Below are 72,089 nucleotides of genomic sequence, written 5' to 3' on the forward strand. Positions count from 1 at the left end.
CTCCGTTCCTCTAATCTAAAGGGGTGGCCTCTGGTGCGTTGATTGTTTTAATGGGAGAAAAGAACACCCCTTGTCTGCCTATAATCCCTTCTAATGTACTTGTACAGAGTAATCATGTCTTCTCACAAGCGCCTCTTTTCCAGATAAGACAACCCCAACCATGACCGTTATACCTCATAGCTTAAATCTTCCATCCTCTTTAGTTGCACGTCTCTGCACTCTCTCCAGCTCATTAATATCCTTCTTAAGGACTGGAGCCCAAAACTGCACTGCATACTCAAGGTGAGGCCTTACCAGGGACCTATAAAGGGGCAAAATTATGTTTTCATCCCTTGAGTCAATGGCCTTTTTTACACAAGACAGCACTTTATTTGCTTAAGTAGCCACCAAATGACATTGCCAGGAATTAGACAACTTATTATCTACAAAAAAACCCAGATCCTTCTCCAGTAAGCTGTACCATAAAGAGCTGTGGTTGCCTTGAGGTAGTACAAAGCCCAAAAATGCAATGTGCAAGTTTTTACTCTACTTGTTTATTAAGATTATGTTCTCCTTTAAGGGTATAAAAAAAATTGTGGGGAAGTAAGATGCTGAAACGCAGTGATTCCAGAACAAAATGGACTTTTTAAGAGACAGTGGAAGCCATTGGCTTCACCCCTCAACCCAGCTGGGACATGCATAATGCAATATATGTGGGTATCCGGTGGCAGGCTAGGGGCTTGATAAAAGACACACTGCCCACTTAAAGGCACTGCCTGTAGATGCTTATATGAAAAATACAGCCCTGATAGCATTCAGCTAATAAAGGACCGAATTATTATGAGACTTAACTAGGCCAGTTTGTTTTCTCCCTTGTGTTTAAGTGACAGTGTGTGGAAATGGGCTGGAAAATTTGGTAAAAACAAAACTACTTGCATAGAAAATGAAATAAAAAAAATGGTAAAATACTGGTTTCTCATTCTGGGGCCCTGTATTGCTTGAGGTTCTGCACCATAAGAATGCCACCATCCAGACTGGTGGCTAACCCAACCTTACATTTTCCTGTTTAGATTTTCATCTCAGGCCCTGCCATATCTTTCTCTGACACTACTACCTACCATTCTCACACTGACTCCAGCCACTCTTACCTACCACCTGCATTCGTGCCACACCTACCTACCACTGACACTCACTCCAGCCACTCCTTCCTACCACTGACACTTACTCCAGACACTCCTACCTACCACCTGCATTCCTGCCACACCTACCTACCACTGACACTCACTCCAGACACTCCTTCCTACCACTGACACTCCAGCCACTCCTACCTACCACTGACATTTACTCCAGACACTCCTACCTACTACTGACACTTACTTCAGCCACTCTATCTACCACAACTATCTACCACTCGCAACCTTACCACTCCTACCTAGCACTGACACTCCAGCCACTCCTACCTACCACATGCACCCCTGCCACTCCTACCTACCACTGACACTCCAGCCACTCCTACCTACCACTGACACTCCAGCCACTCCTACCTGCCACACTTCATCCATTCCTACCTACCTAACACTCAGTCCAGTCACTCCTACCACACTTAGACTCACTCCAGCTGCTCCAACCTACCTCCCACTCACAGCCATGCCACTTCTACCTATCATTTACACTGACCCCTGCTGCACGTACTCTCACACTCTCTACCAATCTCACAGATACTATTACCTAACACTCTTATCCCAGCCACTTTTACCTCACTCCAGCCACTCCAGTCTAGGCTCTCAGACTTATGCATGTCACTCCTACCTACCACTCCCACTCCTACTTCCCACTCCTACCTGTCATTCCTACCTCATCATTATCACACTAACCCCAGCAATTCCTCCCTACAACTCACACCCCTGCAACTCCTACTTATAACTCTTACACTCACCCCATGCCACTCCTACCATCCCTATTCACACCACTCCATCCACTCACATCTACTGCTCTCACACTCGTTCCATCCTTTCCTAACTACCTCTCTAAGACTCACTCCATCCACTGCTCTCTACCACTCACACACATTCCAGACACTCCTACCTGCCACTCTCTTACTCACTAAAGCCACTCCTACCTAACGCTCTCACACTCACTCCAGCCACTCCTACCTACCAGTCTCACACAGACTCAAGCCACTCCTACCTACCATTATCAGATTCACCCCTGCAACTCCTAATCAAAACTCTGACTCACCCCAGTCACTCCTATCTACCTCTACTAACCCTCTACTCAGCCCCTTTTGCACTCTTCTCAGCCACTCTTACCTACTACTTTCACACTAACTCCAGCCACTCCAACCTACCAGTCTCACACTCACTCCAGCCACTCCTACCGACCATTATTACATTCACCCCTGCAACTCCTAATTACCACTCTCAGTCTCACCCTATCCACTTTTACCAACCACTCGCACCCATGCCACTCCTACTATCCCTATTCACACCACTCCATCCACTCATATCTACCTTTCTAAGACTCAAGCCATTTCTCTTTACTACTCATACTCGTTCCAGACACTCCTACCTACCACTCTCACACTCGCTCCAACCACTCCTACCTACCATCATTACACTCACCCCTGCAATTCCTAATTACCACTCTTAGTCTCACCCCAGCCACTTTAACCTACCACTCGCACCCATGTCACTCCTACCATCCTCATTCACACTCACTCCAGCCCCTGCTACCTACTACTATTACATTCACCTGAGGCAGGCTTACTTACTACTCTCACACTCACTCCTGCCAATCCTACCTACCATTTTCACATTCACCCCAGCCATATCTCCATGCCACTGCCACCCCTGCCACTCCTACTTACTGCTCTCACACTCGCCTCAGCCACTACAGCCTAGACTATCACACAACCCTGCAACTCCTACCTACCAGTCTCTCCCAATCCACTCCTACCTACCACTCTCACACTCACCCAAGCCACTCCTACATAGAATTTTTACATCTACCCTAGCCATACCTCCATACCACTTTTACCCCAACTACTCCTACCTACCACTTTTATCCCATGCACTTTTACCTAACACTCTTACACTTACCACAGTCACTCCTACCTACCACTTTCACTCTCACTCCAGTAACTCCATCCTACAACTCTCATACTCATCTCAGTCATTCCTACCTACCCTGGTCAAACTCCCCTTGCCCCTCCTTCATACCCTCTTCACACTTTTACTCTCCCATGGCTTATATACCTATACCATCATACTCCAACTTCCATACCTGTGTCATTTTTACTCCTGCCCCTCTTTTACCCAAATCTGCCTCTTGCCCACCCCCTTTTTTACCCACCCTCCTACCTGCCAGATGTTCTTTTCTACCTGAGGAAATTGGTCTCCCCTAAATTCCCCAATAAATGTCTATTTATCTCTATTTTATTTAAGAAAGAATTGGCATCTCTGAGCAATGTAACGGCAAGTGCTGGGTGTCTGGGTATATGGACCATATGGCAGCTCTGTGTGCAGGTGTACCCTTCCCTTATAATGTTTACCCCCACTCTTCAAATACTTCTGTATAGCCCTTGTATATGTGAATGAGTTTTACAGTTAAAGACCCATATCTTTTAGAGGTGTGTGTGTTCTTAAGGTTCTGCTTAGAATAAATTAAGAAAAAAAAAGTTAAAGGTGAAGTTAACTTTTTTTATTGTGTATAATAGAACTCATAATTCACAATGTCAAATTAATTAAAGATTTTTGTATCTTTACCTGCAAGTCCATAGGCCAATATAGTTAATCTTTCTTCGCCTTTCAAGGCAGAATCCAGCGCGCTGCAATCTCTATGCAAGACTGGCGTGTCAGACACAGAGATTTGCAGTGCACCGGGCAGCTATCTTCCCAAACTCCTGCTTAGAATAAATTAAGAAAAAGAAGTTAAAGGGAAAGTTAACCTTTGTTTTAGTGTATAATAGAACCAATAGTTCACAAAGTCAAATTCATTAAAGATTTTTGTATCTTTACCTGCAAGTCCATAGGCTGATATAGTTATTCTTTCTTCGCCTTTCAAGGCAGGACCCGGTGCACTGCAATCTCTATGCAAGACTGGAGTGTCAGATACAGAGATTTGCAGTGCACCGGGCTGATTTCTTCCCAAACTCCTGCTTAGAATAAATTAAGAAAAAGAAGTTAAAGGGGAAGTTAACCTTTGTTTTAGTGTATAATAGAACTAATGATTCACGATGTCAAATTAAAGATATTTGTATCTTTACCTGCAAGTCCATAGGCCGATATAGTTATTCTTCTTCACCTTTCAAGGCAGGACCTGGCACACTGCAATCTCTATGCAAGACTGGAGTGTCAGACACAGAGATTTGCAGTGCACCAAGCAGCTATCTTCCCAAGCTCCTGCTTAGAATAAATTAAGAAAAAAAGTTGAAGGGGAAGTTAACTTTTTTATTGTGTAATATAAATATGAATCCATAATGATAATTTAATTAAAGATTTTTGTATCTTTACCTGCAAGTCCATAGGCTGATATAGTTATTCTTTCTTCACCTTTCAAGGCAGGACCCGGCGCACTGCAATCTCTATGCAAGACTGGAGTGTCAGACACAGAGATTTGCAGTGCACCGGGCTGCTTTCTTCCCAAACTCCTGCTTGAAATAAAAAAGAACAAGAAGTTAAAGTGGGATGTTAACTTTTTTTAGTGCGTAATAAGGAAAATACAATGACAATGTATTGTACAGTATATAAAATGTATCTCCATAGCACGAGTGCAAGTTTAAATTACAAAATAAACAAAAGAACCAGCTAACACAAAAGGGTGAAGGCACACAGAGCTACTAGTAGCAGCTACTTGTAGTTGCTACTAAAAAAGACACTGCTGATCATTTACTGATAACTGTCTCTACATGTGTTTTAGCAAAGGCAATTCTCAGTACTGTCTATGGCAGAGTATTTTCTGGACTTTAGTAGCTGTGACAATTAGCTGCTAACTAGTAGTTCAGTGTGTCTTCACCCTAAGAAAGCTTGCTTGTGTACTGTGTTGTAACAGAAGAGAAATCAATATTTAAGTTGTTTTTCTCACCTGTCAGTGTAGGCAGCTTCTGCTGAAACTAAAATCTTATCGGTCTTAAATGCCTGGATGATGCTGCAGAGTTCAGCGAGTTCAGAGATCAGCTCTCTGTTTCATAAGCATCTACAGACACCACAAGAGTTTAAACAATCAGCAGGTTGTCATTTACAAATGACACATGTACATGCAGGCACAAGGTCTTTTCTAAAAGGAATATTGCTATATTAGAAGGATCTAGAAATACTGTGATTCCCTTCTTTTGATTTCATACTATATACCTCTTTATGACTGTCACTAAAAGGGGTACAATCATTCCGTTGTCAAAAATGTATCTTCTAGCTGAATAACTCTGGGGCTCTGTCATTTCTGTTACTCCATTTTTAACAAGTTTTTTTCCAGTAACCTAAATCATAGCCAGCCATGCTGCATGAGCGCAGTCTAAGGGAGGGATCTGCTGGGTGCTGCAAATGGCACTTCTTTATTATAGTGATTTTTCAGCTTCACTAGCTATTTACTCAATGCAGAGCATCTATTTTAATCAGCTAATTTGATACTGATAACTGGTACTGCTATACCCACTACACAGCTGGAGTATACATTCCTGGGGGAAGAAAGGGGTGGGCTGTTAAATGGCTACAGATTTGTCACTCTGGATTCAGTATCCTACAAATATTAATGCCATTGTATGAATTGTTCATTATTTTCCCTCATCTACCAGTGAAGGGAGAAGCTTCTGCTGTTTTTCTATGAGCAACAAAACTTCCACCTGCCACAGAGTCTCTAACCTATAGAAAGATCTGGCTGAAGACAAGTTCAGCCATACGGCTGGCAGGTCTTGCAGATACCGCCAATCAGCTTCAGTGTGTTATACCTGCAGGTCCTGGGACAATGTTTAGCCAATCAGCAGTAGGTTAGTGATGTCTGAGCTGTCTGCAGGAACTAAGGATGTTGTGTTGTTTCCATAGAGCAGGGGTTTCCAACCTTTTATATCTATGAGACACAGTCAAATGGCTATTTAGTAGCCCCTATATGGACTGGCAGCCTATAGAGGGCTCTGTTTGGCTTTACACAGGGTTTTATGCAATCAAAACTTGCCTCCAAGACAGAAATTTAAAAATGAGCACCTACTTTGAGGCCACTAGGGGCAACAACCAAGAGGTTGGGGATCACTGCCATAGAGGATACCTATTAGTGCAATTCACAAAAAGCAGAGTTCATTTCATTACAGTGTAAACTGCAAAGCTAAAGGTTACCCAAAGCAGTGTAGCACTCTTAATGTTTTGTACCTGTAAGGCTGATGGGTAATGTAGTGATCTTTGCCATCCACTACAGTACAAAGGAACTAATGTTTCATTCAGCAGGAAGGAAGAGATTTCCCAGGCAATCATGAGGAGCACAGTCTTAGTCCTGACCACAGATTCCATTAGAACTATCTTCCAACATCACATGGGTTCAAGCTACTGTCCTTGTTTTCTAAACTGACCTACTACACAGAAATATTTGTGATTTTATGGTCAGAATTCAGTTTGTTGTGTCTGTTTTTTATTCTGTAAGATAGAGTTAATAAAAAAGGTTTATAACAATTGCAAGATCCAAAACTATAAAAAGGATATCTATCATCCCTATATTATTTCCCTTATATAATAGCCCCCATTGAGGTTGCCATCAGGCTTCTGAACTGCTGACATTCTGCACACACCAACACACACTCCCCATAACTACTGAACTCTTCGCAGTGTCACTTTAAGCAAAGCCACTTTAAATACTCACTGTACAATTTCAAATATTTCATTGCATTTTTTTATTGTAAATACGTGTACCTTTATTGCACACTTTTATTATATTTAATATTTGTATTCTTTTGTTTTGTTTTTTGTCTATGTAAAGTTGGGAGAAACACGGGTCAAAAAATTTCATTACGGTAATGGGGCTCAGACTTATTAAAAGGAAGGGCCTTGACTGGGTGAGGAAAGTCAGGCACGTGCAAGGGATAGAGATGGGGGAAGGGCAGTATAGGGTTAACTGCTGGATGGCCAGAATAGGAAGTTAACAGGCAGAAGGAGGAGACAATGGGGTATAGGAAACGCAGGAAAAGGAAGTTCCTACCTTTTCCAGTTGGAGCAGAGGACAAGTAACATCCCATCCTCCCGCCCCCGGTTTTGTGGTAAGTTTACAGGTGGGGGCATTGTAATTGGATACGTATGCCTTATTGTCACAGCTGGAGAGGAATGCTTGCCAGGGGTGGGGGCTTATGCCCCAGTTTAAGGCACAAGTGTGCCAAGGTGGATATGGTTTCCTCGGACAAGGATGGTTTTATGGTTACCTGCTCCCACTTTGCCCACCTGTGGCTGCTGTGACAGGCGGCCGGCATGGCAGGTAGCGCAGTTGGTGGTGGTCTTCCGGTGGGCAAGCATTCCGGGTGGGGATATAATGTTAATATAATGTTGATATAATGTTGATTCTTATTGTAAAATCTTAACAGTAATTTTTTAATAAAGCTGTGGCATGTTTTTATCCCAACCTGGTTGTTCTTATTGCCTCCTGGGGTGGGGGTTGGCAAAGGTAGTTTGGGAACCCTTTCAGGTTAAAAGAAAAAGCCGACACAATTGATGATGCACAGTCATGATGCTTCATTGTTATTTGTATATGACAATAAAACTTGAAAAATAGTAGTTTTCGTTGTAAAACAATTTCTACACCAGCGCTGGGCTACCCTCACTGGGATGAAGCCCCCGGTGTGGGTGGCCATGTTTATGGGCGTGCATGGGTATAATAAGCTATCTTCCCGCTCACTTACAATGTGTATGTGCCTGACGTAGGAGCAGTGAATGTAATTCACACTTCTACGTCACACACATGTGCATAATGAGCAAGTTGCGGCACTCGCACATGCGTGTTCCCCTCACAGTGCTGGTCGGGCAGCACTGGCAGGGGCATTTTTTTTGTTATATTAAAAAAACTATGCTTTTCCCTATCTGGAGTGTATCCCCTATCTGGGCTGTATCAGCCTGCACTTCTGGTGGGGTAAACAATATAGGGGTGATAGGTGCCCTTTAAGTAGGTCATATATAGCACATTACACCTTTTCATGCATTACTTATATGGCACATAGGTCCAATACCAGTGTCTGCCTGTTAATTAATTGGCAGGTCTGTGAAGGAATTGTGATACCGGAAGGTCCGATAAAGGTACTGATTTTTCAGAATTGTTGTGAAACAATAATAGCAGGGCTGCAAAGCAATTGGATCTGCTGGTTCAATGATTAACTTGGGTTTTTAAAGGAAATTTGATTTAATGAAGTATTTAACAGCAAGACTTCTATGTCAAGTAGAATATTTCACTCTCATCAAAACACTTATATATTTATGGGATTCTTTATCCAGAAACCCATTACCCAGAAAGCTCCAACTACTGGAAGGCCATCTCCCATAAACTTCACTTTAATTAATTCACATTTTTAAAAATGATTTCCTTTTTCTATGTTATAATTAAACACCAAATTGAGATCCCTGTTAAGATATAATTAATTTATTGAAGGTAAAATATATTGGGTTTATTTAATGTTTAAATGATTTTAGTAGACTTTAGGTATGGTGACGCAAATTACAGAAAGATATAAGCCTATAGCCTATGACCCTGTAAAGCATGGCTGCAGGAATTAGGACTGAGTTGTATTGCATAAGAATAATAGCTCGCCAAGAGTTTGCTCAGTTTTAACTGGTGGGGAAATGCCTGTGACTGCTTGAGATTAGATTGTGGCCTCTGAAAACATCTTTTTTTTGTTCAGCATGTTATTTCACTGTTAGGAGTTATGTAATCTATTGAGCTGATATTGCCGGAGGTAAATGTAAACAAATAATTTTTCCTAGGATCCTAAAATTAACTATATTCTCTTCAAGCAACTCTCTATGTAAGGATTTATTGTGAGTTGCTCGCAGATTGATACCCAGAAGAGACAACCTGTATCCTAATCCAGTACAACCCATTTGAACACATATTCCTATGCATATAACAGACCTTTTGTATGTATTTCTTTTCATTTGGTCAATGTATGTGCATCTCTTGTGAGCTTTATGAAAACATGAGTTAATGTATTTTCATTTCTTGTTCCTTACAGGAAAAGCTGAAGTACCATGAGCACATCACAAATGGCTTTGAGAACATGCCAGCAACCTGAAGAATAAAAGGTTCCTTTTCTAAATGTTGTCCTGTTACTTTTAAACAGCCTTATTACTGTACAGTCACAAAATACTAGACTAGAGTGTTATGATGCCTTTTAGTAAAATGACTTGTTAGAAGGAAAATGAGCCTTGTTTTTTGATTTTTGTTATGCATACTTAACTAAACATTCACATTTTAAAAGCGAAAAAAGGGCAGAGAAAGAAAGTTGTGAGAATCAATTCTTTTGCAAATAGTAAAGGTTACATACACAAAATTCTCAGGGCAGCCTCTTGCCAAGTACATACAACTTCTGACTAATAGCGTTATTGACAGTTATCTTTCCTGAATTGTAAGGGGAAGGCTCTAAGGATTTCCAGTATTTCAATATTCCCTTTTCCCCATACATTTGCAAATAACATTTTCATACCAGATGAAAATGAGTCTGAGAATATTAGAAACAGAGGGCTGGCTAGCACTGAACTAAGCTCAATTAGTTAAGTTTGATTAGCACAGATAGCGTGTTTCATTGAGATGATAGCAAAACAGGAATAAACAACCAGTTTCAAAGAATACATTAAAGGTGGCCACACGCGTGGCGATTTTAGATCTTTCGTGCGACCATCGGTCGCACGAAAGATCGTACAACCCGCCACTAACCGTTCAGAGCTGAAACGGCAAATATGGAGGCAGAAACAATAGGATTTCTACCTCCTTCTGCCGATTCAGCCCTGAAGACAGATTTTGCTCAGGCGCCTTCTATGGCGCCCGATTAAAATCTTTAAACCGGACCGATGGGCGAGTCGACCGATATCGGTCGACTCACCGACTTGCCATACACGCACCGAAACAGGGTTTTGTACGATATTATCGGTGCATGTATGGCCAGCTTAACAGGATAGTGGGAAAAACACAATGAAGTTACATTCAAGACTGAGTGACAAATGTAACAAGACACAGAAGGATGGTGGTCACTGTTAAGATTACATCAGCAATAAAAAAAATCATTATATATAGCATAAACAGTACATATGTAAGAATTCATCTTCAAGTTTTCTACAGCTATTCTTCTGTCTGTTCCCATGTCCCAACCCCATACTTTTTGTTACAAAACACATCTGTAGTGGTTGAATCTTCAAAATTTGCAGCTTTTTTGGCACCCCCACCACACACATGCAGCCCCCCCTTGTACTACCTGAAAAAGATATAGAGGGCCATGGGAGGCCAGAATAGGGATCAAGGGCCTAGATGGGCAGGGGTTACAAGTCCAGGCCCCTTCTGGCTGTGGACCTGGCAAGGGCTCCCCACTAGTTAAGCACTGCTCTTAATTATACAAACATAATACAAAGATGATGCCATAGAAAGTATTCAGTAGGACTCTTGGCCAAGTTGGGGGCCATAAAAATCTTTTGCAGGACTTCAGTTTGCTAATGGGTCTCTAATTGGACAGGTCTGATCTAATTTAGAATGATAATGTATTATTGCAAAAAATTTGCTGTCACCACAGACTCAATGGAGTTCATTGCCTTACTTTATTGTTCCCCAGGGACCAGCAATAAGTGGACCTTCATCAGCATAAGTCAGCAGCAGGCTATTACAGTTTAGGAGGTTCCACAAAGAAAAAAAATATCAAATGAGTTACATAATCAATAATTAAAGGAGAACTATATTATGATTTATTTAGATGAAGTAAGGTTTTACATATGACTTGTTTTATGCAATATATTTTTATTGAAACCTACATTGTTCATTTAACCAAAAATTATAACTTACCTCAGTTTTTTTTAATTATTTACTTTTTATTGTAACTTAGTTGCATTAAATCCAGAGTACCTCTGCTCCACTCCACCTGACACTGATGTGGGGCTAGGTTTAATAAAAAGCATGGTAATGTTGCTGTATGGTGTTCGCACAGAGCCCCTTGCATCTAACTTCTGCCCCATTTAAAGGTCCTTTGTGTTGGCAGCAAAGACCTTGACTTGCCCCTTAGGGTGAAGACACACTGGGCTACTAGTAGCAGCTAATTTTTCAAGACTACTGAACTCCAGAACTTAGAAATAAAGCACAGTCCTGATACCACCCACAGAGAAACGTCACACCTGGCATAGCCCTTCGTTAATAACAGCCATTATTTTTATCTTATCTATGTTCTTAAATCTTACACAGACACATGAACTCTTAATTTGGGGTACAACAGAACTGGAGACTGGCAAAAATCAAGCAGCTGGCTAGTTTAAACACTGCTGTTGTACCTATTTATTTTTTGGGATGAATAACTTCCAATCAGGGAATAACTATTACTTTCCCACTGGTGTATTATAATGCATTTAAAGGGGACATATACCATAATTTTTCAGAGTGCATTAATAGATGTAAAATAGAAGGAATTTGTTTTTTTTAGAACCTTTCAGGTCAAATTTTCAGAAAACTAGCCAAAAACTACTTTTCTTATGCCCCCTACCCTGGAGTTCCGGTCTAAGTCTGTACAGTTCAGATTCATTAGTTACAGCGAGCCCAGTTACTGAGGACTTGGGCTGAGGGGACTGAGGTGCTTCCAGTGATGTCAGTTTGCCAGTCTGCTTAGTTGTTTACTGCAGTCCGTATTTGTTCGTACACAGATCCGCACCCGCCTGTCAGCCAGCCCTGATCACCTCTACCTACCCTGCTTCCAATGCAAGAGCCGTTCTGTCCTATTTCCCCACTAGAGTCTGGGGGAAGCAGGACAGAATGGCTCTCTGGCGGAAGAGGCATGGAACCGCTATTGGGGGAAGGGGGACATGATCAGCTGTGAGTGGGTACTGGGGGGAAAGAGGGGGAAGAAAGACAAACAACATGTTACTACTTTCAATTATCTACAAATTGATGGACTGCCATCCAAAAGCTATAGTGTAATAGTTTGCAGAGAGTTTTATATCACAGCTGGTGGCACTGAAATGTGCATTTGTCATTAGGGGGCCCTCCAGCAGGCATATGAATAAACCAAAATAGCGAAACTAACACTGGGTCAGTAAAGCAAAACTAATACTGGGGTGGGACTTTGGCTGCTTCTGCTGAGTTCTGACTGTCACTCAGAGTTATGATCACTTCTGAGGCAGAATGAGAGGACACGCCCAGGCCTCATTTCAGCTTAGACACAGAGAAAGGATCTCTATGCAGCTTTAGTAAAATTACATTTTTAGTGGGTAAAACAATTTTAAACCATTTTTTTATAGAAGCACTATACATTTTAAAGAAAGGGGATATATTACCACAAAATGAATATGATGCGATATGTCTCCTTTAACAGTTAACAAATCACAGCTCTCAAAATCAGCCAGGCTTTGTGATTTGTAGTTCAGCTAAATAACTTAAATCCCTTCATAAAATCCCTAGGTAGCCATGATAGAGTACAACGCAGGCAGTGAGGGGAGAGCAGACAGTTTCTGCTTCCATGAAATGATTGCTGAAAGGAGATGAGAGGGCATAGAGAACAATGCAGGCAGTGAGGGGAGAGCAGACAGTTTTTGCTTCCATGCAGTGATTGCTGAAAGGAGTTGAGAGGGAGTGGACATTAGAGAGATGGGAGGGGGGCAGATTGTGTAGCTGTATAAAGGTCCCTGCATTTTAAAAGCAGAAGACAGAGGCCATGCTGGGGAAACAGCTTTCCTTTTACTACAGATCAGGCCCAGAAACAGAGGAATAATATCCCTTTATCAGGTAAAGCAAGGCTGGAGGTATCTAAATGGTAGAAATATAAGGTGGAAAATCACATGTGGTGCTAAGAAAACTAATACCAAATTTCTACTTAATACTTGATCTCCTTATCCCTCACCTGCTGCATGTGATTTATTGCCCCTATAGTAAATGCGCCTTTTTAGTTGACGCATACGTATAAAATCCTGCCCTTGTTGGGCCAGGTATGGGATCTGTTATCCGGAAACCCGATATCCAGAAAGCTCTGAATTACTAAAAGCCTGTCTCCTATAGACTCCTTTTAAATCAAATCAGATTTTTAAAATTGATTTCCTTTTTCTCTGTAAAAATAAAACAGTGCTTTGATCCCAACTAGGATATAATTAATCCTTACTGGAGGCAAAATAATCCTATTGGGTTTAATTAATGTTTTATTGATTTTTTAGTAGACTTATGGTATGAAGATCCAAATTAATCAAAGACCCTTCCGGAATTCTGAATGCCCTTGGTCCCAAGCATTCTGAATATCCCTTTCATACAGACGAATGGAAATCTAAGCACTTAAATAAACCAGGTGCATGTAAAGTACTTTTTATAAATTGCATTTATAAAAGCCATTTTCCTGCATGTCTATGAAGATTTTCATTCATCCAGGTCATGGTATATCTAGTATAAATAAATCTAAAGCAACTGGACTTGTTAAGAAATCATTGAAGACGTTTCACTACTCATCCGAGCAGCTTCTTCAGTTCAACTGAAGAAGCTGCTCGGATGAGTAGTGAAACGTCTTCAATGATTTCTTAACAAGTCCAGTTGCTTTAGATTTATTTATACAGGTATCGGACCCCTTATCCGGAAACCCGTTATCCAGAAAGCTCCGAATTACGGAATGCCCGTCTCCCATAGACTCCATTTTAATCAAATAATTCAGAATTTTAAAACTGATTTCCTTTTTCTATGTAGAAATAAAACAGAACCTTGTAATTGATTCCAACTAAGATATAATTAATCCTTATTGGATGCAAAACAATCCTATTGGGTTTAATTAATGTTTTATTGATTTTTTAGTAGACTTTAGGTATTGAGATCCAAATTACGGAAAGACCCCTTATCCGGAATACCCTTGGTCCCGAGCATTCTGGATAATGGGTCCTATACCTGTACTAGATACATTTTCCTGCAGTTTAGCAGGATCAACTCATGTTAAGTGTTGATAAACTGTGGGACAATGACAGGGACAGGTAGGTGTGAAGGGGTTAAACTTAGGGCAAACTCCACTGACCCCCAATAAACTGAATGATTTATTAGCACATTAATCAGTGGAACTCTTTATATGAACTGCTAAATATAGAGTAACATCAGTTACGCAAGGAATGTGGCCAAAATTTTGGTACTGCATGCTTGTGTTCATGGGGGGGGGGGGGGGCCCATATAAATAACTTGTATGGGGCCCCAAATTTTCTGATGGTGACCCTGTAAATATGTATGAACCCACTCCTATCCTGGTGTCTAGGACTCTTACACATGGGTGATTTCTTTACGTGACCCAATGTGGCGTCTTTTTTACGCTGGATTGACAAACCCCATTCTATCCTTTAGTGACTACCAACTGCATCACATTTAACCACTGAATGCAGTTTTAGTCAATAAGCAGTTTTTAGCGCCCAGGTCAGAGTGCACCAGCAAGCCTGTTCTTTTATAATATAAATTTGCGATGTGCTAAAAGTTGCTGTAAGCAGGAAAATCCTAGAAAATGTATTAGTGTGCCAAGACCTCACTAAGATCTGTGAAAAATATCACAGCTACTACGGTAAAATGTATTACTTAAATAACATACATGGATACAACATAATAATATGTGTGTCATTCTTCTCTGATGTTTTTGCAGGTAATAAAGATGGTGGTAGCTAAGTCATGGACCATGGTGAGGCACTTTGATGGTGCACCACAACCTGAAGATTTTTTGTTGATAGAGAAAGAGCTGCCACCCCTAAAAGAAGGAGGTAGGGCCTGGCTATTCATTGTTTTTGATAATAGGTTTGTTTATAACCCAGGCACTTACAAAGATTGTGATTGTGTTATTGGCTTTGAAAGAAGGGCCTAGTAATACAAGACACTTACAATGGGTAAATATAGTACTATCAGGAGCAGAGTGGAATGAAACCCATCTCAAGAGTCATAAAGAATTTTATGTCTTGGTGATGGCTTAGCCTTGTTTTTTGTTGTGATGCATTCATTATAGGAGAAGTAAAACCCCCAGACAAAATCCCCCATCCACTGCCATCTAATGAGACCCCTTCCTGCTTCCTCCCCACAAAGTCAACAGTGAACAGTGTATGACTCTAACTTTCACCCATTAATAAATATACTTCGGAAAATCCAATAGGAATGAATACAACATGGGTGAGTTTTTATGTATTAAGCTATAAACTCATATTTTGATAAAGCTGCCCCTAAGTAATAAGTGATATTGACACCACTAAGGGCAAGGTCACACAGGACAAAATTGTCAGCCTGCTGATGAGCTGATATCTGCCAACTCTTGCGTTAGTGTACGTATATCCGCTGCATGTGCCTGCACCCAGGCACATTTAGTGCTTCTGGGTGCAGGCACAATGAGAAGAATTTTTAAGCATACAGGCCCAGTGTGACCTTGACCTAAACTAATAGCAGGATTGGCATTCTAACTTTGATCTGGCAACAATGAGATGAGAATTGCCCACATGCAGTATATAAAGTTATACACTTACACCTTGCTGTTAGATGTGTGAAATAAGCTTGTTTTTAATTAAGCAAAATATAATGGCACAAACATAGGATACTATTATGCTGGGCCAGTTTCCCTAATGCTGCAAATACACTGTAACTGCATTCAGTGCTATGGAGGTTATGGATGTAATAAAAGGCACTAAGTTTGCCCAGGAGCAAGTAACCCATAGCAACCAATCAGCAGGAAGATTTTATTGATCACTTGTTTAAAGTAAACAGCTTATTGGTTGTTTTGGGTTTCTGCTACTGGGCAAACTTAGTGCCTTTTATTATAAATGAAGGTAAAAGCCCAAACAGTCTTATCATTAATCCAGGTGGCCCCTTAACAAGTGATTTTGACAGACAGCGCCAAGCTTTAATTGATTAACATAGAATTGTGTCTAAATGATGCCCCCCCCCCTCTCCCATTGGTACCTGTATGTATATTGGATCACTCATGGCATAGTTGAATTGCACTAATCCTATTTGCTTTCCTACATACAATACTCTTGAAAAACTGTTAGAGAAATATTTGGTATAAACATTTTCTTGATTCCCTAGATAGCCTGGTAACTATGAAATATATTAATGGATGCAGCAGTGTTTTTCATAAGTTTGCAACTTTATTAGCTTTATTGGCCAATTGTTGGTTCTTTGATGGAGGCTTAAAAGAGAAGGAAAGGTAAAAACTAAGTAAGCTTTATCAGAAAGGTCTATGTAAATACAGCCATAAGCACTCACACTCATAGAGAGTCCTCTATCAAAAGAAACATAGGATTTCTTGTCTCCTTTTTTGTAAACATGTTCTTAGGGTATCTGACTTCCTTGCTCAGAAAAATCCTCAATTCCCTGGGCGAAAGTCTGCCCAGTCCTCTCCCCTCTCCTGCTTCCTCCTCCCACAAGAATGCTAAGAACTCCCTCCCCCCCCTTAGGAATGTGTGACATGAGCTATATGGGCTAGACTGCAAACAGGAAGCTACTTAAAATGGCAGCTGCTGTCTTAGGCAAATGGAGAAAGCTTCTAGAGCTGTTTACTCGGACTCAAAGTATGACTACCAGTTAATCTCAGGTTTCTAAATGGATCTGTACTCATAAGAATGGAGATCAGCGTTCAGTGCATAAAAGAGAGAGTGAGACTATTGTGATGTCCCACATGGCAACATGAGATTATTTTACATGTGTGGTGAAGATGCAGAACTATACTGCATGGCAATATGTCATGTAATGCATTAATACACTAGCATCCAAGCATAATATTTAAATAAATATATAAAAATGGTTTTGTTTGTGAAGCAGAGATTTAATTGCTTTCCTTACATATTTTTTTTTGCCTTTAGAGGTACTACTGGAATCTGAGTTTTTGAGCGTCGACCCATACATGAGGTAATTTGAATCCGTACATAGATATGGTGTGTATACCTTACAGGGATGCTGGGAGTTGTAGCTCTGCAGATTTCACACACCAGCTGCTGCTGGCTCTGTCATCACTTTTTCTTTGATTCAGAGGTAGGACAAATCATAGAGTCTCCATTGAGGCATAATAATTTTACTGGTGTGCAAGGAAAACACAGCTTTCACCCCCTAAATGTACAGTCTCTTTTATGTTAAACTTAAACGGACAAGGAAAGGTAGTGTCACTGGGGGGGGGGGGTGGCAATTTATTTTGACACCCTGCAGGAACTTCTTAGCCCATGATGGCACCTGGCACCCCAGTGACTCTACTTTCTTTGTTATTTAATAGCACCACAGCTATTATGTTAAAAGATAAATTTACAACCCACGTTGAGGAAAATTCTCATAATGTTGGTTTATTTTAAAAATCCAAAAAGTTTGAAAGAAAAAGAAACTTTATATGCTAGGGTGCTTAATTTTATTTTGTGCCAAAAAAGTTGCAGAAAAAAAATGCTGCAAAGGTGAGGTTTTTTAATCGCTTTTCTCACAGCGACTTTTCCATTCAACTTTTTTTTAGTAAATATTAGACATTCGGGCAAAAAATTCTCTCTCTCCCTTCTACACACCTTTTAATAATAGGTGACTTAAATGCTATTCTAGATGCAGAACTGGATAAACTTTGCGCCCTAAAAGTACTACCTTCAAACCTATAAAAGATGGGTTACAGAGTATAACCTACGAGAATTCTGGAGGATTCGTATCCCACAAAGAAAACAATATACCTGTTACTCAGCCAGACATAACAGCCTCTCTAGATTAGAGTTGGCACTGGCTAACAAAGAGCTTAACAAAATTATACAAAATGTCAAAATACTTACTAGAGGCATCTCAGACCACTCCCCCTAACGATGACACTGCAGAGAGGCTTTTGGGGTTAAGCTCATACTGGGCTAACCAGCATCATCCAAATTAATATTGATATGTTCCTGGAAACTAATCTGGGTGAGACCCCCCGTGAATATTACTTAGGATGCACTAAAGCTTTAACAACTAGTTTCACAACTGAAATTTCACAAGGCGCAACGGGTAGAGAAAGCTGAGGCCAGTTATATCTCTCAGCCTATGGAGTAGACACAAAGAGAATGGCAACAATGTCAGCTTTTGAGGAAGTGGCATGGGTCACGAAACGCGTCAAGCGAGCTACATTGAATTGTGATGATTTTAACTTTGCTAATAAAATAGAAATTTTAAATTAAGAAACGGTCCCGGTGCTCCGTCTGGATATACTTACTTTTTGCTATGGTGGCTGGAACACGCCTGGATCGGGGGCGCGACAGACGTTGTAGCACGAGTACCGTTTACAGCTGGAAACTCCGGTGAGTGCTCCCCTAACTATTTTTCAACAATGCCAGGGAGCCCTGGACTGTGGAGACTTATTCCCTCCCCACCAAAATTGACCCCTTTTGCCTGCAATGCCTAACCAAGAAAAACACAATGACACCAGGGCTTTTTTGTGGGTGGAGTTCGGCCACAGCTTTATTTCAGAAAATAGAAAAACAGTCCTTGCTATGTAATACGAACTTTACCAAACATCGCAACAACATTTTTTTTATAACTGTTTATAACGAATGCCGGCCACTGCAAAGCAGTGGGCATGTGAAAACCATCAAACACCACCAGAAATTAAATGGCCAAGGACTGTCCCCGCCATTTGCTGTGACAAACCGAAATGTAAATTATACAAAATACATTTTTATTTTTGAAAAACTTTTTTTTTTTTTTTTTAAGGAGAGCCTGCAAATAAAAATATTTAAAACATTCAATTGACAAATTTTACCGACCAATGGGTGTAGCTATTTGCTCTTAAACAGGGAGGGGGGGAGGGAGATGCAGCTCCGTGCCTGCTGTGTGACCCCTGCAGAGAAAAGCTGGCAAGCAGAAGGGGAGGGGGTGAGTACAAGCTGCTTTCTTTCCCGCCCAGTAGGCTGACCTCATTAACTCCTTGTTAGCTGGAGGGAATCCTATATAGCTCGGCTCCCCAGTCCCTCAGCGCTTTCGTTAGGCATTTCAGCGCTTTCCAGATGTAGCACAGTTGGAGCTCACCAAAAAACACATCTTATACCAAAAAGCAAATATTTTCAAGTTTGGCAATAAGAATGGGAAGCTATTGGCAATATTGTCTAGAGATGATACAGCGTTCATTTCTATACCAGCTGTATATTTCCTTTCCAGGGATACTACCTCTAACCCAGATGAAATAAATCAAGCATTTATATGTTTTTACTCAGATCTTTATAATACTAAACTGAATGTACCCCCAACTGATATACATGCGTATCTCGAAGATACCCAACTTACCACAGTCTCAGAACAGACAACCCAATGTTTAGCCCAAAAGATTACAGTATCTGAGCAGGGGCGGGCCGAGCCGACCAGGCGCCCTAGGGCTAGATGGTTTGTCTATGTGGTATAAACAACATGCTAAAAAGGTATTAGCGACTAGATTGGCGGAGCACTTGAAAGACATAATTTCCCCTGATCAGATGGGCTTCATGCCTGGAAGATCAACAGATACAAACCTAAGAAGACTCTTTACTAATATATCTATTATGCATGATTATCCAGGGACAAGAATAGTGGCCTCACTTGACAATGAAAAAGCATTTGACTCGGTAGAGTGGAAATATTAATGGATCACCATGGTACGAATGGACATCCCCCCCCACATTAAATGGGTCAAGGCACTTTACACCCCCCCCCCGGTGGCCAAAGTCAGAACCAACTCCAAACTGTCTCCAGCTTTTCCAATTAGCAGGGGCAGGCAGGGGTGCCCCCATTTCCAATTTTATTTGCAATCACAATGGAACCCCTGTTGAGTAGCATTAAACTGGGTAATATGACAGAATTAATTTCTATGTATGCAGAAATAAAATTGTGGTATACCCAAATTAACATATGTATTCAGACAAACTCTGATTATGATCCCCAAACAAATCTTTAGTAAACTCAAAAGCCTTGTGATAACATTTTTTTGGAATGGTGAACACCCAAGAATCTCTCTCCAAACCTTACAGTTTTCAGTTAAAGGGGGAGGCTTAGCAGCACCAATCCCCTACTTATACTATTTAGCTACACAGCTCACAGTGGTGTGGAGGTCATCACCATCCCTGACCAACGCATTTGGAAGCTCAGGTACTGGGGTCTCTAGAAGAACTAAAAAATATGCTATATAGAAGTACAGCACAAACTAAGAAAGCCACACCATTGATGAGGACTACAACTGCTATACAGTTATCCCAAATTACAGTATCACTGTTCTGGCTATACCCCCATATGGGCCAATTCCAGTTTACACACTTAGCTAAAATTCCACACATGTGTGGGCAAAACATGGAATAACCTATATCTCAGATGTAATAATGGAGGGTAAACTGGTACTCTTTCCAGACTTAAAACAAATGTTTTCAGGTACCTCTAGTTAAGAAATGCAATAGCAGCTCAGTTTTCCAAACAACCAATAAACAGAGTCTAGAGAACATGACACACATTGAGGAGCTCAAAAAAACTCTTTCCCAATTTTATGCCAGTCTCATAAGGGCGACAGGCACCCCTCTGAATAAACTATATAATAAATAGCAGCAAGACCTCCCGCCAACTGTCACCAGATCTGTGGGAGGATATACTGGAATCTACCAAGAGGGGATCATAAGCATTAGGGACAGATTTATGCAATTAAAATACCTCCACCTATCATATCTCACTCCCCAAAGATTAAACAAGATTAATCCAGGTATAAGTCAAGAATGTCCCAAATGTTAACACACACCTGCTGACTTTCTTCATGTGGTGTGGACATGCCAAAAGGTGCAACGGTTCTGGGGGAAGGTGGCTAAGAACATACAAGATAAGACAGATATAATCGTTCCATTAGATCCCCTAGTTATACTACTCAAACAGAAAGAACTGTCTCTTAATAGAGCACACCAAACTCTAATTCTCATCTTATCTATGTATACTAAAAAAAACAATAGCACTAAACTGGAAAGCGACCAGGGGACCACACTTAGTAACATAAGAAGAGATGGTTAACAAAGCCGTACACCTTTTATAAACTCATGTATATGAGGAGGGCTGCCCCAAAAAATTCAAAAAGGTCTGGGATGTGTGGACCTTCTAGCTATATATCACTGAATGCCCTCCCCTCTCAAACTGCATGTGCATATATTTAGCCTAACTGAAATAATCATAACTAATAAACCATATTGTTTAAACTTTGATTGGGAACAGGTAGTGACACCCTAAAAAACAAGAATATGAGGACAAGACACCATGTTAAGTTGGTTAATGTTTTGTTTTACTGTAAAAATATAAGCATTTTGTATAATGAAACTTACACTGCTGATATGTGTACAACTGATTATGCTTAATAAAAAAAAAAAATATTAGACATTCGGGAAAACGAGTTTAATCGAATTTGAATATACAAAAAATAAATTATGGAGTTTTAGTAACTCTGCCCCAGGTTTCCATTTTAGAAACAAATTCTCCTTCATCCTAAACATTGTTACACAACTAGGGACAGATAGGAGCAGATCAGGGTTTCTTCTCTGGTGTAGATGCACAATATATGGCACTAAGTATTTTCCTTCCCCCCTTCATATTCTCCAAAGAGATAATTGCAAAAAATGTTATATTTTCCCCCCTGTAACTTTTGTATTCAAGTTCTCTGAAAAGCACCATCCAGCTTCAATAACTTAGTTGAACATTTTTATGTCATTTTAGTTTATTAGGTATTGTACAACAGGTTTCAGATCAGCAAACAGAACTTAAACCCTCTGCTACCAAGGGAAATGCCTGTTCCAGCTTCATTATGCTTTTTTATGCTTTTTGGGCTACAGTTTTTTTTTTAAAAAAGCCCTTTGAATGTGTTAAGCTATATCTACTGATATTGAGAATAAACATCTGTGTAACTCTTTGTATTGTTTATGCTTTACAGGCCATATAGTAAAATGAAGTTAAAGGAGGGAGATGTTATAATGGGATCACAGGTTGCCAGGTAAATGTTTTCTGTCATTCTGCTTTGTATGCATTAGTTTCGGCTGATACAGCTGCATATGGTAATAGTATTTCCAAAATAATTTATTAAATTACAGCAGAACAGTATTTTTTCAATAAACATTTAGCAGTAATGTACCATATTTAAATTCTTTAATTCTAAAGTTCTGTAATTACCCTTAATTAATTGATGCATTTACAGTTGCCTCCCTGAATCCATGTGTCCTAAAAAACTCACTTGGCATCATTTGGCAAGTACAGGTATGGGACCTGTTATCCAGAATGCTTGGGACCTGGGGTTTTCCAGATAAGGAAGCTATCCATAATTTGGATCTCCTTAATTTAAGATTAAGGTCTATTAAAAACCATTTAAATATTGAATAAACCCAATAGGCTTATTTTGCCTCCAATAAGTATTAATTATATCTTAGTTGGGGTCAGGTACAAGCTACTGTTTTATTATTACAGAGAAAAAGGAAATTATTTTTAAAAATTAGAATTACCAAAAATGAATGAACACAACTCAGATCATTATGCTGGCCAATAATTACAACTTACAACCAAAATTCACCCCCCCAATCCACTGGCCAAATGTCCCGATAAAGAACCTGACAAATGGACAAAAGCAATCTCAGTCCTAGGATGAGTCTTATGATGGAGTCCATGGGAGAAGGTCTTTCCGTAATTTGGAACTTTCTGGATAATGGGTTTCCAGATAAGGGATCCCATACCTGCACAGGTAAATTTGTATATGTAATATTAAAGTAGGGAAGTGGATGAAAAGAAAAATGTAATGACAAATTTCATGGTATTGTTCTAGCCATACTAAAACTTTTCCAGTTAATTCTTATTTTCTGCCAGGATACAGGCATCACTGAGTATTTGTGTTTTACTGTTTATTTCCTTGCATATCAGGGTGGTGGAGAGCAAGAATCCTGCCTTCCCAGTAGGTGCCTGCTATGTTGCCTATGCAGGATGGACAACACATTTCATATCAGATGGCACAGAACTTGATGCATTACCCTCAAACTGGCCTGACAATCTACCTAGATCACTGGCACTGGGAGCGGTAGGCATGCCAGGGTAGGTCACCATGCAAAATGATGAGCTCTACAATGTAAATAAAGCTTTTTTCACTGGGAGCGGTAGGCATGCCAGGGTAGGATATCAGATGGTTGATAGCTTTATATTGTTTGCTGTGAAAATTATGTATATGTGCATTCTATTTGTTTGAGTTGTCTGTTGTTCTCGGTGTTAAAGCTATTATATGTGCCTCTTTTTAATGTATTATTTAAAAATCATGATCAATACGATACCCCCCTTAAGAGATTTACAGTGGTACAACTCTCCACAAGGCCACACAGGTAGAAGTTAAAAATCCTCTTTATTAAAGGTAAAAATAATATCTCCAATGGCCGTTTTTTAATTTTACATTAAAGGTAAACTATACCCCCAAAATGAATACTTAACCAACAGATAGTTTATTTTATGTTAAGTGACCTGGTAAAGAATCTTGCCAAATTGGAATATACAGTATATATATATATATATATATATATATATATATATTTATATCAGTAAATATTGTCCTTTTACATTCTTTCCCTTAATCCACTATTTAGTGATGGGCTGTGTGGTCCCTCAGAGATCACATGACCAGAAATAATGCAGCTTTAACTGTAACAGGAAGAAGTGTGGAAGCAAAAGGCAGAACTCTGTCCAGTAATTGGCTGATGGGGCCTAGCATGTATGTGTGCCTTGGCTGTTTGTGTGCACTGTGAATCCTATGATCACAGGAGGTAGCCCTTAATTCTTAAAATGGCAATTTTCTATTTAGGAGTACCAATAGCACATGCTACAGTATATTTTTATGAAAATGGTTAATTTAGATGAAGCAGAGTTTTAAATATGAGCTTTATTCAATATATTTTTATAGAGACCTACATTGTTTGGGGGTATCATTTTCCTTTAATAAAGAGGATTTTTAACTTCTACTTTTGTGGCCCTGTGGATTTTCTAGAGTGCCTGGAAGTTCCACTGTTTTTATTTCTAACAGTGTTTCTGCTCCCTGAACTGAGGGTATGAGGCTGGTGCACCTGCACCAGGTATTTGATTTGGTGAGTTGATCTACAATGGGTACTAGTGGCACCTGTTTTTCAAGTTGCTAGAAGTCATGGGTAACCTGACTTGCCATGTGAGCATATAAGTCTAGAAGCTGGAGGGTTCTGCCTTTCTGCACCCCCTATTGGTGCTTATGAAACTACAGTAGACAACCAGTAATCCTGTTTGTACTAGTGATGCACTGAATCCAGGATTCAGTTAGGGATTTGGCCAAGATTCTGCTTTTTTTCAGCAGGATTCGGGTGAAACCAAGTGCCTGGCCAAACCAATTCCTTAAAATCACATGCCTTTTGGTCACGCGAACATGGAAGTAAAAAAATTTTTATACACGCACTTATGCCTAAACCTTCTGTGGCCTAATTTCAATATGCAAATTCAGATTAAGAATTCAGCCAAATCTTTTACGAAGGATTTGGTGTTCGGCTAGACCCAATAATAGTGGAATCAGGTGCAACCCTAGTTTGTACTAAATCATTTTTAACACGTGAGTTTGTGCACACAGGCAGTATTTGCTCATTTATAAATGCAAGACTCAAATCAGTGTCCAATTCATGGGATGCAAATCAATTGCCTGGGCTAACCCCACTAAAGAAACTCTGGAATTACAGGCAGCTTGAAGGCGGCATTAATTCTGGGGCCCAACAACATCCACTGGATCTTGTAAGTTGCAAAATTGATATGAAAGCCATAAAGGGGGTTTAAAACTGAACTATAAACATTGGCATAAGGCAAATGTATGTCTTAACAACTTTTCAATGTGCGTTAAAGGGAAACGAAAGTCAAAGTCACTTGGGGGTGCCAAAATGTTAGGCACCCCCAAGTGACTTTAACCGCTTACCTCGTACCCCGGGCTGGTGCCCCTGTGAGGAAGGAACAGCACCAGCCCGGGGTAGCTGCCGGCGCTTCCTTGCTGCTGATTCGCTGCGCGCGCATGCGCAGTAGAGTGAAAAGCCGAACTTAAATGTTAAAGTCGGCTTTTCACTCTACTGCGCATGCGCCCACCGCTGGCACTCAGGAAAAGGAAGCGAGGAAGACGGAAGCGCTGCGCTCCAGGTGCCCCGGGCTGGTGCTGTTTTCTCCTAACAGGGGCACCAGCCCGGGGTAAAAGGTAGGCGGTCAAAGTCACTTGGGGGTGCCTAACATTTTGGCACCCCCAAGTGACTTTGACTTTATTTTTCCTTTAATTACACATTTTCAATAGGCATTCGGACGAATACCGAACCAAATCCGAATTAGCATACACTAACTAGGATTTGGAAGTGTTAGATGTCTCTGCGAGCAAAGCACGTGGTAGAAAATTTTCCACTTCTTTGTTAACACGACAAAAAGTCACATGATTTTTCAGATCCGGTTTGGCCTAATCTGTATCCTGCCGAAAAAGGTCAAATCCTGGCCGGCTGCATCCCTAATTTTCAGTGATTTTAGTTTTTGTATAAAAAACAGTTCTTCTTTTCCTAACAGTTTAGCTTCTCAGCTGGAATGAATCATTCAGAATTCACATGAATCAGTCACATTCACGTGCTGACAAATTGATGCCCCAAAAAAGTCTTTACTTTTTTGAAAGCATATGTCTTGAATATTACTTACAGCATAAAAGTTTGGTTTGTTAAATTTTAAAATAAACCTAAAGTAGATTTGGAATAAATGCACAAATAGTTGTTCTAATATCAACCATTAACATTTCACATGAATAATGTTTAGTTTTTCTACATAGCATATGGGCCACAATTTCATTGGGTACAGGGTAGGACAAAGGGTTTCCCATGGACCCATGGATTCCATTTATTTACATATTACTCCAGCTTTGGGTGGGGTTGGTTAATGATGTGACCTCCTAATACAAGGTCTTTCTCTTTACTAAGGGCAATGAGCCCTTAGTAGCTGTACTTGTAGTCAGCTACTTGTCATGGCTACAAAATAGACAATGTTGATAACTGTCTCTATGTGTGTAGCAAAGATAGTTCTCAGTATTGTCTGTGGCAGGGTAGTTTCTGGCATTTTGTAGCTGGTTACAAGTAGCTCCGAGTCATAGTCCTAAGAGGTCTTTAGTGGGGTTATGTAATAAAAGGTATTAAGTTTGCCCGGCTGCAGTAACCCAAAGCAACCAATCAGCAGGTAGCATTTAATGGTTACCTGTTTTTAAACAAACATCGGTTGCTATGGGTTAGTGCTCCTGGGCTAACTTAGTGCCTTTTTTATATATAGGGGCTAGACTCTTAGTTGAAGAACAGCCTGTAGGTAGATATTGTACAGCATTAGAAGGGACAGACCTGCTTTATCTGCTAGGTCACTGTCAATGGGCCTCAAACACAAGCTAAATTGCAGATTCAGACCTGAGAGACCGAATCACAAACTACCGTATTGCTAGCTAGTTATGGCAACCTTTACACTGCTAACTGCAAATAAATCTTTGGTCCAAACTAAGTGGTTTACCAAAATCTGCATTCTATAATATTTGAAATGTATTTTTTTCTCTGTCAGACTGACAGCATATTTTGGGTTTTTGAAAGTTTGCAATCCAAAGGAAGGGGATGTTGTTCTTGTTAACGCTGCTGCTGGTGCTGTTGGCTCAGTCGTGGGTCAGATTGCTAAGATCAAAGTAAGTAAAACAATAGGAAGGTAAAAGAAAAATGAAAGCACAATAAGTGACACATGTTCCATTAGAGCTATCAAACGTATGGTCCTGCAGTGGTCCTGCAGAAATAAAACTTCCACAGGTTCCCATATATAACCAGCAAAGCTATATATATATATATCATTGTTACTGACAGTGCAATTTGCTTGCGTGTGTTAAATAGCGCGCAGCCACATGCATTAATTTTACCGCATTGCATTAATTCTCGCACAGAAATAATACTAACGCATGATTCACAAATACTTAGAAGCGCTAAATATCGCATTAGTCTATGCAAAAAGTAACACCTACTTGGGGCAGGTGGTAATTATAGAAAAGTACAGTTCATGAGCTTTTGGCAACACAATATGGACTTTGCAGTGTGCTTTATTCAAGTATGTGTTGGCCCTACAGTGATGCATCCTCCAGTTTGTAGGGATATGGCGTGCGCGCAAAAAGTAGCGCACGTGCGTTAATTAGCATGCGTGACAATTAGCGCGCTACGTTAATTAGTGCGCATTGCATAAAATACCGCACGAAAATAGTCTTCGTGACTTAAATAGCGCAAACAGCATCGCGTCTAAATTAATGCAAATATCCTCTTAGTGAATCGTGCGTTAAGACGCGAAAAATAAAACGCAATAAAATTTTTAACGCATGCTATAAATAGCACTCGAAATATCGCACTTTAGTGAATCAACCCTATGTTCTGTTTCGCCACATATTATTTATTTGTTGTACTTCTTAGCATGCGATTAGATCTGTATTTTGTGCTATGGGATTTTAATATTACATCTAGAAAATGTGATATTTGATGGTCCAGTAAAGGCATTGCCTTGACTTATCAGACTAATGGGGTTTTGGAATAAAAGACACTAAGTTTGCCAGGAGCAGTAGCCCATAGCAACCAATCGGCAGGAGGCATTTACTGGTCACCTGTTTAAACCAAATGTCTTATAGGTTGCTATGTGTTACCACTTCTGGGCAAACTTAGTACCTTTAATTGTATAAGGGGATAATAGTTGTGTGAGAACAATAGTTAAAAGTTATTTAGATTTGAATTGATGCTTGGGATATTATGTTTACTACTTTTTTCTCACAAGATACATATTTAGTAATATAAATGAATCTTTCTGACAGGGCTGCAAAGTAATTGGATCAGCGGGCTCAGATGACAAAGTTGGCTTTTTAAAAGAAATTGGATTTGATGAAGCCTTTAACTACAAGACTGTAAGCTCATTAGCGGAAGCTCTGAAAACGGCCTCTCCAGAAGGATACGACTGCTACTTTGACAATGTAAGATCCCGTATAAAGTAAAAAAAACTAAAGGTGGCCATACACAGCACAGGCCGATTGTAGCTGCCAATACCAGTCCTTTAGACCGATTCGGCAGCTTATCTCCTATGTATTGTCAGTTCTAATTTGAACTGAATTAGCCCAATATCGCCCACCCATAGTTGGGGATATCGGAGAAGATCCGTTCGCTTGGCAACCTCGCCAGGCGAGTGGATCTTTCTGTGTCTGGCCACCTTTACAGTGCAAATGTTCCACTGTTATCAAAGCTCATATAATATAATCTTACAACTGTGCTGATGTTCGTTTATTCATCAAGCAGAATAATTAGCAATTTTTTTGCCTTCTTTCAGTGGCCAAATACGACAAAAGGAACAAAATAACCCTTCACGCAGTAAACCAAACTACTAAATCATTTGCCAAATTCATCAGGATCACTATGTAAACTCAGAACTAGTCAAAATAGCCATGCATTGCTAGTTTGCAATGAGGAACTGGAATACAGCTCATGCCTCCCTGTGTCATAGATCAATGACTTTACCACTTCTTTGTGTAAGAAAACGCACAAAGTTTGCCCGGGTTCAGTAACCCATAGCAACCAATGAGATGTTTGGCCAGAAAATGCTATCTGCTAATTGGTTGTCATAAATGACTGGGCCTGCAACAAACAAACCCCTAAGGCTCTAGAGTTCTACCTCCATATGTAATAAAAGGCACTATGTTTTCCTGGTAGCTGTAATTCATTGCAACAGGTGACCAGTAAATTCTACCTGTTGATTGGTTGCCTTTTATTACATAACATTTTTATAGGCCTTATGTGGGACCTTTCCATTAATGGTAGCAGGAACAAACCCCAATAATTTTTTTCACTGCTTGTGCAAAGAGATGATTTCAATGAAAAGAAAAGAGTATTAATATTTATATTAACTTTTTTTTAAGCATTAAAGGAGAATGCAAGTCAAAATTTAAAAAGCATACTGCCCAATAGTCCTCCTATTGTTTAGTAAAAACGCCACACTTTTGGCTCACCTAATCAAATATTTACTCAGTCACACTTACTCACATTTTCTAGAACAGGCAGCCATCTCTAAAAAGGTATTCTCCCTTCATTTCCCTCCTTGCTTCATACTGCACATGTGTTTCATTCCCTCCCCCCCCCTCCCCTCTGCCAGATCCGCTTCTGATTGGCTGGTGGGCATGTGTAGCTCAGAACAGGAGACAGGATCAAGTTACACACATGCTCAGAGAATAGGAAGGCTGCCGCTGGCACCTACAGGAAGAACAGAGAGATTTCAGTGATGTCACTGTAGTCTTCACACTGCTGTAGGCTGCCAGCACCGTATCTCAGGGAAGCAAGCAGGGATCAGGGAATTTAGATATGCAGTAAGTACTTAAAAAGAATGCCTTTAGACTTACTTTTAATTTATATTAACCTTTCATTGTTCTCTAAAGCATTTTTTTAAAATAAATTCTCAAATATACATTTGTGTTTTTTTAATATTATTTTTTTTAAGGTTGGGGGGAAGTTTACAGATACTGCTCTGCAACAAATGAAAGATTTTGGAAGAATTGCTGTCTGTGGTGCCATCTCTTTGTATAATGATTCAGTACCCTCGACAGGTAAATATCCTTAATTAGCCTTCATTATTTTGTGCTATTGTTGTATCTTACTGCTGTTTTGAGGAATATTTAATATGTGCCAAGGTAAGGATATGCAGGAACTTATTTATAAACAGAAGTCTCTTTGCTTTCTATGTTCCTAGGCCTCACTAGGGGTAGTGGTCTGGCCTATGCTTTATTTCTGATTTAATATAAGCCTATAGCCTATACTCCTGTAAAGCAGTGCTGTACAACTTCTGTTGTACAGAAGGCCAGAATTGTCTAGCTTACATGATGGAGGGCCAATAATGGAAGTCAGTTATCTCTCCTTTTTTAAGCCACACCCACTCCAAACCTTACCCATTTTATCAAAAGAGCTTTTAAGACCATACCCATATAAATGGTGGCAGCACACCAAAAAAAAAAAACCCATATAATTGGTGCTTACTGCAGGGATATTATCCACCATGCATATGTGAAAGAAGTTTATTATGTCATATTAAGACATACACTTAAAGGAATAGTTCAATGTAAAAATATAAGTAGGTAAATAGGCTATGCAAAATATTTTTTTTTTAAATATAGTTAATTAGCCAAAAATGTTATCTATAAAGGCTGGAGTGAGCAGATGGGCAATGTCATAGCCAGAGCTCAACTGCCTCCTTTGTAGCTCTGTAACCTTTTAAAAGTCAGTAACCAATCAGTGACTTGAGGGGGGCCATATTAAACATAACTCTTTGAATCTGACCTGTGTACTAACTGAACAATTTATGTGGCAATTTATGTGCTGACTAACTAAAAGAGCTGAAGGAGGAAGTTAGTTAACCATCTGCTGACTCCAGCCATTATAGCTAATAAGTATATTAGAAACATTTTTAATTTTGCACAGCCTATCTATTTACCCCGTTTCATGTTTACACTGCACTGATCTTTAATTCCATATGGCTTCTCCCCTGTGGATAGCATAGAAACCCCCCGTACATAAATAAACACTTTAGAGACCCCCCTAACAACTATTTCCAAATGCTAATGAAATCCTAGAACAAACCTCTGACAGATTTACCTCCAAAAGGCAGCATAGGGCAGGCAGAGTATGAAACATATGGGTAGGGTAGAGCAGGGCAGGCAGAGTATTGTCACACACAGGCAGGGTAAGGCATGCAGAGTATGGCACACATAGTTAGGGTTGGGCAGGCAGAGTATGGCACACACAGTTAGGGTTGGGCAGGCTGAGTATGGCACACACAGTTAGGGTTGGGCAGGCAGAGTATGGCACACACAGGCAATGTAGGGCAACCAGAGTATGGCGCACAGGCAATGTAGGGCAGGCAGAGTATGGTGCACAGGCAATGTAGGGCAGGTTGAGTATGGCACACACAGGCAATGTAGGGCAGGCAGAGTATGGCACACAGACAATGTAGGGCAGAGTATGGCACACACAGGCAATGTAGGGCAGGCAGAGTATGGCACACACAGTCAATGTAGGGCAGGCAGAGTATGGCACACACAGGCAGTGTAGGCCAGGCAGAGCATGGCCCACACAGGCAGAGCAGGGCAGGCAGAGTATGGCACACAGGCAGGACACACCAGCCTGACAGATGGGGGGGCCACACGGGGGGGGGGGCATGGGCCACTAGTTGTACAGTACTTTTGTAAATCATGGCAGCAGGAATTAGGATTAATTTGTATTGTATAAGGTTCACAGCTCACCAAGTTTTTAAACTGGTGAGAAACACTACTTGAGCTTGCTGCCACTGAATTGGTGCCTCATGCCTTGTGTGTGTTGTGATCCTTTGTTCGTATATCATATATATCAGTGTCAGGAGAAATGTGATTTATTGGGCTAATGTTGCCAGAGGTAAATTAAGCCAAATCATTTTTCACAGGGCCCTACATTCAACCGTATATTCTCTTCAAACAACTCTGTATGGAAGGATTCTTTGATACTCGCTGGCAAGATCAATTTCCAGAAGGACTGAAACAGCTCTTGCAGTGGGTTATAGAGGTAAGAGACAGCTTGTGTTCTGGTCTGGTACAACACATTTGAAGACATATTACTATCCATATACAGGTATCGGACCCCTTATCCAGAAACCTATTATCCTGAAAATTCTGAATTACGGAAAGGCCATCTCCCATAGATTCCATTTTAATCTAATAATTCACATTTTTAAAAATGGTTTTCTTTTTCTTTGTAATAATAAAACAGTACCATGTACTTGATCCTAACTAAGACCTAATTAATCCTTATTGAAGCCAAGACAATCCTATTGGGTTTAAATAATTTTATTAGCAGACTTAAGGTAGGAGACTTGTTTTTGTATGTATTACATTTCATTAGGCCAACTTATATGCATCTTTTGTGAAACATGAGTTAATGTATTTCCTGTTTTTTTTTTTTACAGGGAAAGCTGAAGTACCGTGAGCACGTCACAAATGGCTTTGAGAACATGCCAGCAGGTTTTATAGGGCTGTTTAAAGGAGAAAATACTGGCAAAGCTATTATAAAAATGTAAAAAGCTGCCGTAGAATTTAGCAGTTATTAGATTTTCAGATGAAGGCAGCAGTACCCTATTAGTATATCCCCAGTCTCACTGCAACAGTGAGTTATTCTAATTCAATCTGAACTACTAAAGAATAAAACATTCCCTTTATAAATGTAGTCCTTTTACTTTTACTGTACAATGATAAACTACTAGAGCCTTTGTGATGGGTGCATTATATAAGAGCTGTTTACCTTTATTTGGTATAGAACTTTTTTTTTTTAAGTTTTATGTTTGTTTTGGATAGTTAAAAGAACATACAAAATTTAAAAGAGAAAAAAAGGACAAAAAATTTGAAGGTTGTGAGTTTACCCTAAACCCTGAATGGCTTCAAAATTTTTAAGTCAGCCACTTGCCAGATACTGACTATGGAGATTCACTAAGTGTTTTTTAGAATTGCAAGAAGAGAGGGTCTAAGGATTTCTAATACTTCATGTTGCCTTTTTTGCATAATAGAGCAATTGCAAACACAGTCTGGTGTTAGTGCCAAGTTGCAGTATTTCTGTCAGGCCCATTAAGTAAAGAATAGGAGAGTGAATATTTAGTAATACAGGCGTGGGACCCGTTATCCAGAATGCTCGGGGTTTTTTGGATAAGGGATTTTTCCATAATTTGGATCTCCATACCTTACTAAAATATCTAAAAATATCTGAAATACCTTACTAAAATATCATGTAATCATTACTGTTATTACGGAGAAAAGTAAAATAATTTTTTGCTTATAATAGAATCTATGGAAGATGGCCTTCCCATAATTCGGAACTTTCTGGATAATGGGTTTGCAGATAACGGATCCCATAGCTGTACCATATTCTACTTCAAGAACATCAGAAACTCTGAATCACTCGACGGGTCCAAAAGATATGAAAGAAGCAGCCAACTCCAGTTGTGCATTTTGGGCATTGATCTGACACAGGGTCAGGTTATAGCACTTGTTGAATTAAAATATAGTCATATTGAAAAGTAGTCAAAGGTATTACTTTGCAGTGTCCCCCAGCAAAAAATTTATTTTTTTCACCCTCCATCATGTTAGCGATCCCTGTAACCCCTGTACTACTGGAACCTGCTGGTCTCCCTAACTTCCATCCCCCCCCACTACAGTTTGTATTAATTACTGCTGCCAGAATTCTCATCCAAGAGAGTACAGCCCCCCCATGCTGAAGTCCTAATAATGATTTCCCATTAAACAAAGAATAATTTACAAACTCCTTCTTACAACCATTAAGCCCTTTATTCCTCTGCACCTCACTACATCTCTTTTCTCTCCATATGTTTCTGGCGACTCCTCCACTCCTCACAAAGCAAACGCTTGGTTGCACCCTCACTACTACTGCTGTTTCCCACCTTAATCCTTTCTGCCTTGCTGCTCTTTACATTAGCATTGCCATCCCTAATTTCTTACGGAGAGAATTCTCCCTTAAAGGACATGTAAACCCCACACACAAAAATGTAATCAGTGAACAGCCTCTTTGAAATCTTTCAATACCTGCCACACTGGTTTTCCAGAGGTTAATAGTAAGGCTGCAGCATCCCCTTAATCACTTAGATTTCCTTCTCCTCCTGTAACCCACTCGGCCCCCTAACTCAGGAATTTGCTTTGGCTGTTGGCTTGTGGGCATGCTCATTTGTTCTAAGCTCAGATTACTAAACACGCCCCCCAGTCTAGCAGCCAGTGAAGAGATGGCATTGCTGGTGCCCATAGATACTCAGCTCTAGCTGTCTGCTTCAGTTTTTTTCTCCTGAGCTCAGCTTTACCATTACAGTGCTCAAACAAAGCAGAACTTTTATCAGAGACAGTTCTGCCTGTGTGAGCCTGTATTCTTGATGAAATGTATGCTGAATAAGGGTCTGTGTGTGTGTGTATGCTGTTTGCAGATTTAAATGTAACTGATATATATATATCAGAGGAAAAATGGCCACCGGGTGAAAGCTGCTATTTGCTTTAGGAAAATGTGATGGTGCTGGCAAGCGGAGGGGATACAGGCAGTACAAATTATGCCATTTGGGTGGGGGAGACATGCCCAACTGATATACATTGTAGGCAAATGTAGGCTTTACGTGTTCTTTAATCTCTTCAGAACTAAACTCAAAGACTTCCTCTTGGAGTACTCGCACAACACCTGAACTTGGGACTCGTACTGTTTTTTTAATTTATTGTTCTTCTGTTTAGCGCTAAGTACATAAACCATATATAAGTAAAGACATGCATACATTAATGAATTCTGTGGCATGGGCCTGGGGAAAGAAACTTGTGCCTTTTTGATGTTCTTTTTTACTCAACATTTTTTTAATGTTCTTTCTTCTGTCTCCTCTGTTCTCTATTTACACCACCAATAGGGGGTACATTATTCCTTTATATCTGACCTATTTTATGTGTTTACTTATGTGTGGACTTAATCTGCTTTATCACCTGTAGAGTTTCGACATAGGTCTGAAGCGCATGAATTTTATGCGCTAAATTTTGCAGAAGGCGAAATGCAGAATTTTTCTGTGAATCTATGCCTGCCAAAAAAAAAAAACACTCATCAATAATTAGCACCTTTTAAATAGTGCTTTCTGTGTGAAGGGACTTGTTGCGATCAACAGTCTATTGATGGTGCAGAAAACTAAATAAGCTTTATCAGAAAGGTCTATGTAAATACAGTCATAAGCACTCACAGAAACACTGCACTGAGACCTCTATCAAAAGAAATTTGTTCTTAATTCCTGTGCCAGAGTCTGCACAGATCTCTCCTCTCTCCCCTCTCTTGCTCCCCCCTCCCATAAGAATGCTAAGGGGTGCTGCTAACATAGTTACAGGGGTGACTAAAAGGCACTTCTGGTAACTATAAGAGCCGAACGTAATTTGCTCTCTCTACACTATTGATGCAGCTCCCCCTAGACTCTCTCTGGCGCTGTAAAGGTAAGCACTGGGGGCCGAGGGGGGGGGGTGGCATAAAATGATTGGGCGACCCAGGGGCCAAAAACGTCCCTGGATGTGTATATATATTTATATCTGCTATAAACCCGAGTGTGTTAGGCACACACAAAGACACACAAAATGTGTGCTTTAGACCCAAGGATGGGGCGATTAGACTAACTTTGGTGCAGCTGCAGATAAGACTGGGTAATGTTAAGTAAATGAAGGCCCCAGTACATTAAATTATTGTGCCCCCCCCCAAAAAATACCGTAGTTGTAAAACTGTTTAGTAATTATAGCTGCAAGCAAGTTTAAGAAGAGAGAGTATGTGTTAGCCTCGGGCAGCTAATAAGTAGTTCTTAACTTTTCTGGTCATTTTCATGTGGTCTCTGAGTGAGACAGACATAGAAAGAGGTCTGTGAACTCAACATACTGAAGTCTTATGTACCTGGACACATACAGCTGACTATTCAGAGGAATGAAATCCTTCTGCCACTGTGTTGACATTGACAGAGGTGTAACGAAAGGATGCTGGGCCCCCTGCAAACAAATCCTAGGCAAGGGCCTCTCCGGCCTCCACCCCCCCTTCTGTTTGCACGTATGCGCACGCCTGCGAGTGTTTGACACAAGCACATGAATTTTAAGTCTGGCTATAGAGGAAGAAGAGCCTGCTGTCTGGCCACCCTGTCTCCCGGGTCCCCCCATGACCGCAAGGTCTGCTTTCTCTATAGTTGCTTTTGTTTACTTTACTGCCTTTGTTTTTCCTCCTGCTGCTGCAGGTTGAAATAAATAGCCATTTTTCTTCAAGATTTTTGCTGTCTTGACACTGTGTGAACCTGTGATAGACTGTCTGTAAGAATAATTTTTCTTAACACCAGGCTACATAAGATTACAGTAGTTTATGCTTAATTTCTTTGTTAAAGCTGTGCCTGCCAGAAGGTTTTTCAGAAGTCAGTGGCAAGAACAACACAAACCAGAACCTCCATGCTACAGGGTCTTCCAAAATTTGATCTGGGTTAAGGTGGCCATACACGCACCGATATTATCGTACGAAACCTCGTTTCGTACGATAATCGGTGCGTGTATGGCATGTCGGCGAGTCGACCGATATCGCAGGAAGCTGCCGATATCGGACGACTCGCCGATCGGACAAGTTTGAAAATTTTGATCAGGCGCCATAGAAGGCGCCTGACCAAAATTCTCCCTTCAGAGCTGAATCGGCAGAAGGAGGTAGAAATCCTATTGTTTCTACCTCCTTACCTGCCGATTCAGCCCTGAATGGTGTGTGGCGGATCTTACGATGTTTCGTGCGACCGATGGTCGTACGAAACATCGTCGGATCGCCACGTGTATGGCCACCTTTAGTGGGGTAAATTTACAGCACATGATTCTTTATCATATGAAAATATCTGTTCTTAATTATCTTAAACACTCATTCAAAATAACATCTGATGCTTGTATGATGTGAATCATTTGACAGTGTAGTTGTTATAATATAAATCATCTTTTTTTGTGCTAAAAGATAAGGTTGGTATTAAAAGAGCTAGAAATTCAATATGTGCCAAGACTGACCTGTAAGGAATCTCATATCTGTAACTCTTCATCTGCTAGAACAGTGTTTTTCAACCTTTTTTGGGCAAAGGCACACTTGTTTCATGAAAAAAATCACGAGGCACACCACCATTAGAAAATGTTAAAAAATTTAACTCTGTGCCCAGCAGCAGTGCCCCCCTAGTACATTGGTGCCCAGCAGCAGTGCCCCCCTAGTACATTGGTGCCCAGCAGCAGTGCCCCCCTAGTACATTGGTGCCCAGCAGCAGTGCCCCCCTAGTACATTGGTGCCAAGAGCAGTGCCCCCCTAGTACATTGGTGCCCAGCAGCAGTGCCCCCCTAGTACATTGGTGCCAAGAGCAGTGCCCCCCTAGTACATTGGTGCCCTGCCTACGGCACACCAGGCAACATCTCGCGGCACACTAGTGTGCCGCGGAACAGTGGTTGAAAAACGCTGTGCTAGAAATATGTTAGTTGGGAATTAGGTCAAAAACCTCAGGTCAAACAACATTGTTATGTGGTTGAAAATCATAATTATAAACACAAGTTTATGTGTAGAGAGTGTAAATCTCTCTCTAGTAAAACGAGTCATTAGAAATGTGGTCTTTGCAGCCTGACTTTGTCCCATTAAATTAAATGGGTTACTCAAGTTCTGAGGTGATATAAAGCCATTATGAAATGCTAAGTTTTATTGTGGTATAAAAGAAGTGCCTTAATGCAAAGAGGGTACTAAAGAATTACTTCAGGGGAGACCCTTAATGCAAAATGCTTCATGGCAGCATTTTCAAAGCTATCAGCTGGTAAAAACAAACCTCCACTTCCCACCTCTATGTAACACAAAACCAAAAAATGCAAAAATACTGGTTTCTCTGTTTCTCAGCTTTGTGTTGCATGCTTGAAATTCTTAGTTATTATTTTAACGGTAAACCAGGCATAGGAAGCTTTTAGCAGCTGTTATTGACACAACACTACACCCAGCCCTCTGTCTTTTTTTCTATCTCTATTTTGCTATCTATATCTGTCTGTCTCTATCTCTGTATTGCTATCTCTCAGTCTTTCTCTCTAGTTTTTTTCTCTCTATTAAATTTATGTCTCTGTCTCCCTCTCTCTTGGGATTCTGGCAGCTAAAGCATAACAGTGCATGGAGTGGGAAAAACTGTGATTTCTGATGAATGTTGCCTGCATCCCTTGCGATTGGTGACTTTGTAAAACCACTTATTTATAGTTAAAGAATGTATTTCTGTCCAGGGTGTTTTTGTAATATATTATTTTTTAGGTATTAGATTCTATATTAAGTGATTTAATTGTGTTAAATTGTGTTTTAAAAGGCAGAGCCATCAAACTGTTGCTCTAAAAGCCATATTGACTTTCAGTGTAACTACTGCTGGAGGAAAAACATCAGATGGGCGGAACCACTAGACGCTGAGTGAAGGGGGGGGGGATAGGTTGTTCCATTGTCTCTGTACAAAAGTTTCTGCTTTTTTCTAGCTAAAGCTGCAATACGTGATAAGGATTGCTGAGAAAGTATTGGTCTCTCCATCTGGCCCAGAAAGAATACAATCTATCAATCCATCAGGTAAATCAAGGGAAAGCCTATAGCTAGCCACTCATGGCAAGGAAGGAAATCACAATGTGATACTGCAAACTACTTGCTAACTGTTAAATTGTCTGTGGTCTGTCTTAGTAGATATGTGTGTACTGTTATAGTTTAAGATATGCTTTAATATTTATCCATCTGACATATGTAGAAGCATTTACTATAATACAGTGCACACTGACCAAGCCAAAATGTGAAACAAGGGCATTGCTTGCAGTGTTGTACTAAATACAAATTCCACACATTGCAATGCTGAGGTCTATGGTTTTACAAACGTCCATGAACATTGTTAGTCGCTTGGCAGTATACATGCTAGCACAGTAGTCCCCAACCTTTTTTGCAACAAGGACTGGTTTCAAACAAGACAATTTTCAGGCACATAATAAAGCACAATAAACTAGTCAGTGGGTAGTATATAATTATTACACATATAATGTAAATGTAATTATTTTATTTTATGCACTTTATTTATATTATTATTACATTGTAATATATAAATTACTCATTTTCATGTCTGTAGTGATGCAGGGTACACCTGGCACAGGGCAAATATCTATTTGCCTAGCTAGCCCTAGCAGAGTGTGCAGATTATTTGTCTAGCTAGCCCTAGGAGGGCATGCAAACAATTAACCTAATGGGAGGATGTAAAGTTGTCACAGTGGGACATTAACCCCCAGTATGATGCATATGAAGGGCCACCTCTCATGCTGTCGCATATCACAATGTATGGTGTGTCACTGTGTCATCCGTTGAGCGTATGATGCATCATGTGCGTCGTTATTGCGAGCGATATGTGAGTCACATCATTATGGGCACGGCGTGTGATCTGCTTCATTATTGACGTGGCATGTTCATTCGCGTCACTATGCGCGGAACACGTTCATTTGCGTTGTTACGGGCACGCTGCGTACAGTCGTGCCATTATGCACACAACGCATACATTCACGGCATTGTGGCCGAGCCATATCTCCTCTGCAGCTGGGATCAGAGGAGGCCCAGTGCAAAACACCTCGCAGCCCGGCAGTTGGGGACCCCTGTACTAGCACATGCACACTGTCAAACTGTATCTATTCTGTATTTATCAGCATTTAAATTAATAGCATGCTTAAGGGCAATGTTAAAATACATTCTCTTTTGTTCTAAGCATTGCTTTTAATCAGACAGTGAGACATCATATCACATATTGCTGCTTTCTCCTTACAGTATTTCTAACCTTTTCTAGAGTTCCCAGATTTCCTATTATGAACACAGGCCATCAGCAGCTTCTGTAGTATAGATCTTTACTAGTCAAGTATTAAACGCCTTCTTAATATAATTTGTTGAAAAGTACAGTCATCATTAAAATAAAAAATGTCAAAAGATTATTAAAAAATTAAGGGGCAGATTTATCAAACTGTGAGTTTGAAGCTTAACAACTCACTTGAATTCTATTAATTCCTTTGGGATTTTTAGAAGCATATTTATCAAATGGTAAACTCTAACTTTCCATTAATAAATATGCTTCTAAAAATACCAATAGAATATGGGGAGTTTTTATGTTTTTATGTACTCTAAACTCACATTTTAGTAAATCTGCCCTGCTTGTAGCCCCCTCTGTTAGTAAACTGAGCAAACAAAAGCTGCCTCTAAGCTTACATTTCATTTTCCACATAGCTTAATGCCAATTTCTTTATTTGTGGATGGAAACACAGGTGTCATATAACTTGTGTTTCCAGTGAGCTAGGCTATACCTTGTAGAGGCCAACGAGACACATACATTTAAAGTTTGTGAACTGAGCAAAAGTTCATGTTAAGAGTATTGTCAGCATTGCTCAGCAAGAAACTGGGCATCCTTGAGAACATCCTTGCTGACATGCAGCAGTATCATGACTAAATTGTTAGCAGTCTCAGTGTGAGGTAATGAGGTGCAACATCCATTAACCTTGTCCATATTGCTGGATTTGAGGTATAAAATGTGCCTGTCTGGTAGATTCAGGCTATCCTCAAGAGAACTTTTCCAGACGGCAGCAACTGCATAAATTTGCAAGTTCAAAATACACTTGCAGACTGTACTGCAGTGCTGTATGTGGAAACATTTTTAACTGTAATTAACCAAACATAATACGAAGATAACTAAATACACATTGAAAATAAGAGCTTTGGAGAAGGAAAGTTTGGGGAATTTAAGGTTTGACACCATTTTATATACTTTATATATATTAGGAGGGATGTTTATAGGAGGCCTGTCAGCTCTACAAAAGTACTCAGAAGTGATGAAAAATTGTACAGTACTACTATTGTAATGGTGTGCCATAGAAAATGTGAGTATGTCACAGAGGCACACAAGGTCAACTGTCAGCCTGCAGCTTAGGGTTGCCGCCTGTCCAATTTGGTAAACCGGGAAGGAGAAAAAGACTGACATGGGGATTGGGCAGTCACTGATTGCCACATCATAGCCCCTCTCCTGTGAGGTCAGCAGCTTGTCCCTGTGACTTTATTGCCCCACCTCCCTTCCCTGGAGTTCCCTGTCAGGAGAGGTGGCAACCCTACTGCGGATAAGTGCAGGCTGACAATCTGCCCTTACACTTAAAAAATATTCTAGTTGTTCCTGCACCTCTATGCTTCTAGTTTTGCTACGCTTGGAAGCATTAAATCAACCCAGGTGCAGGCACACACAGCCAATATCCACCAATAAACTCAAGACTTGGCATTTGTTAAATTCACTTTTTTGATTATCAATCACAGTTATGTACTAGTACCCAAATAGGTTTATAGACCCTTTGCTTTTATCAGATACATTTCTACTTCTACCCCTTTAGAACAACATTCTTTCTAAATTAATGTTCATGCCCCCTCCCCCTTCACAAAAGTAATTTTTTCCCTTTCCTTTCAGGCAAAAACATGGTGGTGGCTAAGTCATGGACTATGGTGAGGCACTTTGAAGGTGCACCAAAGCCAGAGGATTTTAAGCTGGTAAATACGGAGCTACCATCCCTAAAAGATGGAGGTAAATTAATAATTAGTGTATTCATTTATGCTGAGAAGCAATACTAAGGGAGCTATCTCACATAGAAACTTTTATCTCTTTTTTTAAACATTCTTTTTATTGCATGAATACATCCATGCAAAATCCTGCTACACAGGTTCATTTTCTCCATAATATTTGAAAACTCTGGTATTTCACTGCATGTCACAAATTGCAAAATGTACAAGGTTTTTGTTCTATTCTCAGTGAATTATGTTTTCATTTATATATATATGTTATGGTTTGCAAACACAACCTGATCATTACTAGTTCTGATCGGTGTTCGGTGTTTATCCTGCCTTCTTAGATCTTCATCAGTAATGAAAATAATGCACTTATATATGTTTTCAGAATTACTGCTGGAATCTGAGTTCCTGAGTGTTGACCCTTACATAAGGTAATTGTGTGTCTCCATGTTTCAGCTCGCCTATTGGATTGTGCACCCACTCCAAACGCCACATATTTGCTCTTGTTTTTGAGTGGCCGTCACCTTGCAATGCAATGAGAGAAACCCCAGCATTTATTTATACATTCAGGAAAGTAAAGGTAAACAGTATGTATCAGGAGTGTGGTCAGAAAAGGGTTACAAGTGCAATGACGCGTATCTACTATGAGGTTAACAGACCAGCCACGAATCCAGCTAAAAGGGCTGCACTGATTGCAACTAATGCAGCCCTGCAACATGCATTAATTAGAAGTGCCCCTGGATTTTCAAGCATACAAGAAATACCAAATATTAAAAACACTGAGCATCACCTAGCTTAAAGCTAAAGGTTCATTTTCAGTTATACATTTTCATCTCAGAAGCAGGACACCATGTTTCCTTCCTTAAAGTTAAGGGTAAAAAATGAGGTCATTGTTGGGCAAAAAAGTGTAATGGTCACTGTAGCCAAAACTGAGTTCAAATAGACATCTGTTATTTTAACTGCTTAACAGGCCATACAGTAAAGAGAAGTTAAAGGAGGGAGATATTATTCTGGGATCACAAGTGGCCAGGTAAGTGTAATTTTCTGCTTGTCTTTCATTTCATCTGTCTTAATAAAAGAAACACAGTAAATACTGTTAAAGGGGTGGTTCACCTTTAAGTTAACTTTTAGTATATTACAGAATGGCCAATTCTAAGCAACTTTTTAATTGGTCTTCATCTTTTTCTTTTTTATAGTTTTTGGGTTATTTGCTTTACTCTTCTGATTCTTTCCAGCTTTCAAATGGGGGTCACTGACCCCATCTAAAAGTCAAATGTTCTGTAAAGTTAGAAATGTATTGTTATTGCAAATTTTTATTACTCATATTTCTATTCAGGTAATCTCCTATTCATATTCCAGTACGTTATTCAAATCAATGCATGGTTGCTAGGGTAACTTGGACCCTAGCAACCAGATTGCAAAATCTGCAAACTGGAGAGCTGCTGAATAAAAAGCTTAGTAACTCAAAAACCGCAAACAATAAAATTTAAACCAGTTGCAAATTGTCTCAGAATATCACTCTACGTCATACTAAAAGTTAATTTAAAGGTGAACAACCCCTTTAAGAACACTGCAGTTACATAGTAACTGACATAGTAACTGACAGACAAGTGGCTTTGTGTATAAATGTTTGCATGCCTTGCTTCAATCCATAGAACTTTTTGCCAGTGAAACAGACTTACAGTAAACAAGGAACATAGAAGGCAGCCAAAATGTTACCTTCCAACCTGCATTTCCCCCTAGCACTTCAGTGTTAATATATATAAACTATAATATATAATAATTATAATCACAAAAAGGCAATTTTCTGTATTTCCCCCTTGCACCAGATCACTGCAAGTAATGTGACCAGGTGTGTGAAGGGGAAGGCGTTACCGCAGGCGACCAATCTCCCCTTATGTAAATAAGAAATTGCTCAGAAACTGGCAGGATTCGACACAGTAGTTAATAGTTAACCATAATTGTTTTAATTTAACCTGCTGTGATATTCTGCAACCCTTTACGAAACATTGTTCATCATTGGCATTGGAACACAAACACACACAATGTTGTCAGTTTAATTTGGAATCAACCTGTATGTTTTAGATATACACAAATTGAGCCCAGGCTTCCCTAGTAAACAGTCACTTAACCCACCACTCTTCAGGAAAGGTTCTCTGTTCAGGACTTAATGCTGAAAGGGGTTGTTCAACTTTATATTTACTTTTAGTATGTTATAGAATGGCCTATTTTAAATAACTTTTCAATTTGTCTTCATTTTATATTTTATAGTTGTTAAATTATTTGCCTTCTTCTCCTGCCTTTTGTTAGCTTTCAAATGGGGGTCACTGTCCATGGCAGCCAAAAACTATCACTCTGTGAGGCTACAATTGTATGGCTAATGTTAATATTTCTCTTTAAATTTAGGCCACCTAGTTTTAATCCTTTAGTCTCTTATTCAAGTTACTACCTGGTTGCTTGGGTAAATTGAACCCTGACAACCAGATAGCTGCTGACACTCGCAAAAAGTAAAAAATGAAGACTAATTGCAAATTGTCTCAGAACACCACTGACTACATCATACTAAAAGTTCATTTTGAAGCTAAACTACCTATTTAATGTTTAGTTGCATTTATTTTTCCAAATTACTTTTCTAGATTAACACTCCCTTCAAACAATTTTTACCCTTCTCCTTCCATGTCTACCATGTCATTCTTGTTTCCATTTTATTTAAATTTTTACAAAGGCATTATGTTTTCTGGAAGGTTAAAAACAGGTTTGTCAGACTTTTGAAATATTGCATGTATCAGAAATACGTCTTCATGACAGCCAGTGTTCCTGCATCACTGCTGGTCTGTGTGTTTGTCTCCATTCATATCAGGGTGGTGGAGAGCAATAATGCTGCCTTTCCCGTCGGTGGCTATTATGTTGCCTATGCAGGATGGACAACACATTTCATATCAGATGGCACAGGACTTGATGCATTACCCTCAAACTGGCCTGACAATCTACCTAGATCACTGGCACTGGGAGCGGTAGGCATGCCAGGGTAGGTCACCATGCAAAATGATGAGCTCTACAATGTAAATAAAGCATTTTTCATAATACAGTAAATGGTCATTGAGCAATATGCCAGCAATGTTTTATGCAAACTAGAGTATTTACCAAGTATAATCTGGGATGACACTTGACTATGCTATGTTCATTTTTTGCCTGTGAAATATAGGTAGAGACAGTCGGAAACTATGGAATATAGAGTTTTGGGGAAAAAAAAAAAATCAGTCAATTATTGTTTTTATATTATAACCTTTTTTACTTACCTTTTTTCTGGTTCTGAAAACAATTTAGTGGAAGTCAGTTCTCCTCCAGGCTGGCTTTTGATACATTGTTTCACAAGTAAAAACCACAAGGGCAGACAATATAAAAGCAAAGACAGATACTGCTTTCAATATTATTTACATTTACAAAAAAAACTACTGAAAATGTATAATGTATATTGTAAAGTTGCTTAGAATTAGTTTATTTTATTATGCAACATTTTCATTTCGGGTTTACACCCTCTTTAGCTGAGTAATGATAGAAGAAAGATATAAGCTGGATGAAAGCTAGAAATACATAAGTAGAGCCACTTTTTGATCAGGTTAATTTAAAAAAAGATCTTTATCTAGTTTGGCCACAAGTATTGGGCCAGATTGGGCTTACTGGATAGTTTGGTCCTCATGCTAAATACCTGGTGGGGAGCCCACACAAAGCCAATGTGAGAGGACCATGTCGATTGTCTGTTCCATCTTTACCTAATGGAAATTTACAGCCTTCACAATGAATATTTGATAAGGGCTAAGCCAGATATTTATTAGGAACAAAGTGGGGAGGTTATTAATTTGGGCCCATACACAGGCTGATTTTCCCATATTAATTGTGAGCTTCAAACAACAGCCACCAAAGTATGTATTTTGGTAAAAACAATGCAATAGTGCAAAGATATTTTGTGGCGTTGTACAGTAAAACAAATTTTAGAAGGGGTTTTAGAAAGGTTTTTTTATTTCCTATTAAACATTTTCCCCACACTATGAACTATGAACCAGTAAACTATATTTCCTTGTGCGGCAGTGTAACAGCTTATTATGGCCTGCTGGAAATCTGCAAACCAAAGGAAGGGGATGTACTCCTTGTCAACGCTGCTGCAGGTGCTGTTGGCTCCCTTGTTGGTCAGATTGGAAAGATCAAGGTGAGTGAGGCCATGGAAAGATACACAGTAATGTAGTAGCTGTGGCAAGTGAAGATGAACGAACTGCATCTGATCCCTTTGCCTGCCTGAAATATTTGCCAATGTGCCAATTTAAGAACCCCACAATAATTAGAATTAAAAACTTTAGACCCTGGGCAGGTATAGTCTTAATGGAAAAATGCCTTACTCTCAGGTGCTATTCTAGTGAATGCTGCGCCACCATTTTGTTTTGTGTCCCCTGGATTCTTGATGCTGCCCTGGTCTGTGAAATGTGATGTGCGGAAAAAATTTGCAAATGAGATTGCGATTTCCATGAGAATGCCCTTTGTGCACATTTTTTATGCACGAATATAGTTACAATTTTCTCTTTGCGAACGTACATTCACAATTGGCAAAATCAGTGTAGTGAATATTTTTTCGGCCACTACAGTTGTGGCGTAACTTGGACACAGAGCGTGGGCATAAATGTTTGCAATTTGCTAATATGCCAAATTTAAAAAGCTTTAAGGACATTCACACTGTGAATAAAAATTTCGTAATTATGTTTGTACATTAAATGAACCAGTCTTGTCCAGCTTTATAAATATAAATACATACAGGGCAAATATGTTCACTGTGCAAATAATTCTGTGCTGCACAAATTTTATAAATGACCCCCACTGAGTTTGCCCAGTAGCAGTAACATAGTAACCAATAAGATGTGTGCTTTTAAACAGGTGACCAGTAAATGCCACCTGCTGATTGATTGCTATGGGTTTCTGCTCCTGGGCAAACTTAGTGCCTTTAATTACATAGCTCCCAAATCTTTAGCATTCAGTTTTACTCTTCTGCACATGTGCACAGCCAAGACCAACATTGAATGATCACTGTCAGACTGGCTCAATGATTACTAGAATAATATCCAGTTTTGGTGCATTTTTTCAAAGGTGGGGAGCACCGGCCCAGGGCATAAGGTTAGTGAATATTATAAGTGGGGGGGGGGGGTAGCATTGCAATTTGGACCCTGGAACAGCAGAACTTAATGCAGTGAAAGAGAGGCAGGACGGCACACAAATTCAGAAAACAGGCCAAAGTCAGGCGGCATTCAGGAACAGGCTTAGGTGGCAGGTCAAGTTTATTTGGAGATTGGAGGAAGGCAGAGTTACGGAACAGAGAGGATCCAGGAATTGGGCCAGAAATCAATTACAGCCATGCGAGGGAAAATAACCAAGAGCTGATTACTTCCTCTGGTGTCCTAATAAGGGTTAGGGCTTTGGCAGGGAGCATGTGGATGCAATTGTGTCGTAAGAATGCATAGATGCACACACGGGTGATGCATGCCAGTGATGTGCACCTTGAAGCGTTCGTACAGAAGGATGTACCACACTACACCCAGGATGACACGAGAGCCTTACAAAACCAGAAAGTCAACTGTTAACTTTAGACAAAATACATTACCTTTTAAACATGACATGTTTCCTATATTTCCTAGTGCTGTGTGTGGATACAAACTTTATTGGACAACCTAGTGAAATCCATTTTGTATGTATTTTTTAAAGAAAAAGGCACAAATAGAATCCATCTTGGGTATCCAGTGGATCAGTGTATAGCACAATTTTATGCAGCCAACCAAAATTCACAATTTTTTTCATACATATTTTTTGTTAAGAGGAATGGAGGCTTGGGATAAGGAATTAATTTACATAAGGAGCTGGGTAGGCATCCGCACAACACTAAAATTGCAGTAATTTGGAACTGTGGCTTCTGCAACATATGCTTATGAAGCATTTCCTTTTCACTCACCAGACACCCGATGTTATTTATAATCTTAATGAATGTTTCTAACAGGGTTGCAAAGTAGTTGGATCCGCTGGCTCGGATGAAAAGCTAACCTTTTTAAAAGAAATTGGATTTGATGAAGCATTTAACTACAAGACTGTAAGCTCCTTGGCAGAAGCTCTGAAAACGGCCTCTCCAGAAGGATATGACTGCTATTTTGACAATGTAAGCCCCCAAATCAAGTTACAACGACATTTGACTAGTCATATAATTATAATATATATTTTAAAACACACGCTGTGAGAACAGAGGTATTGAGTTGGTGGAAAAACCCTATGCACTAACATTAATGCAAAGGCTTCTGCTTATAAGATATTCCTGATTTATTCACATAGTTCTTGTTCATATTTCTATAGTGAATGCCAGGTGGCTCCAATAGAAAAATATGTTTTAATGTTACTTGCACACAATATTCCCTGGATTTCAGTTAGACATAGATCAAGTTTATTTGAAAACCTTTAGTCACATCCCTAAACCCTGGTAAGTGTATGGAACTTGTTGCATAACTTTGCAGTGGGTGCAAGTTTAAGATAATAAGGATGGCTTCTGCAATTGAGATATTTTAAATACTTAGTTCTTAATAGTATGTCTGGGCTAAAAATAGATTGTAAGAGATATGCAACAATGTCTAGTGCTAGATTAGAGCCAGGCTAAAGTACAGAGGCTATAAAACAACACACTGCCTAGAATATGCTAACTAGCTTGGGTCTGAACCAAAAAAAATGTTTTTGTTTATTATTACCCAAGACAACCTTTTTTTCACTGTCCATGTCTTTCTTAAGGTTGGGGGAAAGTTTTCAGATGCCGCCCTGCAGCAAATGAAAGATTTTGGAAGAATCACTGTGTGTGGAGCCATTTCCCAGTACAATGATTCTGTACCTCCGTCAGGTAACTTTCCTTAATGTTTACCTGTGATAATATATATTTATTTTTGGCTTGATATTGACGGGAGATAATTTATTCAATCCTGCATTAGTAATCGATTCATAAGAGATGGTTTCTCTCTCTATAGGGCCCTACATTCAACCGTATATTCTCTTTAAACAACTCCTCATGCAAGGTTTTCTTGTGTGGACCTGGAAAAATCGATACCCAGAAGCACAGAAACAGCTCTTGCAGTGGATTGCAGAGGTAAGAGGCAACATGGATCCTCATGGGCTTTAAGTCTTATAAAGCAGTATATTAATTTTCATGTGTAGTTAATGAGGTAAATTGTACCAGGAATTTGCTTTACTATTACAGGCATGGGATCTGTTATCCGGAAACCCATTATCCAGAAAGTTCCAAATTACGAGAACGCCATCTCCTATAGACTCCATTATAAGCAAATAATTCAAATTTTTACAAATTATATGCTTTTTCTCTGTAATAATAAAACAGTACCTTGTACTTGATCCCAACTAAGATATAATTAATGCTTATTGGAGGCAAAACAACCCTATTGGGTTTATTTAATGTTTAAAGGATTTCTTAGTAGACTTAGGGGCTGATTTACTAAGACACGATTTCGAATCCGAATTGGAAAAATTCCGATTGGAAACAAACATTTTGCGACTTTTTCGAATTTTTTGCGACTTTTTCGTATTTTTTGCGATTTTTTCGGCGTCTTTACGATTTTTGCGAGTAGCCATTACGAAAGTTGCGCAAAGTCGCGATTTTTTCGTAGCGTTAAAACTTAAAAGGCGCGACGTTTCGCGCAAGTTTTAACGCTACGAAAAAATCGCGACTTTGCACAACTTTCGTAATGGCTATGAAAAAATTGCGACTTTGCGCAACTTTCGTAATGGGTACGAAAAACTCGCGTTTTTTCGCAAAAATCGTAAAGACGCCGAAAAAAATCGCAAAAAATACGAAAAAAATCGCAAAATTACCGATCATTACGAAAAAAACGCAATCGGACGCATTCGGCCCGTTCGTGGGTTAGTAAATCAGCCCCTTAGTTATGGAGATCTAAATTACAGAAAGCCCCCATCATCTGGAAAACCCCAGGTCCCTAGTATTCTGAATAACAGGTCATAAACCTGTATTGTAGATTGTATTATTATTAGTTACTTAAAAATGTAACCTAATTAATCAGCAAACCTTGCCTGTACATTTCTATTTCACAACTAGCATGCTTTGGAAAAACTTTTTTTTTTTGCCTTACAGGGAAAGCTGAAGTACCATGAGCACATTACAAATGGCTTTGAGAACATGCCAGCAGGATTTATAGGGATGCTTAAAGGAGAAAATGTTGGCAAAGCTATAATTATAGTTTAAAAAGCTGAAGGAGAGAAACATCGGTATGTTCAGTTGTTTCAGAGGAAGCTTCCGCTGCATCCTCATATGACATTAGGGTGGTTTTCTGTGACTGAGAGCTTGGAACAATAAAATAACATTTTTGTAAAACTGTAAACTGTTTCTGACTTTATATCCACATTATTATTATATTATTATATATATATATATTATATATTATTAAAAACTTTGGGGTTATGTAATAAATAGCACAAAGTTTGTTACTGGTCTAATCACCTAAAGCAGCCACTTCTCAGGTAGCATTTACTGGTCACCTTTTTAAAAGACAGCATCTTAGGTAATGTTGCTGCATCTTTGTGACTTTTGTCACAGTTTTTGGCAATACATGTAAACATCCTTTTTCTGGCCATGTCACCAATTGATTGAATATTTTACTTATTTGGTAACCCTCTTAAATCAGGCTGATCCATATGTATGAGCCAGAACTCTCAAGGGGCCAATGTAATACGGGGGGCCAAGCACCACACATGCATACCTATGTGGTCCTTCATAAAAATTATTTTCTGCCCAGATATCTTAACAAGACTGACTAGTAAAGACAATGGCTTTAGTCGTATTGGCACTCAACCCACCTTACAAACCTTGTAAAGATGACTTGATTTATTCACATACTGTATATTAAAACTAGGCAAGGGCTGAGTATCTAAAGTGTTTGTCCTAACCATTGATAACTTAGGCGACTTCATTTAAGTCAAGAGTTCTCAATGTTGTTGCATCAAGGTCCAACATGTATTATTAAGTGACTAATGTAACCCTATTGTAAAATAGAAGGATATTATAAATCACAGAGGAGTCTGATGACCATATAAAAGCACAAATCCAAAGGCAGAATAGTTACATAGTAGTTGCACCATATTTTTGCAATAGCATTCTAGCAATTACTCATTGACAAGGAAACTGAAATTACCACCAAACTGGATTTGGCGTCTTTTCAAAGTGTCCTTATTGTTACTATTCCCAAAGCAAGAGAATTGCAAATTAATACCTGTGCAGCAATTTTCCGCACATATATTTACCATGGGTTTGGTCAGTTTCTTTTATTAGCTCAAATCTCCATATTATTCACAGGTATCTTAAAAGAGAAGGAAAGGTGGAATACCCCGGGCTGATGCTCCTATTAACAGAAAATTGCACTAGTCTGGGCGGGATACATGCAAGCGAGTGATCCTCTTCCATTCTCCTCCTTTCCCTGCAATCCTGGGGCCCACACATGCACAGTAGATTCAAAAAGCCGACTTTTTCGTTAAAGTGCAGCTTCTCACTCTACTGCGCATGTGCAGCTTTCTAAAATAAAGAAGAGGGAAGAGGCCTGCATGTACTCCGGGCATGTCCTTTTTTTTTTTTTGCTAACAGGAGCACCAGTAGGGGGGGTATCTGATAAGTAAATACAGTCACTGGGGGGGTGTCTAAAATTTTGGCATCCCCCAGTGATTCCACCTTTCCTTCTCCTTTTAAAGGGGTTGTTCATCTTTGAGTTAACATTTGGTATGATGTAGAGAGTATTATTCTGAGACAATTTGCAATTGGTCTTTATTTTTAATTATTTGCAATTTTTTTGGGAATTTTCAGTTCAGGAGTTCACCACTTTGGAGCTTCAGCAGTTATTTGGTTGCTAGGGTCCAAATTACCTTAGCAACCAAGGAATGGTTTGGATGAGAGACTGTTATATGAATAGGAGATGGCCTTAATATAAAATAAAACTACACAAAGTAAAGCAATAGTTTGGCTGCCAAGATAAGTGACCCCATTTAAAAACTGCAAGAGTTGCAAGAAGAAGGCAAATAATTAAAAAAAACTATAACATAAATAATGAAGACCAATTGAAAAGTTGCTTAGAACAGGTCATTCTATAACATACTAAAAGTCAGCTTAAAGGTGAACCACTCCTTTAGGGTCTGGAAATTGGAAAAGTTCAAATGTCAATTGTACATTTTTCTTTAATGGAATCATTAATTTTGTTATGAGGGTTTAAGCCCCTCCTGTTGAAACTGAATGTGGGACCAGTATCTCCGATTATACCATTTGGTGGGAAATCCTCCTTTTTTTTCAAACTGACATTCGTCTATTGTACAATGCCAATGCCACAAAAGCCATTGCCACTTTAAGAATGCTTGTTTTTTATAACTCCAGCTTCAGATGAATTAAAGTGGTGGTGCTGTGGAGAGAAAGTTAATAAACAGCAATGGTTGACCCCTCCCTTGATATTACAAGCACAAGAAACTGATATTGCTAATAACATTTATACCATGTTGCTAATGAACCAACAACTTCATTAAAACCCCACACAGTAAAATGCTAAACAAAATCCTTAATCTCATTGGAACTCGGTGGAATATCCTAGAATGAACCCTGGTGGGATGTAAAGATAAATGGTATTTATTTTACAGTTTTTATTTAGATTGAGTATCCTTACGGACTGGAGGTTCCCATAAATATCCTAAAATGCTGTTGTGTGAAAAATTGTAAGAAATAACGTTTCTAACTAAAGCTGATATCATGGAGAGCACAGTTTTTGTTATTTAATAGTATAAAAAGGTTTATCAAAATTGTTGCTTAAAGGAACAGTGATTGCATCAGACCAATACATTTTCTACACTAAAGCAGTTGGTTAAAGTGATAATGACACTACTTCACAATATGAATCTACATAAAAAGTTATCATGCTGATTATTTGTCACTAATAGGGCTGCTTTTGTAAGTAATTGTTACTTGAAGTTCCTAAACCTGACTGTTTTGCCAACCTGAAAGTCCCTTCTCAGCCTGTCAGTTATAGCTTCTAGTGCTAACGGCCTCCTGCTGCACAAATATGGAAGCCCCTTCATAGAGCAACATGGGGGATCAGATAGGTCATGTAAAAGCATTGGGCAAAAATTTTTATGGCACAATTTTAAACAACATGCAAAGACAATATTATGATAAATTTGAAAATAGGTTTCATTTTTGGTTTCAGTATCTCTTTTGAGGACCCTGGATTGTCAGAAACCACATTTTCTTGACTTTTTTTTTAGCAAAATAGAGCTACAACCATGTCCATGTATCTGGACACATTTTTATTCATGTTAGTTCCAAAATGTTTCTGGAAACCATGTCATCACAAGAACCATTTGCAATAATGCCCCCATTCACAAAGCAAGAATTAGCTTGCGGAGATGGAAGTAATATCTAGTAGTAGTAATCTCTTCAGTTTCAGCTCGGTACAGGTATAGGATCCGTTATCCGGAAACCCATTATCCAGAAAGTTCTGAATTATGGGAAGGCCTTCTCCCATACCCACATAACATCAACTGGATACAATTTTCTGAAACAAGCATGGGTTAAAAAATGACTTGGCAAATACACTTCTGGCAGGAGAGATTATACAGAACAGGGACAAATACAGTAAGGGACCAAAGTAAGCAGAAATGAAACAGACCCAATAGGTCTATATATGTATGTGTATATGCAGTCAATTCTTATTTTTTTACTTTCACGTGTGCTTTTTCTCTCTATTAATAAAACAGTGATTTACACTTGATAACAAGGCTAACATAATTCCATATTGTTGACAAAACAACTTGCTTTTTAATATGCTAATGGTTTTAGTAGCCTTAGGGCTGTGACACTCGGGGAGACTAGTCACCGCGTGACAAATCTCCCTTTCGCGGGCGACTTATCTCCCCGCAATGCCATCCCACTGGCTAGAATGTAAATCGCCGGTGGGATGGCATACGCGGTGACGCGATTTGCCGAAGTTGCCGAAGTTTCCTCTTCAGGCAACTTCCGTGACTTCGCCAAATCGCTGCACCGCGTATGCCATCCCACCGGCGATTTACATTCTAGCCAGTGTGATGGCATTTCAGGGAGATTAGTCGCCTGCAACAAGGGAGATTTGTCACGTGGCGACTAATCTCCCCATGTGCCACAGCCCTTAAGGGAAGCAGCAGCAGATCCCATACCTGCTATCAAAAATGCCTAATTAGCCAGTGTGAACTGTACACTATGGGGCAGATTTATCAAAATGTCAGATTACTTTATCATTCCTGTGGGGTTTTTAGAAGCCTATTTATGAACTGGTGAAAGTTGGTTGAAATAGGTGAAAGTGAGAGTTCACCATTTCACTTCTAAAAATCCCATAGGAATGAATAGAGTGGGTATGTTTTACCATGATGAGATATTATTTCAAACTTTGACAAATCTGCCCCTTATTGCTGCTACTTAAAGTTAGGAGCCTTCGGAAAGATTTTAGTTTGGCAACTGAATCTTTTCTATTATGCAATAACAATTAGGAATGGCAATAGAACACCTACTTAAAGTGCAGTAACTCCCATACACACCCTTCAAACTGTACATGTTACAAGAATATCAGATTTGAATCAACAAAACAAAATGATTACAAGTAATTGAAGTAGTTGTAACATGTAAGCATAATACAACATGTTGTTTTAAATTTTAACTACATAATGTCTGTCCCTGAGCTAAAGGAATATACCATATTACTTTCTCAATATAAGCATCTGGTAGTGAAAATGTTGGAGGGCAACTTATTTTCTGACATCCCGACATATTCTCAGGCCCAGATATGTGGCAAGTAGTGATGAGCGAATCTGTTCCATTTCGCTTCGCCGAAAAATTTGCAAATCTTTCAAAAGATCCGCGAAATGAAAATGTTGTTCGGCAAAATAAATTGTCGCCCGCGGCTATTATTTTGTCGCGCGGCTATTATTTTTCGGCGCGCGGCTATTCTTTTTTTGATGCCGGCGCAAATTTTTGGACATGCAGTGAATTTTTTGATCCGTTTCGCGAACAATCCGCCAATGGCGAAACGTGGAAATTTGCCATGAATCCATGCCTGTCAAAACATTTCGCCCATCACTAGTGGCGAGGCCACAAAGGCCCGGGCCTAGGGCGGCAGAAATTTAGGGGCAACATGCCACCCAGCCACACTGGAATATTTTGCCCGCATACGGAGCAATGGGGAGAGGACGCGCAGAAACTTTAGCGCGTCCTCTCCCAATTGCTCTTTATGAGTTAAGTGGCATGCACGGGGGAGGAGTGGGGGGGGGTGTTGCGCATGCACGGTTGAGGGGGGTAGGCTGCAAAAGGGGGAGGCTTTGGGGCACCATATTCAGAAATCCGGCCCATGCATATATAAGTAGATATGAAAGTAATGCAGCTAACAGATGCATGAATATTATACAGCTAAGGAAGAATAGTCTGACAGTCTCTGTATTATGATAGCTGAGTTTTTTTATATAATAAACATCCCTTTTAAACTAAACAGTAATTATTTGTTATTATTAACAGCTACATAGTCTGCAGTGTGGTATAACAAGATTGTATACATACAAGTACTGTAAGCATCTGAGATACCAAGAAATAATTCAAGAAACATCATTATGACATTAGAGAACTATGCCATTAAAATAAAATCCCCAAAAAAGGCCATAAAACCTTTTCTAGAGCACAGATACACAACTACTACATTTAAAGGCTTAATCGTATCAATTTAAGCTTTACAGAATAAATGTCTCATCAGTTACTCTTAGATATTTTGTTAAATGAATACTGTGATGGGAAAACATGTTATTTTCAAAACACATCAGTTAATAGAGCTTCTCCAGCAGAATCCTGCATTGAAATCCCTTTTTCAAAAACACAAACTGATTTTTTTATATTTAATTTTTAAATTTCACATATTCATAGCCATATTCTTCATCTCCCAGGGTGCCACAGCCATGTGACCTGTGCTCTGATAAAGTTCTGTCACACTTTACTGCTGAGCTGCAAGTTGGAGTGATATCACTCCCTCCCCCCAGCAGCCAATCAGCAGAACAATGGGAAGGGAGCAAGATAGCAGCTTTCAGTAGATATCAGAATATCACCCAATAATAAGAAATCCAAGTCCGGCTTGGGACTCCTCCAGTTACATGGGAGTAGGAAAAACAATAGGTTACCTGAAAGCAGTTCTAATGTGTAGCGCTGGCTTCTTCTGAAAGCTCAGACTCAGGCACAATGCACTGAGATGGCTGCCTACACACCAATATTACAACTATAAAAAAAAGTACATTTGTTGGTTCAAGACTAACATTTTAAATGGTAGAGGGAATTATTGTAAACAGTGTTATTTAGATATAAATAGTGCACCATAAAAATCATGACAGAATCCCTTTAACATCTCCCCAAATCTTAAAACTAGTTGATATTAGCATTTATTTGTATTTATTTTAGCCAATTATTATTTTATTATCGAACAAGCAGAGTAATGAATCTCGAATCTTCATAGGTAGTAGACTTTTTTAGTCTAGTAGTGGTGTACTAGTGTTGTAGATTGGGATATTCTGCTCTTCCTTTTTATATAGGTGCATTTTGTCCCCCATATCAGCCATGTTATAATTTGACCATATCTGGGATCACCCTCAAATAATTTTTTTCACTCATCTGGAAAGCACTAGTGCAAACATTAGGAGAACATACAAACTCCTTGCAGATAGCTTCCTCAATAGAACTTCCACAGCCCCAGAAGCATTGATCATTATTATCTGAATACTCAAAGCTTCTTATTATCAACCTTCTTTTCTTGACTAGTTAAAAAAATGAATGTTGTGTAAAAAAAAATGTTTAACGAATCAATAAATTGCCTTTAGCATTGCATTTTTTAAAGGAAACTATACCCCTAAACAATGTAGTTCTCCATAAAAGTATTTTGCATAAACAAACTGATATGTAAAACCCTGCTTTATCCAAATAAACCATTTTCATAAAAATATACTTTTTCAGTAGTATGTGCTATTGGGTACTCCTAAATAGAAAATTGCCATTTTGAGAATTAAGGGCCACCCCCTGGAATCATAGGATTCACAGTGCACACAAACAAGCCTAGGCACACAAACTGCTAGGCCACATCAGCCAATTAATGGGCTGAGTTATGCATTTTGCTTCCACACTTAAATCTGCATTGTTTTTGGTCATGTGATCTCTGAGGGAGCACACAGCCCATAGTTACATAGTTACATAGTTACATAGTTACATAGGGTTGAAAAAAGACCATTGTCCATCAAGTTCAACCCATCCGAGTAAACCCAGCACACAACCTATACTAACCAATCTATACACTCACATACATAAATACACCATCACTTGGTGTATCAAGGGAAAGGATATAAAAGGGCAATATTTACTGATATATATATTTCAGTTTGGCGAGATTCTTTAATAGGTCACTTTACATAATATAAATTATCTGTTGATCAAGTATTCATTCTGGGGGGTATAGTTTTCCTTTAAGGCAGTCTTTTTGTTCATTAGGATAGTTAATGGGGTAGTTTACTTTAAAGGAGAACTAAACCCTACCCATTTTCAGTCTCCCCTCCACTGCCCCCCTCCAAGCTCCCTCCTTGCAGCATCTATTCTTTTCAGAAGCCTCCCTGTGCCCAGGTATAAATTTACAGAGCTGGCAGTGGAGTTCCAAGGCGCCATCTTCCCCTGTCTTCCGATCCTCTTCTGTTAGAGCACCCACACGGATCTCGGAGGGGCACGTGCAGTTAAATCCACATCCTGAATCAACATCAACTGCCCATGCTCCTGCAAGAACTGACAGAAGAGGACAGAAGATGGCACCATTAAACTCAGCATGGAACACTGTAGATTTATAGCAGGTTAGCACACAAGGAGAATTTTTTAACAACATAGCTTTTGTGAGGAGGAAGCTTGAGGGATCGGGTGGAGGGGAGGCTTAGAATGGGAAGGGTTTGGTTTTCCTTTACATTAACTTTTAGCAGCTTTCAAATTTTGGTCACTGACCTCCAAGAAACTATTGCTCCAATTTTATGCTTGTTATTATTTTTTTAACGTATCTTTCTCTTCAGTCCATATTTTCCAGTCTGTTGATCAAACCTCTGCCCGGTTGCTAGTGTATGTATGGACCCTAGCAACCACATAGCTGCCATAATTTCAAACAACTGCAAATGGTCTCAAAATATGACAGAAGGAATTAGTAACTGCGATAAAGATGAGGATTCCCTAGTTTGAACTTCCAGAAATCTGCCCCCACATGTGGTCTTCAATGAATGGTTTTAGTTAAACAATACTAAAGCATCATTGGCCCTATTTATTGGGTTTAGGTGCAACATAGGTACGTATTGCCCCTTGAGCAGAATTACAAAGTAAAAAGAATACATTTAAGCAAGGAATTTCTTACGCTATAAAAATAAATGTATACCATGAGCTATCCCTTGGAACACATTCACTCCCTGGATTTCCTTGTGTTATTAGCAAAGTAAGATTTGTTGCACAATTAAACTGCACATTGTCTCAAACCCCTCCTTTACTCCAGATTGTTAGATAGCTAATTTTCCTCCAGAAAGCAATAAAATAACGTTCATTAAAGTTTTTAATTTGAAACAGTCACTTTTTTAGCTTGCACGGAGACATGCAATGTTTTGTTGCTTCCCCGTAAATTATTGATAACGCACAAACCACAGGAAACTTTTAGAATTAAAATGTAATTATATCCTATCCCATTCAGAGGTGCAAAGCAGAAGTTAGTTAGCTGGCAGTGAGTGGAAGGAGCAATATTGCAGCCCTTAATGGATAGCTTGTGCTCAAATGATAGTAAATTAAAATATAAATTCAATTATTTGTATTATGCTTTCTATTTCAATATGAGAAGCACTGGAGCTGCATGAAAATACTAGCAAAGGAGACAGCTAGGTGATTGCAGTGAGAGAAGAGGAATTTTATAGGGAGAAAAGGCAACCTTATACAGTATTACAAGTCTCTGGGGAACTCTGGCTTCCAAACCAAAATTTGTTAAAGGACCCTACACAACACAGAAACCCCCAATATACTTATCATCCAAAAAGTATATGATTTTGACCAAAGCACTATCTGCATGGAGTTTGTATAACTTTTCTGTGTCTGTGCAGTGTTTTTTGGTGTCTTGTGTGTGCTTGACAAAGACACTTGGGTCCACTGGCTGCAATAATTTATATTGATGTCTAAGAGCTTCTGTCTTTCTCACCTCTAAAGTATTATTGTAGAGAAGCAATATTTTGTGCACACAATCCAACCTGGGTTCTGCCTGCATGGAGTTTGTAAGTTCCCTGGGTGGCTTCACTCTGGGTACTCTGCTTTGTTCCCACACAAAAACAAATAAGGTAGCTGGCTTCTGTACACTTCCCATATAACAGCCCTTCATATGTGAAACGCCCCCAATGCCATGGTGTAGCATACTTATTTTGGGTTGAAAAACCTTATTCTTTCGCTTTTTCTTATTATTATTATTATTCTTAGGGCCCCCCATTTTCTAAACGCTACTCCTCCTACAGTTTTAGGGGTACAACACCCAAACTCTCCACACTTCTTCACCCTATAGCAGAGCAGGTTGCTTGTGCTTCTCTAAGCGATCCCCCCCGTCTATTTGTGGCGCCCATTGACTTTGACAGGGAAGATTTTCAAACTGCTGCCACACTTACAGCTTTGAAGCTACACCCCCTAAACTTTAATAACATAATAACGTGGTCACCCCGAATGAAACAACAACATTTGTTGGATGATCCAAAGTGGGAGGGGCCAACAACAGCCAATCAAATTTCACCCAATGACTTTAATGGGGAAATTGAAACTGCTGTCACACTTACAGCTTTGAGGCTACACTCCCCAGACTTGAATCACATAATCATGGGGTCAGCCTGAATGAAAATATGATGATTGTTGGATGCCCAAAAGTGGGCAGAGCTGTGAACAGCCAATCAGATTTTACCTACTGACTTGGCAGAAATCCAACCTGCTGCCATTCTCACAGTAATAACATTAGGGTCCCCAAACTTTGCAGAGTTAGGCACCAGGTAACTGCGGTTCAAGGTTAGAAAAAATGATCGAAGCCACCAACAGCCAATCAGATTTTACCTATTGACATTCAATGGGGGAGATTCAACCCGCTGCCATTCTCACAGTATTAACACCAGGGTCCCCAAACTTTTCACAGTTGGTCACTAGGGGATGGCAGTTTTAGTTTTGAAAAGTCGGCAGACCCACCAACAGCCAATCAGATTTTAACTATTGAATATTTTTGGTTTGATGCCAGGGTTTCAAACTTTACACAGTCGGTCATTGGGCGTACTCAAGGTCAGAAAAAGTGGGCGGGGCCGCCAAAGCCAATCACATTTCTTTCATTGTTTTCAGTGGGGATATTTTAACTGTTGCCATTCTCACATGTTTAATGCCAGGGTCCCCAAACCTTGCACAGTTTGTCACTGGGTGACTACATTCCAAGTTCAGAAAAGTGGATGAGGCCAACAGCAGCCAATCAGATATTACCTATGGACTTCATAAGTTTACATTTAAACTGCTGCCATTCTTTAAATATTAATACTAAGGTCCCCAAACTTTGCAAAGCCAGTCACCAGGTAACTGTGGTTCAAAGTTAGAAAAAGCCAATCAGATTTTATCTATTGATTTTCAATGAGGAAATTCAACCTGCTGCCATTCTCACAGTAGTAACACCAGGGTCACAAGGGGACTCCATTTTTAGGTTTTTAGTGGGTGGAGCCACCAACAGCCAATCAGACTTCATCTATTGAATTGTTTTGGTTTAAATTTAAAATGCTGCCTTTCTCAAACTATTTATGCCAGGGTTCCCAAACTTTGCACAGTCAGTCACTGGCTGACCAAGTATTCAGGGTTAGAAAAAGGGGGCGGAGCCACCTACAGCCAATCCATTTCCACCCATTAAATTTCACTGGTTTATATTTAAACTGATGCCATTATTTAAGTATTAATTTCAGGGTTGTTAAACTTTCCAAAACTAGTCACTGGGTATTTGCCATGCAAAGTTAGAAAAAGTCACTGGGAGACTGCAGTTCAAAAATATGAAAAGTGGCATGGACCACTAACAGCCAATCAGATTTCATCCATTGAATTTTATTGGTTTAAATTTAAAATGCTGCCATTCTCACACTATTAATGCCAGGGTGCCCACTGTTTGTCACTGGGTGACTTCAACTTAAGGTTAGAAAAAGTGGGCACATCCACCAACCGCCAATCACAATTTACCTATTGACTTTTATTAGTTTAAACTGCTGCCGTTCTTTAACTCTAACCTAAACTTTGCAAAGTTAGTCACTGGGTAACTGCAGTTCCAGGTTATAAAAAGTGGGCAGAGCCACCAATCAGATGTCATTGACTTTCAGTAGGGAAATTTAAATTGCTGCCATTCAGACACTATGAAAACCAGGGTCCCCAAACTTTGCACAAGGGTTTTTAGTATATAACTGTGGTCCAAGGTTAAAAAAAGTGGGCGGAGCCAACAACAGATCAGATTTTATTCACGTTTTTCAAACCAACATGAAGTTTGTTCTCAAACTTCCCTTTCTAGTTCCCATTATATTTTTTCCTAATATCAAAAATATGAGCCAAATGTCTTTACATATCAAGATAATTATAATAAGTGCTATCAATCAGTATTTATGTACCTTGCCCTGCCTCATTTCTCTGGCTCTACTCCTATAATATTCTGGCACTGTTACAGAAACTACCTTTTGGACTCTAAGCAGGGAGGAGATTTTTGAGCAGAACAACAATGTAATCAGCTTGAAGAAACATTCTGACTGGATCCTTTTACTGAAGTGAAACATGAGGTAAGTTGGGAAAAACAGCATCCATATTTCACAGTAGCAATTCTTAGTTAATTTGTTACTGTTTCCTTTAAAAATGTCATTTTTTTCTGTTTATGTAAGAATTATAAAACTTTAGGTCAGTTAGGGACAAAACCTGCAATTACGCCTCTGCTTGTTTTTACTAAGTGCTCACTCTTGTCAAAAAGTGTGAAGCACATACGGCATATCAATGCTCCAGGATGGGACTTAAAATATTTATAAATAAAATTTAAAAAAAATATATAAATAAATATGGTCACATTATTTGTAAATACTAAGAAAATATATTGCTGTTTCTAATAAGGAAATGATTCAGGGGTGAAACAATGGATACAGCAGCTGCTGAGGGGCAAAACGGAAAGGGAGATTGATTGGTCTGGGTTCTGTTCTTTAAGTTTCTATTGTTGTGTATTGTATTGGTATTGTGTATTACAACACCACCCTAGCCTTTAATTAAAAGAAAACTGCAAAGAAAACCGACCAATCCACCCAAATTGCAAAGCTATTGCAAAGTTAATTTGTGCCTTAATTAAATTATTTAACTTCATGCTGCATGGCTTTTCAGCAGGAAAATGGAAAAACCTCTTTAACTTATATCTTAAACTTTTCAACTCAAGATGCTCCATTAACTCCATTTTGCAGTTCCATTTTGCCTTTCCATATATCTTCCAGCATTGCTGATCTTCTGGCTATCATGGAGTTTTGTAGGCATATTAGACATAGAGTATATCTTCTTCATATTGGTGTTCCTGGTGGGGTAGGATGATCCAAGTACAAAGAGATTTGGAATGAGCACTGATTTCCTGCCCTAGCTATTTATAGGATTATTATCAGGTGGCTGATAAACCTTCTTATTAGGTAGGGTGTCCTGAACCAAAATAGTGCTTGAACCAAAATAGTCCAAAAACTTCTGCTTTGAAATATATACATAGCATAACTTATATGCAGCGTAATTGATTTGGGAATGGGGATACATCTATATATTATCACAAATGGTTTATACATTGTATATTGGAGTATTCTTAAAAGAATTTTACTTTGTTAAATTTTGTCTTTTTACCCTTAATTAATATGCCCATCAGTTTACTTTAACACAAAACACAAGAACTTGTACTACATAGCAATACAGTATATATTTTAATATTGGTGATACTTTACAGAGGAAGTTCAGTTACTTAAGCTATTATATGGGATGGTAAGTTTGTTGGTTGCATGTATGTTGTACTGTTAACTAAATGTGCCCATAGTCAGCAGTTTTAAGCTGCCAATTTGGCCCCTTTAAACAGATGCGGCAGCTTATCTGCCCATGTATAGTTCCCTACCTGACTGATATCTGGCCAAAATTCAGCCAGATGTCCATCAGACAGGTTTGATTTTCTCATCAGAACAAGGACCACATTGGCTTGTTGATGCAGTCCTCCACCTGATTACCTGTATCCCCATTGTTGTAATCTGATCATTTGGCCCTGGGTATATCAATAAAAGATCCACACATTCGGTGGCCTTGCCAATACAATGTAGGCTGTAGCTTTACAGGGCCTCATACAACTAGCACACAATTTTATATTATATTTTTATATTGGATTAATAACACAATAGAAGATACATGCAAGTAAAAACACTGCACAAACAATATATGCTAACATGATTTCCAGTGGAAACACTTGGTGCCATGTGTAACCTGCCATACTAATTGGCCTCTTAATTTGACTCTCTTTGTGTGTGTTAATCGTGGTACATTTGATTATCAAGCCTGCAAGTTGCTTACCCTCTGTTTGGCCTTTATAACCTCAACCTGTAATGGGACACATGCTGTAATACAGTGAATACAATACAAAGGACCATTCAATATGAATCATGCTGATTCATGAATTGTTATTTGTTTTCTACTAGATGTAAACTGTAATATTATAATACAGTACCTATTGATATATTAATCAAAGCATGTTTGATTTGTTTACAAAAATTAATGATAACCAGAAGAACAGCAATGCTGCAAGATGCAGGGAAAGGCAAAATGGAGTTAATGGAGTATGTTGAGTTGAAAAGATAAACATTAAAGAGGTCTTTCCATTTTCCTGTTGAAAAGCCATGCAGCATGACGTTAAATAATTAAGACGCAAATTAACTTTGCCATAATTTGGGTGAATTGGTCTATTTTCTTTGCAGTTTTCTTTTAATTAAAGGCTAGGGTGGTATTGTAATACTCTTAATATTCCACAGATGCTGCTTACATTGAGTGGATTAAGTTCCAATATGTCTTACTTCCCCCAGCTAGTAGTTCACCTTGTCAGCTGTTAACCATTTTCCACTAAAGCACTTAAAAACATTTATACAAAATCTATACAAATTATAATATATCTGGAAGATTGTACATACCCAAAGGCACCCTTGTTATTATATTCAGTAAAATTATTGTTGAATATAGTTCCTTCAAGGGAAAAAATGATACCAGTTACTGCACATACAGCTATTTACAGTTCTCTATCAGTAATTCGAAAGTTGTTAGTTTATGTCACTCTTTTATTAATGGAAGACATATACAGTATAACTTGCGAGTGTTGCCTCTGCTGTCAACTGCTATAGGTGCCTCAAGGTGCAGGAGGCCTGCATATTGAAATGATGGTTAGTAGGGTAACCCTGGGAAATAAATATCACCTCTTCCTGCCAAGAATTCTTGGGAATGAGACCAATCAGGAATGTAACACTAGGGGAAGCAGTGCCTATGGCTCCCGGGGGCCCAGAGGGTCATTGACTTGGTGAAAATACAAATATATATTTGTACAAAGGGTCTTTTACAAAGTAATTATTAAGGCTGTTGCCATTGTTTTTCTGTGGTGGCTAGATACAAGCAAACATTTCAGGCACTTGTCCTGCAGACAAAATAAACAAATTGTGTAAAATAATTTTAGCATGAAGAGATAATAAAGACCTAAGTTGCCTTTACATTTTTAAGGGCAGTAACATGTGGCATTTTGTCTCCCACACTGACAAAACAGCAAAAAATTACTTTCCAGAGTGGGTGCTGAGAACTGCTCCAGGGAAATCACTCAAATCATGCAAAATTACCCTTGTTCTCAGCACCCACTATGGAATTTTGTTTTGTTTTATCAAAACACAGGAGAGAAAATGCTGTCATTGCCCTAAAAGGGTATGTAAGACCAAGAAAAGTAAATGGCCTGGGATAAGCAGATACTATGAATAGTAATAATTAATAATAACCATCTTTGTAGTTTCAAAATGATTAAGAAATACAAATATTTGCTAAGAAAGAGAAAAAAGGAACGTACAGTACTAGGGAATTGTCGCAAAACTTTGTAGACAAAATGCCACGTGAGTCATTGCCTTAAAAAGACCAAGAAAATTAAATGCTCTGGGTGAAGCAGATACAGGTATGTGACCTGATATCCAGAATGCTCAGGACCTGAGGTTTTCTGGCTAAGGGATCTTTCCGTAATTTGGATCTCCATAATGTAAGTCTGCTAAAAATCATTTAAATATTGAATAAACCCAATAGCATTGTTCTGCCCCAAATAAGGGGTACTTATATCTTAGTGGGGATCAAGCACAAGGTACTGTTTTATTATTACAGAGAAAAAAGAAATCAATTTTAAAAATTAGAATTATTTACTTATAATGGAGTCTATGGGAGATGAGCTTTCCGTAATTCGGAACTTTCTGGATAACGGGTTTCCGGATAACGGATCCCATACCTGTACTATGAATAGTAATAATGAATTAAACTATATTTGTAGTTTTAAAATGTAGAAATACAAAAGAACAAAAGAAAAGCAAGAAAGGATAAAAATGGAAAGTACTAGGGAATTGTGGCAAAATTACTTTATGATTATTAATTGAACCAATAGAAAACAGTAGACACTGCACAAATGAGATACCTTCTTCTGAAATAATAATTTAGCATGTCTGCCCTGGCTGTACTAACTGTATATAAACCTTATAAATTTGTTAACTTGCAGTCATTGCAGGATGATACTTTCCCGCTCATGGACCCTAGTCAAACATTTTGAGGGTGCACCAAAACTATCAGACTTTAAGCTAAAGGAGGTTGAACTAAGTCCGCTAAAGAATGGAGGTAAGGAGACAAAATCTTAGTTAACTCTTTGCATGCTGATTGTCAGCTATTTGTTCTATGCTACACATTGCCATAGCCATAGAGCCAACAGCCAGGAACACAGACTCAATGATTGAACCAATTGATTTTATGTGTGTTTTCTTTACATGTGAAGATAGTAAAGAGTGGTTTTCTTCTATTATCTAAGTAGAATGGAAAATAATGTTTTTATTGTATTGTATTTTTTTGTAAAGGGAACAGGCCTCATTACTAACATATGGGTTAAAGTACAGCACTGCAGTTATAGTTACAACCAACCAGATATGGTACCAGTATATTGAAATAGAGTCAAAATCCTGATTGGCTGTTATATATATAAGTAATTTCACTAGTATATGTAACACTTTCTTGGCACACTCCTGCAGAAATTTTGTTACATTCACTTGTCTGGGCTGTATTTAGTTGCTTTTTCAGAAGATTGAGTTCCCCGTGCAGTAGGTACTGGGAACTGGGATTTACAGCGAAGTGCCTCCACCTAGTGGACACTGAGGAGCACACCTCAGGGGGATTCCACTACATACACATTTCAAAAGCCTGATTGGCTGCTATGAGCGACTGCAATACTATAATATTATATCAACCTCATAGGTACCCTAGGCATGTGCCTATTTTGCCTACCCATAGTTCTGGCCCTACAAAGCACTAAATATTGCAGAATGGCATCCCTTAGGACCCATGCAGGGAGTGCACTAATGATGAGCAATTCCATTGAGTGACTCCATTGTGACCCTTCATTACTAGGGTTGCCATCTGTCCAGTTTTTACCCGAACTGCCTGCACAGTTTATTAAATTAGGAAAACATGGCAGGATTCTCCAAGACTGACGTGCCGATCGACCAATAGCAGAACTCCACGTCATGGTCCCACCCAATAAAATTTCTGTCCCCGCCCTGTGATGTCACCTCCTGCCCCCCTGCCCAGCCTTTAGGAGGGGGGAAATATGGCAACCCTATTCATTACTAACATTAGTGACACATTACTACGCATTATAGGAAGTGTCAGTATCACGTTAAGTGCCCATTCTAGTGATTCTACCTCACACTGGATAGTGCTTGTTATTTTCCCCATTAACTGAAGGCAGTTTTCTTGAGTGTGAAGAGTCAGAAGAGTACAACGTGATCTGCTTGGAACAACCTATAATTTGGAAATCCGACTTCTGCAATACTTAGTGCTCCACCTAGATGTCAGTGTTGTCCATGTTAAAGTTGAATTTACATTTAGTAAAAAGTCTGTGGTACTGACAAGATGTAGCAAGTTATAGTATGTGAATTTATCATAAGGAGTTTGGCTACTCTTTGTTTCAGGTCAGCTTCACAGCTATTTGCATTGCCTCTAGCACAGAGACACATAAAGGAACAGCTGGAAAGCTGTTCTCTGTTCTGTAGCTTTCCAGAGAGTTTAAGGGATGTCATATCCAGCAAGGCACTGAAAAGGGGTTGATAGCCTATTGTAGTGCACATGCAGTTTGTATGTAAGCATTATTGTGTTGACATACAAAAGAAGTATTGTTTACACCTTGGGGTGCACTTCGTAACCTTAAAATTTGTTAAGGTAGTCATGCACTATGTAGTGCTGTACAGTATATGACCGATGAGCCTAGGGGCCTAAAGGATGTTTACCATATACCTGATTCCTCATATGGTATACATACATAGCCCTTCTTTCCAGCTCCCTCTCTGCAATCTTGGCACCTCCCTGCCCTACCCTATTCACCAAGCCCCTTCTGATCCACCATTAATGTTACTGGTCTGCCCCCCTTATATCATGGCTTCCCCCCTCACTGCTAGCTGAAATGATCAGAATAGCAGTAAATAAATTGGTGCTGCAACTTCCTCATCTGTCTATGAATGTAATAAATGTTCTTCAATGAAAAGGAATGCAACCCCCAGCTAGTCAGAAATAACTAAAGAAATAATGGGCACGTGCAGGGCTTATGATGTTGGTTCATCTGTACTTGCAATAGCCTGTGGCAGGAGGGTTTGGTAAAAAAAAAAGAAATGCAGTGATGTCTGCCAGGCAGACAGGCTCTGATAATAGCATTTCTAAATGCTTTATTCATGTTGCCCTTTGTGCTGTTGATTAGATAGTAAACTCTTCGATTGGGGCCCTCTGATCCTATCTTTTACTCTGTAACCCTTGTTTGTAAAATTATTTGTAAGACCCCAATTTGTTATAAATTCATGTAAAGCGCTGCATAAATAGCTGGCACTATATAAATAAATTATGTGTTAATAGCTGTTAAAAAACATATTAAGCATATAAGCACAGTGCAGGTAGTTACCAAAGGGCCTCTAAGCATGTGACAAGTATCAAGTCAGAAGCTTTTTTTTTCCTACTGTGCACTATTAGTATCCTGATTCTATTACCAGAATGGGTCTCCTTTGTTGGGAAGAAGAAGGGGGTTATGTATTAACAGGTGCTGCTCTGGTTCTAGTAACCCCTTGGCATCCAATTAGCAGGTAGCATTTGAAAGCAAACAACTGAAAGGTTGTTGGTTTACCATTTAAATTTATTCTCTTTACTTTTTTTTCTACTGTTTTTTTCCATTTACAGAAGTGTTGGTGGAAGCTGAATATTTTAGTGTGGATCCTTACATGTAAATATATGTTCAGTAAAATATATTTACATTAGTCAGTCTGCTAAGTGAAATCTATTTTGTTTATATTTTTGTATAAAAGGCTAATGGGGTTATGTAATAAAAGGCACTAAGTTTGCCCAGGAGCAGTAACCCATAGCACCCAATCAGTAGATAGCATTAACTGTTTAAAAGCAAACTTGGTGCCTTTTATTACATATGGGGGTATATATATACACTTAAGTTCAGTAAAATATATTTTCATAAGTCAGTCTGTTCAGTAAAACTTATTTTGTTTATTAATATTTTTGAATATTAGTGGAATACAATACAGGGTTAAATCTGTAAGCCAGTAGCAATAACATATCAAGCATTTTATGAATTGTTGCCAAATATAAATGATCAATGTATCAATTCATGAATTTCTATTTGTAGGCCATACAGTACACGTATGATGAATGAAGGAGATGTCATGATGGGAACTCAGGTTGCCAGGTAAAAGAGAAATCAAATGTTTCTATGGTGGGGCACAGTGAGGGCAAAAAGGGGTGGGAACATAACATTTAAGACAGAGAAATGAAGAAAAATATTACAGTTAATATGGGATAGGAAGATGTGAAAAAAGACATTAGCAGCAGAGATTACTTCTTACTGCAGTTTAATAGGTTGGTGGAAAGTTCCGTTGAGGTCTTCAGATGTTTTTGTCCAGTCCAATCTTTTGATCAAATAATTGGTCACAGATCTAGGTTGCTCCACAGAGATGCATGCATGTCCAACATATTAAGGGGGTGGTTCATTTTTAAGTTAACTTTTAGTATTTTATAGCATGTCAAATTCTAAGCAATTTTTCAATTGGTCTTTTATTATTTATTTATTATAGTTTTTTAATTTGCCTTTATCTTCCAAATCTTTGCAATATTTAAACGGGAGTCACTGACACCAACAGCGAAAAACTAAACCTGTGAGGCTACATTTTATTGTTATTTTACTTTCTTTTCTATTCAGGCCCTCTCCTATTCATATACCAGTATCTCATCCAAACCACTCACTGGTTTCTAAGGTAACTTGGACCCTAGCAACATCTGCTGAAACTCCAAACTGGGTAGCTCCTGAGCTGAAAATTAAATAACTAAAAAACGACAAATAATATGTAATAAAGACCAATTGCAAATTGTCTCAGAATAGCAGTCTCTACATCAGGGATTCACAACCTTTTATACCTGTGAGCAACATTCAAATGGAAAAAGTGTTGGGGAGCAACACAAGCATGAGAAAAGTTCCAGAGGTGCCAAATAAGAGCTATGATTGGCTATTTGGTAGCCTCTGTATGCACTGGCAGCCTACAGGAGGTTCTGTTTGGAAGTACACCTAATTTTTATGCAACCTCAACTTGCCCAAAAGCCAGAAATTCAAAATGAATCACTGGCTTTGAGGCCACTGGGAGCAACAAGGGCTTGGGGAGCAACATGTTGCTCGTGAGCCACTGTTTGGGGATCACTGCTCTACATCATACTAAAAATTAACTCAACGGTAAACAACCCCTTTAAATAGGTATGCAAACTTGGAGATGATATTTTTCCCTAGTTTGCTATGAGGCTGGAGGCCAATAGGGGTTCTGGAGGGCAATAGGGAGGCCAGTCCCACAATTTGGAAACCACTTACAAATTACATTTCTTACTGTATGCTGGAGCAGAGGAGGTACATGCCACAGGCTATTGGAAAAGGGGATTGGCACTGGATGTGGTTTAATAAGATTGCGGAGAGGACAGGGTTGACAAAGGAAAACGTTTACTTTTTTACACAATTTTGCTTCTGGTCTTACATTTTCTCCTCCTCACCCAATCAAATCCTTAGTGGTTATCAGTCTTTCCACACTGCTGGAACTTTATCTATGTGGGCACAGGCCATGCAAACTAAAGTTCAGCAGTGCCTATGACTACTTGTATAGGGCATTACATAGATTGCAGGGCTCAGTTACGAACACAAGTGCATTGTGCAACATTGTGGGGTATTCAGGGCAAGCTCAGTGGCATTTGGTACTTGTGCTTTGCATTAAAATGCAGTGAATGCATTTTGCTGAATAATAAAATCAAGGGAGTTAAGGGCAGAGAATCAAAAGGGAAGCCCGGAGTTTACACCTGCGTTGTGGTGGTATTATGCCAGGGCTTCCATTGAATGTTCTGCCTACTCAATGACCTCTCTTGCAACTAATAAATCACACTCAACTCTCTTGTCGAGTCGAGAGTCATGAGCCACTGCCGCAATGAAAATAATGCACATTGTTGCAACTACATTGTAAGTCTAGTTCATAAATTATTTTTACTTTACAGGGTTTTGGAAAGTAAAAATTCAGCATTTCAAGCTGGAAGTTTTGTTATTTCAAATGCCGGTTGGACAACTCATTCTATTTCTAATGGCAAAGAGTTAACACCACTGCTTGCCAATTGGCCTGCCCACATTCCCAGATCACTGGCTCTTGGAACATTAGGAATGCCTGGGTGAGTATGTACAATACACATGCACAATTATCCACTGCTGTAGCAGGTGTAAAACCCCTACTTGAGTATATATATCTATATGAGCATGTTGTCTGCCATAATTATGTATCCTGCAGGCAGGACATGCTGTTTGAAAGTAATTATTCTGTTTAGTCTTTCAGTATAAAAACTCTGTGGTATTTAGTTGATTTAGTATGGATCAGTGTACTGAAATGTGTTTTTTTTTAATTTTTATTGTTTTTATTGAGTTTTTAATTTGCATTAAACAATAACAACTTGACAAACTAGTTTATCACAGGTGACCATATTAGTGACAACCTGATGGTTTAATATAATACAAGGCAATTCCATCTGTATACATTGCTGTCTTTGTGGAAACGATGTATCTGTGCAGAGTCTGATGAATTGTCAACTGTGTTGTATAACTAACTAATAAAACATTTTCCCAACCTGTAATGTGTACTGTTGTTTCAGGGAGGGAGGAGATGGGGAGAGGTGGATGTTAGGGGAGGGAGGGGCTGACTCACTTTAAAGTACTAATGCGGTTAGGTGTTCAGATAAACATGGAGTCCATGCCAAATTTATATAAGTAAGGCAATACTACCTAATAAAATTAAATAAAGAATAAAATGGTTTCTTTGTTTCACAGCCGAATGCAAAGTTTACTTTATACTAATTGAATATTTTCTTGAACATAATTGAACTAGAATAGCTACTAGTCCTGTGTTCAGTTTTCCATGTAACTGTACAGGTATGGGATCCGTTATCCGGAAACCCATTATCCAGAAGGCTCTGCATTACGGAAAGCCTGTCTCCCATAGACTCCATTTTAATCAAATAATTTAGAATTTCAAAATTGATTTTCTTTTTCTCTGTAATAATAAAACAGTACCTTGTAATTGATCCCAGCTAAGATATAATTAATCCTTATTGGACGCAAAACAGTTCTATTAGGTTTAATTTATGTTTTATTGATTTTTTAGTAGACTTTAGATATGAAGATCCAAATTAGAGAAAGACCCCTTATCTGGAATACCCTTGGTCCTGAGCATTCTGGATTATGGGTCCCATACCTGCACTAGCAATTGCTGTGTATTCTTAACGCTTACCCTGAGCCCTATACAGGATAATGAATCCCTACAATTGAAATATTGCCAGTTCTCTACAGTAGGAGGTTTACATGTCTGAGCTGAAGCTCCATGAAAATCTATCTCAAACTGCATTAATTTATAATCAACACTCATAACATCTTATGGCCTGGCTGGGTCAGGATGTTCCTCGTGACTGGCCTTTCAGCTCCAGAGTCCTCTTTGCCTGACAAACTAGCTACAGCAATAACTGCTGACACCTTAGTAGTAATGACAAGAAGAACTAGAAGTCTTAATAGCAGTAAATGTTTCTTGTTACTCAATCCCTCCAGATTGACTGCTTATTTTGGCCTTCGTGAAATCTGCTGTGCGAAGAAAGGTGAAATTGTGCTGGTCAATGGGGCTGCTGGGGCAGTAGGAACAATTGTTGGTCAGATTGCAAAAATCATTGTAAGTACAGAATTGTCTTTAAGTGTTTAAGCAACAAGTAACTGCATCTCCAATATGAGAAAAAAACAGTTTTTTTAACTGGATGTTATAAGGGTGATATATATCAGCAATTTAGCGGTGATTGTGCAT

General features: G+C 39.1%; 3 protein-coding genes across 3 annotated transcripts in view; all 3 read left to right on the plus strand.

Annotated features, from left to right (window-relative positions):
* Positions 1-7,174: 7,174 nt before the first annotated feature.
* On the plus strand, positions 7,175-32,359 carry ptgr1.2 (prostaglandin reductase 1, gene 2). The gene is given in 11 exon segments (NM_001113867.1): positions 7,175-7,213; positions 9,167-9,236; positions 14,768-14,882; positions 16,965-17,010; positions 22,016-22,075; positions 22,990-23,157; positions 26,677-26,794; positions 27,950-28,105; positions 29,617-29,722; positions 31,588-31,706; positions 32,107-32,359. Coding segments are annotated over 9 exon segments (990 nt in total). The 5' UTR covers positions 7,175-7,213; positions 9,167-9,236; positions 14,768-14,776; the 3' UTR covers positions 32,218-32,359.
* Positions 32,360-40,816: 8,457 nt separating this feature from the next.
* Positions 40,817-49,681, plus strand: ptgr1.3 (prostaglandin reductase 1, gene 3). Its single transcript, NM_001011193.2, is given in 10 exon segments — positions 40,817-40,932; positions 41,164-41,277; positions 41,647-41,692; positions 42,232-42,291; positions 44,122-44,289; positions 45,351-45,468; positions 47,296-47,451; positions 48,069-48,174; positions 48,299-48,417; positions 49,435-49,681. Coding segments are annotated over 9 exon segments (990 nt in total). The 5' UTR covers positions 40,817-40,932; positions 41,164-41,171; the 3' UTR covers positions 49,546-49,681.
* An 11,375-nt stretch (positions 49,682-61,056) lies between these two features.
* The window catches only part of LOC100485344 (prostaglandin reductase 1-like), a 15,010-nt gene continuing 3,977 nt past the window's right edge, over positions 61,057-72,089 (plus strand). Inside the window, exons 1-6 of the mRNA XM_031890350.1 lie at positions 61,057-61,199; positions 65,195-65,310; positions 67,903-67,946; positions 68,358-68,419; positions 70,255-70,422; positions 71,843-71,960. Of these exons, the coding sequence (XP_031746210.1) occupies positions 61,195-61,199; positions 65,195-65,310; positions 67,903-67,946; positions 68,358-68,419; positions 70,255-70,422; positions 71,843-71,960 (513 nt within the window). The 5' untranslated portion in view covers positions 61,057-61,194. The remainder of the gene's footprint in view (positions 61,200-65,194; positions 65,311-67,902; positions 67,947-68,357; positions 68,420-70,254; positions 70,423-71,842; positions 71,961-72,089) is intronic.

Source organism: Xenopus tropicalis, chromosome 1 (genome assembly GCF_000004195.4).
Source record: "Xenopus tropicalis strain Nigerian chromosome 1, UCB_Xtro_10.0, whole genome shotgun sequence".
Classification (NCBI taxonomy): Eukaryota; Metazoa; Chordata; class Amphibia; order Anura; family Pipidae; genus Xenopus; species Xenopus tropicalis.